Source organism: Molothrus aeneus, chromosome 2, assembly GCF_037042795.1.
Source record: "Molothrus aeneus isolate 106 chromosome 2, BPBGC_Maene_1.0, whole genome shotgun sequence".
Taxonomy (NCBI): domain Eukaryota; kingdom Metazoa; phylum Chordata; class Aves; order Passeriformes; family Icteridae; genus Molothrus; species Molothrus aeneus.
In genome coordinates this window covers 41,388,476-41,460,564 of record NC_089647.1, presented here as the reverse complement: position 1 = coordinate 41,460,564, position 72,089 = coordinate 41,388,476, and positions in this window count along the sequence as shown.

The window sequence follows — 72,089 nt, the reverse complement described above, 5'->3', positions numbered from 1 at the left end:
TATAGAAAAAACATTTATTCCTCTTTGTGCCAACCATTTATGTAGTTGAAGCACCATGAAGTTCAATACAGGGAGATGCCAAGTCCTGCCCTTAGGGAGGAATAAGCCCAGGCTCCAGCACAGGCTAGGGGCAGCTGGCTTGAAATCAGCTCTGCAGTGAAGGACCCAGGGGTCATGGTGGACACGGCTGAAGGTTGTTATCTTTTCCTTAGACTGATTCAGTTTGTTCATGCTGTACATAGACCATGTTCTGAAATCTGTGTTCAGGCTTTTCTCTCTTCTCTGGACCATCCTGGAGGGCAATATCTTGAATTAAATATAGCTGAGGTCTGCCTCCAGACAGAATGAATGACTTCATGTATCTGACATGATATAAACCTCAATAGCAGTTTTTTGTTTTGTTTCTTTTCTTTTTTCCTTAAGTATGGTGTTACAGCTACTAACCAACAGACATTGTTTCCTCCTGAACCCTTACTGTGTAAGATGTGCAAAGGAGTTGAAGAATTGTGAGTGCAGGGGAAGAGAAGTCAAGAGGATCCCCTCACTCTGTGTACTGGTGGACAATAACCTCCCCTAAGGGCAAGGGCTACCATTGATTCCACTAATTTGAGTGCCTTTCTTCTGCTCACACAACTACAACTGAACCACAGAGTTTCATTCCTTTTGCTCATTCTCCCTGACATTCCTTGTTTCCCTTCTTCAAGAGTTACCTCTGAAATGCTGAGAGTGATACAGATTAGTCTCCTAGGTTAAAAGTGGCAAATAAAGCACTCTGTCACATTCAGGAAAAGTTCACCTACTGCCTGTATAAAGGTTTGCTTCCTATTACACTATCACCAGCATAACATGTAGGATACTAGCCCCAGATATTTGTAATTCAGAGAACTCCTGAGCTGGACATGTTTTTCATGTGTATGGGAAACTTCAAAAGGTTAATATTTCATGAATTTGTCCGAACACTTCCTGAGCACAGGTAAACTCTTAGCAGGAGTAATACCTGGTGACAAGGCATTCACCATATGTACCATATGTACATTACACATTCTTGTACTTTTATTTATTTTTTTTTAATTGCATCTGATGTGCTCATGTGCTGGAAGAGGGACTGAGAATCCAGTTTATAATAATCTTCTCCAGAGCACTATCTTTGTGGCTTTGCTAGAAGGGGACCAAGCTGCTGCTAAGTCAAGGTCAAGAGTGACCTTTCAAGAAAGAGGAAAGCAAACAGGTGTGAAATGACATAGAGTTTTCTAGAACCCATCCACTATGGATAAAATCACTAAAATTCTACAATCCTAAAGGAAAAAAATAGGACAGATAAAGGCATTGCTACAAGGCAATGTTCAATATATGGAATAAATGAAGTTCCATATACTAATAGGGTTAGAAAGAAATTCAAGGGCTGATACACAACTTTCTGCATGCAAGCTGGAAGCCTAAATATAAAAATGGGAGTATTGCTCTGGATGGAACAAAAGTATGTTGGAAACTTGGAGGAAGACAAATAGTAGAACACACTGAATACAACATATGTAAGGAACCTAAATCTGGGAAGTATAAACCTTTTAAAATGCCAGCCCTTATGTTTTCCTCTGTTTCCAGAAACAAATACTTAATTTCAGATTCATTTTTTTTTCTTATATAGTGCAATAAATGTCAAACTCTGTTATAGTGGGATGGGACCATGTCTTGAATTGTTAGCACAAGGTATAATAGCAAAAGTGGTAGAAGAATGTGACTCCAAAATGATTGTTTGTTCAGAAGGACATATTTCTAAGTGCAAATATGTTGGCTTCTATTTCCTTTAAATGGGACACAGCTGCTTTATGCTTGTCAAACCTTTTTTTAGGAACATAGAAAATGGGAGAAAACAAAGAATTGCTGCTTGAAGGAGACTAACTTTACTTTTATACCTAGAGCTAGAGAGCATGACTACAAATTCAAGCCTTTACCAACTAAGTTAAATTTGGCTGAAGGATGTGTTTCAGACCTGAAACTCCCTCAGATACTCTGACTATGTAGCATGTAAACATGAAATAATAGGGAGATTTTCCTAACTGATGCTGAATGAAAGATAACTTTGAAAAAGAAGAGAAAATATAAGTGTCAAACATTCATTTGAAAGAGATTCCAGAGAAGGACTTTAATATCAAAGAAAAATAATTGGAGGGAATTAATTGATTCAAAAATTGGTCAAAATAATGACATAGCCAGAAGGCTTGTGGAGATCTCATGAAACACATGTATGACCCTAGCAGCAGAGATGCCTGGCTGAACTACTCTTAGTGAATTAGGAGTAATAAAATGAAGGATGTTTTTCAGCCTTGATCAGAGATATTAACTTGTCCTATACTTTTGCTTTTAGAAATAGATGGTTACAAAGGGCCTTAAAAACCTTTCTCCAGTTGCTGTGGTTTTTATGCTTGTGTATCTAAATATAGTAGTGAGAACTGCATTTTTTCTACACAGGGAAACAAGAATCTATAAAATAATGAATTGATGACCAAGTGACCATCTGACTGAAAAAGGAACGTTCACAGGATACGTTCCAAATCTCCTGTTCCAATGAAAGTATTGTATCATGGATTAGAAATAAATGTTATGAAACTAATGGTCTGTTAAATATTTTTTTGCCCAAATATGGGAAGAGAGAGATCTTTGCTGAGCAAGCTTTACATACAGGGAAAGGAAGAAAAAATTGATAACACTGACCTTGCTCTACCTGCATTTTTTATAGATAAAGGAAAAGATATTACTGAAGTTGCTAACGCAATCTTTAAAAAGGTAATATATAACAAAAGAAAGTGATGAAAGTTATGTTCAACTGAGGAGAGATGTGTGAACCAGAAGTCAAAAAGTGGATAAAGAGGAACAAAGGGTCAGATATTGAGGAGATAACAGTTACCAATTCTATTAAGAAATATTTTTGCCTAAATTTTTGACCTTTATTTATCATTGTTAAATTATTTTTCTTTTAGCCGTTCAGTCATTTGCTATTTTTAAAGTTGAATTTGAAGAATAAAGACAAGAGAGAGGAAAAAAATAACAGCAAGAGCTCTTTCTGTTGCTGTTCTCATTTTATCTTTTTCTCCATGTATTTTGTGGGTCTGTTTTTGTATTACTGAAGCAGTTCTGAATTCTAATGATAAAGCACTTGGCTCAAACCCCACATGTGCAATAATAGGCTTAGTTACTCAGTACTTGTCCAGAATCTCAGAGAATTTCAAACCTTAACATATTTGGAAGCAGTGCATATCTTATCCATGGTTTAAAACAATAAAAAAGAAAGTGTATGCCAGAACATAGAAGTTGTAACTTGATTTCAAAATACTTAAAGCGGGAGAGACTGATTTTTTTTTTTTTTCAAAAAACAAAACAAAAATAAGTTGGAAAGAAAAAAAAAAGGAAAAAGAAGCATTGTCAGAAGGGAATATGTCTGGCTAATACGCCACTTGGGGATGCTGCCATTCAAAGGGCAATGAAGAAGCTGGATAAATGGGCAGGCAGGGCACCATGAAATTCCATACAGGGAGATGCCAAGTTCTGCCCTTAGGGAGGAATAAGCCCAGGCTCCAGCACAGGCTAGGGGCAGCTGGCTTGAAATCAGCTCTGCAGTGAAGGACCCAGGGGTCATGGTGGACAAGTTGAACATGATCCAGCAATGTGCCCTTGTTGTAAAGAAGCGAAGTGGCATCCTGCCCCCAGCATATCTTGGTGTCCGGGGTTGTTCCTTTCAAGTGCAGGAATTTGCACTTCCCCTTGTTAGACATCATGAGGTTCTGCCTGCTCTTTTCTCCAGCCTGACCAGGTCCCTCTGGGAGGCAGCACAGCCCTCTGGTGTGTTGTTCCTCCCAGCAACCAAAGCAGGGACCTGCATTCTGAAATCATGCCAGATCCTGAATTTCAGGGAGCTGATGGCACCTGAGGTGACAAGCAGCACCCTGTGTAACACTCTCCCTGGGTAGCTCTGAAGCAGATTATTCTCACACAATATGTCAGACACGCTCTCTGACATGCCAGACCATATGCAGAGATTAGATATTTGTCCATTCAGTGGGAAGAGGTCATACTTACAAAAGCTAGGACTAACAGCATCTGATCTGTAGGAGACTAAGTTCCTTTTAGTTACTGGTAATGACTTTTAAGCCAAAACAGAAAAGAAGCTTCTATGACTAGAGGCAAAATGTGAACCAGTTCAGGTAATTCACTTCTCCTCCATCTGTTGATTGAGCAGCTTTTTTGAAAATCTCCTTCAGCCCATAAAGCAAAGCATGTGGAATTGAGAAATTCACCTGGAGGCAATCCCCATCTGCCTACAACCAGACCATTGCCTGCCATAACCTCCACCTAGTTACAAGGTGCACTGGTAGCCAAGGTGTGGGACTCAGCCACCATCTCTCCCCAGCAATTTAAAGTCAAGTATCCTCAGCAGCATGGTGCTCTTGGTCCTCTGCACAATAAACAGAATCTTTAATAACTCTGAGTTACTAAAACAATGTCGTATAGAAAACAGTGCAAGGATTAAAAACAACAGTGCCAATGCTAATTAGGGTTAGCCAAGGTTTTCTCATTCATACAACTAAGGGGACATATGGGGAATGTCATGTTGTCAAACCAGATTCTTTCCTTCTAAAAGTTGTGTGAAACATCAAAGCCAAGTACAATAATAGCTGCATGCAACAAATGTGAAGTACAAGAGCTTCAGATATGCTATCTTTTTTGCTGCCTGACAGGGGCTGCAGTAAGAATGCATGCAAAATTAAATCTACTGTGATGTCTATTGTCAAGCTGTTAGTCTGACTCTTCTGAGACATTATTCTAATTTTTGTATGAAAGATAGAGAATAAAAGCATTTAAGATATGATTTTAAAATAAGAGTGTTTTTATTTAAACAGCACAGAAAACCTTGGAATTGGAAATATTAACTGAAAAAAATGATGCCGCATAAAAGCTTGAAACATTGCTCTTCTTATGGATGCAGCTCGACTTTCTTCTTGTAGTCTGCAGGTTTGAATTAGAAGAGAGTCAACAATTGTGATTGTTAATTACTGCTTGTACATAGACCTCTCTTAAATGTGATGATTCTATACAAATAATAGAAGAGGCATTTCACCTTCTGTGTTAGGACACACCTAAGAAAGAAGCATATTTAGCATTGTTGCTAAAGTGGTCATGTGTATGTATACCATTAATATAACACTCGGGTACTTTCAGTGGCTCCTGGCCTCTCTTAGGAACACGAAAGTAATTTTGAGGAGACAAACAAAAGCTAGTGGGAGGGACTCACAGACAGAGATGGACATCTGCTTACCAGGATAATGTGTAACAGGTTTTTATTATTCTGATGAGAGAAGAAGCAAGGCACTGAAAAGTGTGTTAGATTCAAAATCTGAATTATCTGTTTGAGTTTTAAGTCTTGAGTTTCTTTGTGTATTTTTCATTAGCAATGTTGTTGGATTCTCTGTTCACAGATCCTCAAATAAAGGAAAGACAAGTAGCTGAAATGTAGACAGAGCCAGAGGTTTTCTCTCTATTTCTGATTCTCTACCTCCAAAACATGAAAAAAGCAAGATATGCAAGGGCAGAAGTTTTCTCTTTGTAATCTGGGTTACCCCATGCCAGATGACCCATCCCTTTGGGCTGTGGATTCTGGTTTTCAGCCATATTTTTTTTCTTCCTTTTGTTTGTGTTTTGGTGTTTTGTTTTTTTTTTTTTTCATTTGTTTCCCATTTAACCTGACAGAACAGAGCCAAAACCACCAGTCAACTTTAACAAGTGCAACCTTTGTGGTTGCACAAAATCATATCTGCTGGCAAACCTAAAAGGAAGGCAAAGATGGGTTTTAGGATATGTATGGACCTTCAGAAGTTCAAGCCATATGTGAGATTGTTCCACAAGATTAACAGGGAAGCTGAGCTGGCTTGGGAACTTCTGGGTACTCTGAATCTCTGAGCCTGAGTTAACACATCAGTAGACTGTGTTAAGACTGGCAGTACCCTGGTGAAGCAGTGGGACTCCTTGGGAGCTGTTTTCACATTTTGTGAACCACAATTGGAGCTCTCTTCTTCCCGCACCTCTCTTGAATATGTAATGTCTATCCTGTGGCCCTTGAAGGTTTCCTGGCTGGTGTTTGAGATCAGAAAGACCGGACATATCTCTATTATAGGAATACCAACCACTGTAGACCAACAACTTCTCAGTGATTTTAAGGACTGAAAATAATGCAACTTCAATGCAATATTTAGGACTGCTCTTATTTTTACACTGTCTTACTTCTTAACTGAGCCCATGGTTTGAGTTGATAACTACTACACAAAAAACTATCTTTTAATTGTTGCTGGCAGAAATTGCTAGGATGGTGAGAAACTTATTATTAATAATCATAGAGTAGAAACTTGTTTGAATTACTTATGATTTGACTCTCAGTCTGAAGAGTTTGTAATTATTTATTTTTCTACCAGCCCTTTCTTTTAGTTCTGTGGTGGAATATGGAAGGCATGGTCACCAAGAGAAACTGGGACTGTTTAGGGCCTGTAGATGGCATTATGACATTACTGCATTTCTGTTGACTAGCTCTGAACACATTAAAAATTATAAAGTACCAAGAGGTCATAAAGGTGTATAGCAGCTGTGTCACAGCTGATGAAGTTACATGACTGCCAACCAGCATCATTTAAATCCCTTAAAATATATCAGGTGCAATGCTTAGCTGCAGTTCAGTGGAGTAAGTGAATGCCATATAAACCATGAGTAATGTACTGAGTAATGCAATCTAACTGTTTCTCAGGAGAATTTGGCTGTGGTTTTAGTCAACTAAGATTAGCAATTGGCAAATCAAAACTGGAAGCCTTTGTGTAGTCAACTGTGGAAAAAGTCAAGACGTGCCTTAGAGCCTTCACTGCACTGGAATGTAAAAAGAAAAATGACCTGGCTACATTACGCTATTGATATTATGTCTTGGAAGTCTGGAAGTACCAAAGATATGTCACTAGAATATTATTGCTCTTTTTTCTTTTTTTTTTTTTTGTCTTCTCAGAATGCAGGGCAGAAAATGAAGATGCAGCTGAAAGTGGAAATATATACTTAAGGAAGTGTAGGATTCAGCGAGCATGCTCTCCTTCCTTCTGTGGATTAAGTTTCAGGTCAGTAGTCTGTAACAAATCCTCCATTCCAGTGGGAGACAAGCTAGTGCATTACAACACAGAAACCAGACTAGCTTTTAAAATGCTTGTAAAAATGAGATTATATCTACCAGGATATATAAAAGTATTCAACACATTAAATCAATAATATTTTCCTGACATTAATCTATCCTTTCTTATTTAAAGGACATACCCTTTCAGCAGAGATCAGCTACCCTAAAATTACCCTCAGCAAGCACAGTAAACGTTGAAATAATCATGATCTGAGATGAAAATTTTACTGTAGAGCTTATGTAAATCATAAAGCATTCTTTTATGTTCCAAATATGTTTATAGTTTGCTAGTATTCCTTACTATAGTGTTAATAGTTGAAATTGTAAACAGAATTATGTCAAGTATGACTGGGGAGTAATGGAATGGCTTACCACAGGGAATTAAAGGCACGATATCAAACTGGCTGTTCTTCAACTGGAATTTTGGGGTTGCACACATTGAACAGAGGTTATTTTGTATCAATCACAGGCATGTTTATATAATGCAGACCAGCTCCTATGGTCTAGTTTTCTACCAGAAGAAAAATCCTATCCTTATGTTTTTTGATAAGGTCAGTGATAATGTGTCATAAGAATTAAATTGTCCTGTTGAGCCAGAACCTGAGCAAAATAAAACTGTCAATGACAACAGAATCATTAGTGTCTTGCTGTGGGAAAAAAAAAAACCCATCTTCCATAGATTTAGGTGATTGTTAATCAGAAATTTTATCTGTATTGCATATAGACACTTGTCTATATAAAACATATATATTTTCAATATTTCCACAGAAGATTTTGACAAGATTAGGTTTACCTCAGATTACTTTTTTCCTGGTGTCCTTTGAGCCATGTCTCCCAGGTGACAAGATGCTCTTGAAACTGTTAGAGCTTTCTGCCTTTGAAACACGGACTTGCATTCCTGGTTAACACACAGAGAACTGGAGAAATGAACTCTGTAGGGGCATGAATCCATAAGAATGAGCATGTTGCTGTTAGGAGAGACCTCAGAAACATACCTCTGTACAACGGTAAGCACAATCCATCCTCCATTCACTACAGTGGCTCCCTATGGAGTGCTGAATAGGCAGAGCAGAACTTGCATCTGTCTGTCTTAGCAGCTCAGTTGGCTTTTTCACATCCAGCTGTCTGTCTTGCATTTGTGATGAAACATTGCTTCCTATGGACAATATCTGGAATCTTGAACAGAATTTTCTTGGTTAAGTTCAATGTGGATTCTTTTGCTAGCTAATAGGTTAGAAATACATATTCATTACAATATGGAATATAACTAGAGTGAAGGGAAAAGCACACTCAAAAGAGTTGTATTTGATTTTGCTTGTATTGACACCATATATGACTATAGTTGTTAGAAGCCTGTTTTAGCTATTACTCATTTTATGTGTTTTAGGAAAACTATTTTGAAATGTACAGTGCAATTTTCTTCTCAGACAGAAGGTTAGTAAATGTTTTGCTGTGAGAAATGGAGTTTGCCTGCATGATATAGAGTGACTGTGCCTGAGCATGGTGATTGTGTCTTAATGCTATGTTTCTTGTTAGCTGAAATACAGCTGAGTTTTGTGATCCAGATCTGACACTGAACAACACTGCTTCTCTGCTGTCTATGAATCTGTGCAATTTAAGCAGTGGAGCATGAGCCTTGCAAGTTCAAAACCATTTATATCAAGAAGTCATTTTCCTAGGTCAAATAAAACTGTAACAATTAAATAGTGTATACAGAGCTGTATATAACTGTTATTGCATACTCACACATGCTCTGGATGACTTCAGTGTTGACTGCTTTGAGTATCTACTCTTAAATTTGTTATGAATAGATTCTAATGATAATTTTATTACCTAAGAGCATGCTTTCATTTAGAACAATGAAGAAGGCATTCATGAACAAGTTATAATTAGACTGAGGTATTTAGGCTCTGCTTCTAATAAGAGACATAGAAAATAAGACATTTACTAATAATTGTAGGGAAGCAATCTAAACAGTGCCTCTATCATATTTAAAACCAGTGGGAAACTGGGGAGAACAAGGTCTAAAATTACTAGTGCTGCCTTTAGTGTTAAATTACTTGAAATTCTAGCAATATCTTAGAGGTTCTGTCCTTCTTTAGACTTTATCAGTTTCTTCTTCCCCTTCTTCCTCTGCTGTCTGCAGCCTAGAAGTCAATGTGGTAGGGGAAATCTTCAGCTCCTGCCACTCAGTGACAGCAGTTCAAATGAGTGGCACTATCCCCACTGCCTGGATGACATTTATCTTTGGAAGTGGGTGGTTGCAAAAATGCAAGCATAAAACCTCTTATAAGTTTTTTTTTCTTGGGTTTCCCCAGTGCTGTCTTGATATCTTCTGCCAATTTGTTGTGCCACTATGGTCATCTGAGCTGAGTCTGACTCGTTATCATATTTATTGTGCTTCTGCTGCAAAGCACCTCTCTATGTCCATAGACAGGCACTGTTGGACAGAGACAGGGAACAGGGGTCCTTGAAATTAGAGATGTTCTACTGTACAGTCTCTGAAAGCAGCAAACATCACTGACTGCCTTCTTCTCTCCCCTGCCACTGCTCACGTATGGTGTGTGGGCCTTCACTTCACAAAGCAGCCAACCCTCAGATCTGCAAATCCACCAAGCAGCAAAAAATGTGAGTTAAAGCAATAGTATGTAAAAAGTAGAAGTTTGAAACTTTCTGTGCAGAGAAAAAAAACTTCCCAGAGATATATCCATTTCCCTCAGCCAGCACATGTTTTCAAGCACCTGGGGAAAGATAAAAGTTTTGGGGAACTACTGGTGACATGGGCAAAACACAGGGCCTGGCACAGCCCTTGAGCATGGTCCTATTAAAACTGTGGGCTGTTGGACACAGAAAAAAAAGGCCTGCAGGCTTTCTAAAAGAGGTAATTTTAAAGGCATGAATGGAGTCTTTTCCTCTCAAAATATTGACTTCAAACTCCAGAATTGCCTGAAACTCATTCCTAAGTAAGATGTGGAACCTTGAAAGAGGGTCAGTACAGTATTCTTCTCTAGAATAGAGAGAATAACTATTTTTATAAAAATTTAGAACCACAAAATGGTTGTGGTTGGCAGTAACCTCTGGATGTCATTTGGTCCACTCCCCTGTTCAAGCAGTGCCATCTAGAGCAGGCTTCTTAGGACCATGTCAGATGCCTTTTGAATATCTGCAAGGATGAAGAGTCCACCATCTCTCTGGCAACCTGTGTCACTTCTTGGTCACTCTCACAGAAAAACATTGTTTCCACATGTTCAGGATTTTCTCCCATATCGACTTTACTTTCTTCAGAGACATTTACATTTTCTAAGAACAGAGGGATATTTGCTTCTGCAAACATAGATAGAGGCAAATATAGACCATGAAATGATAGATTGATGGCTGGAGAAATTATCAGATTGAGAGCTCGCTAAAGACTTTGCTGTCAGGTGCACTCAAAGGAAGGATGTCCCCTTTCTCTAGATCTCCCCACAAGTCCAGTCCTCAAAAAATTCAGGTGAATAGCCTTCGTTTAGCTCCTTGTCTTCCTTTTCTAGCACCAAGACTGTGCAGAGCTGGTTTCTTCCTGTCTTTCCTGCAGTTTTCATTGTCATTGCAAGCTCCTGCTTTCAATTTTGGGAATGGCTACAGAAGGGGAGGAGACCCATCTGAGGTCCGACATATATAGCAGCCACTTGCCAGCTTTTAACTTAGGTTGTAAAAGACAGTCTCTCTCTCACTGACATATTATTCAGTTTCCTATGTCTTTTTAATACAACTTCATGACAGTATCATCCTCCTTTTGGCATTTTTGTGAGTTTAGTGAACTGACTGCCAACAAAATCCCACTTTCTTCCCCCACCAAGTTAGGAAAAGGAATGAAGCTGTTAGAGCAGATCTGTAGGCTGTTTGTCAGGCACAAGTTAAAGTACAAGACATGCTATTTGAATATAAGAAACAAACTTTTTTTTTTGTTATGAGGGTGGTCAAACACTAGAGATTGGTATAGAAAAGCTTTGGAGATATTGAAAGTCTGGCTGGAGATGATCCTGCTATTAGATCCTGCCTGCAGCACGAGTTTGACTGATGACCCTCAGAGGTACATCCCCAGCTCAGCTGCTCTCTATTGCTGTGAATCTCCCACACTCCAGCTGTATTTCAGATGTGTTCACTTCTACAGAAGAGTCTGAGCTTTCAGTTCTGGATGAAAACTCTTCAAACTACTGACTTTTCCCTACAATCTTGATTTCTTCTGGGCTTTGGGCTCTACTGTAATGCCAATGCTATTGATAGTTTAGTTTCTTATATGCCATGTTCACTTTTAAGTGACCACTTGAATTTTTTTGTAAGGGCAAGGTAACACAAATCATTGACTCCAAATTTATCCTGTTTATGTTAAATAACTGCACTAGATTATAAAATATTAAACTGCATTTATTCTGAATGTAGTTTGTACCCTTCTTTCTAAAGAGGCTAAAAAATTTTTATTTCCACTGTGATCATCTTACCTTTAAGACTCAAAGCTGATACATTTTTTATCAAGCCACTAGTCTTTTGTCATTGCTGGGGCATTTTCAGTATGTATGTTTGTATGTGTGATTTTTCATTTTGTTTTGTTTTACCAAAAATATGTAGAAATAGAAAAAGCAAGAATAATGCCTTTGTGATAATTTTCTTAAAAAGTCAATTTTGTCTAACAGTCTTTAAATGGCTGTCTTAAGAAGCATGATAAATACTAAATTGATGGGGATATACATCTGTGTCACAGAAATTTCAGCTTCCATTGTGCACAGGAGACCCTAGGAAGAAAGCTGCCAGGGTAAAGAGATACTCTGCTTCTTTTTCTGTGATGGAGTTAGAAATTACTTTTAAAATTAGTTTTTCCTGTTTAAGGTTCTCTAGGAATACTTTGTAGGATACCAAAATATCAAAATATTATGTCAAGAATAGTGTGTCCAGCACGACCAGAGCAGAGACCATCCCCCTGTACTTGGCACTGGTGAGACCAAACTTGGAATGCTGTGTTCAGTTTTGGGCCCACCCCTGCGAGGAAGACATTGAGGGGCTGCTCTCAGTGCTGTGTTTAGTTGCGAAGGTGGTGATGGATCAAAGTTTGGACTCAATGATCTTAGAGTCTTTTCCAACCTAAATGATTCTATGATTCTGTAGTCCTGTAAAACTGCACATCCCAAAAGACTAGACTTGGATTCTAAGAGAATGGCCTAAAGTGTCACTGGATACCATCACTAAGTGCTGAAGCAGGAAACTCAGTAGAATTGAAATTGTTTCTGCCACTCTCAGCATATAAAGCTTCTTTCTGTTCTTCTCATTGGTGATTATCACACAAGTTAAAAATGTTTCCATATCCCAACCACCTATTGAGACAATAGGCAGGAGACAGGATTCAAGAAGGGATTCACCTATGACAGTAAATCTAAGCTGTATTTACAGACTGTGGAAAGAAACTGGCACTGTTATGAATTATTTTGATTTATATTAAAAAATTGAAATAGTTTGAGCCCTGCTTAGGACACATCCCAAGGATTTCAAGAATGCAGAAGAGCTTTTTTCATTCACTGATGAAATTCTGGCTGCTCCTGCAGCTGGAATAGTCTCTTAAATTAAACAACAACAAATGCTAGAGATTTACTGTCGCAACATAGGTAAGAATTTGTGCACAAGGAGTGAAGTATCCTAGTTTATTTCTATTAAGGTATATTTTTTAAAGGAAAAAAGCCTGCATACATAAACAAAAAAAAATATTAAATAATCCTAATTAGTTTTCTTTCCTTTGTTTCAGCAGACCTGAGAGATGAAATATTCTAACAGAGATGAATATATTACGGACCATAGTGAGGGTAACATGGGTAATTTTTAATTAGTTTAAATCACCTTCTATCTGCTTGTGTCATTATGTGTTGTATTTCATATGTGTTTTATTTTTCACTTGTAAATTATATATATATATATATATATATATATATATATATATATAAAAGTAGTATGCAATTTATAAATTATAATTGGTTGTTTATATATCTTCACCGAAATTGTCTCACTAATGGTAGTAATTTGTCAGTATTAGACAATAGAATTAGATCTCATCCAAAAGAACTGGAAATCAAAAAGCAGATTGTTACATAACACCTTACTACTCTTCAGTAGTAAGGCAAAGGTTTTCCTGCCTTTATGAGCTGTAAATGAATACTGAGAATGAAAATAAATTCCTCTGACCAGACATGAAGTTCTGGGTAGTATTGGGAAGTATATGATAACACCAGAGTTAGCATTTGATTGCTCTTTCCACCTGCTATTTAGGACAGTCAGTAACAATGGCCTTGTTATGTAAAATCTCAGACTTTATTTGCAGTCCAACAGAAGGTCAAGACAATTCCATCCAACCAAAAAGCAACCGAAAACTGAACGTTTTGAGACTATGGAAAAAGTACTTTCTAGCCCTTCAAATAAATTTGCTCCCTTTACTTTGCCAGCCTTGTTCACTTCCATCTCTGTTCCCTCTGATGCCACACTCCCTTTCCAAGCTGTGCCTGTCTAACCTCTTCCCTTACTTAGGGCTGGAAATCTACTTAAATGCACAAGGTGACCTGATTCCCAGAACTGTATTCCTTCACAGTGATAGCTGTTTTTCCATGTTATGAAAGAGCCTCAAGTGTTTGGTTCTAGTAAAAACATTTCTGGCATCCACTAATTCAGTATTCTTTTCTTTTTAAGTCATTGATATGTTACTCTACTGGATGGGCATTGCCAGCATTCCTCTGAAATCTCACCTGTTTTATCCAGTTGGACCACATGGATCTGGGGGAGGAACAGTCCTGCTCCTGATGTACAACATCTATCATAACCTGTCTGTTATCTCACATGGAACTGTTATGTGGGAATAAAACATCAGCGCTTTGCCTAGATTGGAAAACATTCTACAGATACAATATAGGATTGCTCGATCCCTGGTTACTCCTAAGGATCACATCTATAGGAATTTTGTTGAGTTAGCACAATTGTTTCAAAGTAGCTTCTAATTCTACAAATTGAATTACTTGATATATATTTTGCAAAAAGATGTTTCAGAGTCATGATTACTGTACATATGCATTCACAGCATAAGCGTTTGCTGTTATTTTGGCAAAGCATACTCAACATACATATACACATATATTTTTGCATACTCAACTCAGATATATGTTTGTGGGTATGGGATACAGTAAAAATGAACATGTACATAATGTTTTGAAGTGCCTGTGGATTATTTTGTCCATTCATTTCACAGCTACATTAGCTGTTACTTTAGCAACAGAAAATCCAGTGTAGACAGCTCTCAAATCAGATAAAATTATTCAACTCAGTTCAAGTCCAACAGATATGATATCATCACTGTTTCTTTCAATATTTGTAGGCTTTTACAAATAGAACATTTATTTTGTAGGCTTCTACAAATAGAACAGTCATTTTGCTTTTGCTAATGATGTAAAAACACAGTACTCATTGTACAGAGGTTATTGCTTTAATCCCTCACTCCCCTTCCCTGTGCACTGAAAGTCATAGTTCATGCCTTTTGAGACTGGTAATATCTGAATGCATCGTGCTCCTGCTGAGCCTTTACTTATTCTGTATACCTTATTCTGTATGCATCATATGTCTTGTTTAGAATAATGATCTGGCACTAAACCATCTCCAGTCAGTTGGTTTGAATGTAGTAATCTACCATTTCTTCACTTCAGGCCAGTGATATCACATGACATGACTATACTGACTTATCACATTCTGTCAAGTATTCTTGGGCTAATTATTCCAGTTCACAAAATCTGCATCACTGTATGACTGAAGGTACACAAACATTTTCAGTTGTTTTGTGTCATGATGATTAATTTCTTTAATTATACAAAAAAAAAATTAGAAGGGGAAAAATAATGCAGTACAGATAATTCAAAGATATATTTATTATGTACCTGGGATGCAGTATTTCATTACTTAGGTACTTAAATTACTAAGGTGAATAACCTCAGGTCAGGGTAAAGAAATACTACACACCTCCTTCTGTGAAGCTGGCTTATGGTCTTTTGGTTAAAATGGATAAAAATGTACAGTAAATATTTAGAAAATATATGGATAGTGAAAATTTGTTACAATCAGTCTAGCCCTTTGATTGGCAGTGGACAGCTAAACCAGCCACCTAAGTGCCCTCTTTAATAAAGAGGAAAGGAGTTTATCTAACCCTAAATAGCATATCTAAATAGGTGAATTGACTAAGTTGAGAAGACAGGAATAAAAGACTAACAATAGAGCTAAAGTGCAAAAGTTCACCAGTTAGCACTTTCTCTCTGAAGTTTTGTGGATGAGATGCTATTGCTAGGAAGGTGATATCCCTCATATTCAGGTGGATCTTCCTGTGCACCACTTTTGCCCATTTCATCTTGTCCTATTGCTTGACACCACCAAGCAGAGCCTGGCTCTTGCCTCTTGGCACCCTCTTGCTGGGTTTACAGTGATGAAATCCCTCTCAGTTGTCTCTTCTAGAGACTGAACTGGTCCAGTTCCCTCAGCCTGTACTCATAAGAGAGATGCTCCAGACCCCTCATCCTCTTTTTCACTGTTCAAGGGAAAGTCTTCCTTCCAACATTCCTTTACCCTGCACTCCTGGGTAAGAGATCTCTGAGGGCTGGTATTGTCAGTGAAGACCAACACAAAGAAGACATTCAGTCACTCTGACTTCTCTGTGCTCTCTGTTACCAGGATCCCCCTCCATTTAGCAATGGGCCCACATTATCCTTTGTCTTCCTTTTGCTGTTGAGGTATTTTAAAAAGCCCTTCTTTTTGTCCTTCGCATCCTTGGCCAGATTTAATCACAGATAGACCTTGGCCTTCATTGACTCATTTCTACTTAATCTGACTACCTCTCTCTATATATTCATTTCAAGTGGCTTTGAAATGGTCCCGCTTCCATCTTCTGTATATTTCCTGCTTATTCATGAGTAATGACAGGAGTTCTTTATTCACCCACATGGGTCTCTTCCCCCCTTTATTTATTTCTTGCTCAAGAGAATTGTTTTTGAGATTGGATAAAGTAATTCTTATCAACCAGCTCTCAGACTCCTCTACCCTGCAGAACCTCTCCCCATGGGATTCTTCCAAGAAGATCCCAGAAGAGGCTAAAGCTAGTTTTTCTGAAGCCTGTGATTGTATCTTACTTGCTGCCATGGTTTCTCCTCGCACAATACTGAACTACACAATCTCACAGTCCCTGCAGCTAAGGCTGCCCCCAACTTTAAGTCTCCAGCAAGGCCTTCACTGTTAGTTAGATAAGGTTGAGGAGCACATTGTCCTTCCTTCTCTTGGCAGTTCCACTCCATGCCTGCTCTTTCCCCCTTATTCTGTGGTGTTCTGTTTCCTTTAAAGAGTCTGATGACTGGTTGCAGGAATCTTCTCTTGCAATTTTATAAGCAGCATTCCATTGCCACCAGTTGCAGAGTACCTAAAAAAATATTTCCTCTCACAACTTAATGACCAATTTTGTAGATTTCCTCTGGTTTTGAGAAAGTCTTCATAACACTGAATTGAGAACAAAATTATAGAAATGTGTACATGTTCTCCCATTTTTTTGACACCGTTTTTTTGCCTTTAGTTTTGTTATCATTATCCAACTTTCCTGTTGCCACCCCCATCTCTTAAATATCAGCCAATGAGGCTAATAATTTTGTTAGGGGCTACAGATCCAAAGTTTAAAATCTATGACAGCTGGTATAATGTGTGTACTGCTATGAAAGTTTAAACAAAACTGATTTGTAGCTCCAGAGAATAAAATTTTAGCTTGATCTAACACAGAAACAAATTGATAAATTAGCTGTAAAGCAGAGAGACTTATCACTAAAATATCTCTAACTCCTGCATGGAAGTGTGTTTACTGGAAATAATTGCATAGAACCAAAAAATTGAAAACTTGACTTATTAGCTATATAGTTCTGTGCATTTTTTTTTTTTATAATCATGTTACAAAGTTCTGTACTAGCTTAGATATGCCCATTTGAATATGTTTTGCAGCACTGGAATTGTGTACTACTCTCACTTGTGTTACTGTGAAGAAATGTTCACAGTAGACAAAGTTCTTGGGTATAGAGATTACTATCACCTCATCAATTTACCGTTGGCATGGGTATGTTGTGAAATAACCAGAGAAGCCATAATTTACAAGGTTGGTTATATTACGGGTCTGTGGATGACCCCATGCCAGAGCAGGTGGATACCTGAATAAGACTGTGACCCTGTGGGAAGCCAGGACTCAAACAGGCTCCTGCAGGACTGGTGGACCCATGGAAAGAGGAGCCCACACTGGAGCAGGTTTTCTGGCAAGTCTTGTGATCCTGGGTGGGACAATGCTGGAACAGCCTGTTCCTGAAGGACTGCACCCCTGGAAGGGATTCACACTGGAGCAGTTCACTAAGAACTGTATCTCATGGGAAGGACCCACGTTGGAGAAATTCATGGAGGTCTGTCTGCCATGGGAAGGACTCCATGCTGGAGCAGAGGAAGAGTGTGAGGAGTCCTTGTGCTTAGAAGGAAGAAGTGGCAGAGACAACATGTGATGAACTGATTGCAACCTCTGTTCCCCATCCCCCTGCACAGCTGAGGGGAGAAGGCAGAGAATTTGTGAGTGAAACTGAGCCTGGGAAGAAGAGAGGGGTGGAAGAATGGGTTTTTTTCATGACTAATTTTTATTTCTCATCCTACTTTGATATGATTGGCAATAAATTGAACTAATTTATTTCCCCAAGTTGAGATTGTCTGATGGTAACTGGTGAGTGATCCCTGCATATTTTTGTCTCAAGCAAGGAGCCTTTTGTTATACTTTTCCTCTGTCTGTCCACTTTGGAGGTGTCCAGCCAGAGTCACCCACCACAGATGCTCATATGTGCACAGAAAGGTACTTTGCAACTTGTTGCTTCTCCTCCAGAGACCACCAGTCTCTTCTTCAGGGCCCTGAGTGCATCAACCCTCCCCAAGAACTTTTGGCTGCTTGAGCTCATGTACAGCCTCAAAAAGCACAACAGGTGGTTCTGGATGTGAAACTGGTTTGTGAAGAAAGCAAGATGCCTTAGTGTGGATGATCCTCCTTCCCACGGGAGCTGACTTCTCTGTGCTCTCTGGTTTTAAGCTAAGACTCTAGCCCTCAGCTCCTGCCTGAGATGAATTCAGGTTGCCTATTCCTGACCATGAACTTGCTGATGCAGACCCTAACCCTGACCCACAGATCCATTTACCAACTTCAGCTCAAATCTGCCTTGTTACCATGGGTTTGCCTGGTTACTGCTGAGCTGTCTCTGGTCCTAGTTATAATCACCAGGCCTGATCCTGATTGTGAATTTCCAGCTTGGTTTCATGTGCTTAGCTGATGATCTATGTTTCAGGCTGTTTCCAGCTGCCAGTCCCCAGCCCCTATCCTGTCAGATATGGCTTCTGTTGTGCTTGGCTCCCGATTCCCTGTCCCTTAAGGAGCAGCTGGCCCCCACTGTGTCCTGGTTTGTTCTTCATACCTAATGTTCTTTTTGTTTCCCCGTCCCATAAATTGTCTCAGAAAGGTCTGGCTTATGAATAGTGGAATGGCTGATTGACAGGTTGAAATAAAGCCTCATTGCTGCTCTTCCAGGCTCATCAGCCAGATCCTTGTGGGTGAAAGACTGATCACTTTCTGGTTGGTGGTGAGTTTTTCAGCATCCCCCCGAAGAGACACATCATTTTCTAGTGCAGCCTCAGACATGAGCTTTCTGCAAAGGGGTTTCTGAAATGTGAGTTTTCAAGACAAGTGTTTAACAGCAATAACATGTGCTACTGCTACCAGTCACATTTACAACTCTGCTGGTCAATCCTAGCAATTATTGTTTTCAGATCTGGGTATATTCATGCCTGCACATGCAATCCTTCCAGAGAAGGAGGATACTACAGAGCTCCTCTTTGGTCTGATTGACAGCCCTTTGTGCAAGCTCTTGGTAGTGTGACCAGGCCAGCATATACAAGGGTAGTGTTGTGAATGCTGAATTTTTGAAAGACCCTATCAAATGCAGAGGTTTTGCAGTGCACAGCCCTGTTTGTTACACTTATGTACAAACTGGTGAACTTGAAACTTTTCCAAGGGCAAGAAATGTGCAGAATGTGTGGGAGCTATTGGACTAATTAGAGATTGAACTTGTCCTCTGGACTCCTTCATATGGCTCAGAGAAGAGCACAAAATCTTCATTTCCCTTGTATTGTTCCCCACATAACTCAAGTTATTTTATATGTTTAAAATAACTTTTAATTGAAATTTTGATAAGTGAACAGAAACAGGAGAAACTTCTAAAATTTCCAATGAACATCTCCCTGTGTGGCAATGAGAAGAAGCAGTGTTTGGTCACATGCCAGCAGAATCTGCCTTTGATAGACATAGTAATATTATTCAGGCCACTGAAGGAGGAAAATGAAATAAAAAAGACACATTTTTTCTGGTCATTTTACAGTGTAAAAGAGAAGTCACAAATAAGTTTGCTGCTCAAAATTGTGCTTTAGTTATGAATTACAAGAGGTCTTCTACCTTTCTATATTTATATATTTTGGGAGGAGAGTGAAAGATGGCAAGAAATCCACTGAAATAAGCAAAATCTGTCATGCAATTAATTTTCCAAAAAACATTTCCAACAGAGAAGGCCCATAAAGCTTCCAGCCGTGTCTCATAAACTTTGTAGTTATTTACATTCTTAAATAAACATTTACAAGTTTCAGCCATGGTTTTATAGTTGGTTTTATTTTTTTTATAATTAATTTTTTCTTTTAATTAAAGTCTGCTTTGTAAAGCTGGTGAAATCTATATACATTTCTCCTTATTTATTACTGGCTATGTTCCCTTCTGTTATCATATTCCTCTATCTTACCATAGATTCTCTATCCCACCTCCACCCAGGATAGAGGTTACTTTCTACCCCCTCCTGTCTGGCAAGTGTTCCTGGTTTTGGTTGATGCTCAAAATAAAACTTCTATTCAAATAACAGAATTGTACTGTTCACACTTGGAGACTTTCAGCATTGCATTCTCTGTAATGTAAGTCAGATTTCGTTTGTCAGTTATGGTACAGGAGTTATTCTGGGGAAGTCCACCACAGAAGCCATGATAAGAAATAATAAAACATGTCAAACTCATACAGAAAAGGGTCTAATCAAATGTGACTTAAAAGAGTTTATATAGAATCTATTTTCACCTGGAGCTTGATGGGCTGACAGTAATGATTATGTGTACTTGAGTGAAGAAAGGCTCCAAAGGGTACACTGTTATTCCATCTTGCCAGTTGAAATATGGTCAGAAGGGAGAAAAGATCACATATTTATGGATTTGTAAATAAATGAAATAGTTTCTTATTACCAGTTCAATCTTTTTCTCCAAATAACGCATGATCTTCTGCTTAAAATTGAGATTTGATATAGTTGCAAACCAGAAGGTTTTGGGCACAAAATATCTGCCCAATTCTGGGTGGTGCTATCTAAATTTTAACAGTAATGTCTGCAGAAATAAATTTTATATGTAAAATTGCATGTGAAGCTTCACCTTTTAAGATTTTTCTATTTTGGACTCTGGAGCAGTAATCTTGCCTCAATCTGCATATGCTTGAGAGACCATAGTTACAGACAAGGTTGTAGTTAAGACAGAGAATTGTGTCTACTTGTCACAGCAGGTATTTGTTTGGATCCCCGTCCTCTTAATGTGAGAGACAGAGAAGTCTGTGGAACAATACTTTATTTCTCCAGCCTCCAGAAACAAGTTTTATAGCTGTAAATAAAAAAAAATACTAAATAAAAACTGTAAGATCTGAGGATTGTTAAAACCTAATGTGCAGATCTGGCCATTGGCTTCCAATCTTCCCTTTATTGATTCCATAATTTTATTGATTCCTTTTATTGATTCCAGGGGAACTTCTGGACACACACTGGAGATGTACTATATATATCCACAACATTACAGACTAAGTTCTGCTTTGGGAGACATATTTATGGCAGGACAGAAGACTTCCTTCACACAGTGAGCAAGAGTGTTTCAGGCCCCAGCACCAGAGTGCCTGGCAGGAATCTGCTCTGAGTCTCCATGGTCAGATGGAGGGAGGGCCAGCTGGGGGAAATTGAAGAGCTGTCTCACTTCAGAGCAAGTAAAGACTGTCCGTGTTCCTGGGTTGTGTGTGTGCAAGAGGTGTGAGGTGCAAGGGGGAGAGAAGAGCTTCTGTGGTTGCCAAGAGGATAGGTTTAGAGAAACTGAAAAGGAGAGAGAACCCAGAAAAGGAAGCTCTGGAGCCCATCCTTTGTGAGTTATGATAAAGACTACCTCTGCTGTGGACAGATGGATATAAATGATGGAAAAATCTGAATAAACTGAACTAAGAAGTAGAAAATCAGCTTCAATTGGCCAGTAAAGGAGGGATTGACTCTGTCAGCAGTGGCAGTTGAAAGGTACAACAGAACCTGAAAATTAAATGTCTTGTGCTCTGGAAGAGATTTACCTTCTTACCCCCTTCTACCCTTTCTTCAGTCTCATATATATTTATCACAGCTCCCATCTGATGCACAGACTCTCCCTGCCTCATCCTAGAAAATCCTGACAGGCTGCTAGAACATCTTCTGCCCCAAGCTGCATTACACTTGTAGAAATTTGTCTTGTAGAGGGGAGGTGAAAATGTTCAGGTCGCTGCTTAAGATTTTTATTTTTCCTGGAAAGAGGAAGTATTTTATTTTGGATGAGTGCCAAGGCTAAAACACTTTCTATCCTTGAGTAAGACTCTTTTAGAATGGTGGGGAAGAGGCAATGGTAGACTGAAAATACAGCTGCCTGGACATGCTCCTTTTGACTCTCAATGGAGACTCCAAGTCAGCAATCCTAGAGGAGCAAATGAGGTTATGAGGTCATCAACTTTCTTCTCAGTTGAACATTTTTCTATTTTTTTAAAAAATATTTCCTTTTCCTGGCTAAGGAAAAACAAAGATAATTTCTCTTTCATTTAAAAACATTTTTCTTATTGCAGGACAGTTAATAATGTCAAGGGTTCACTACTAAATTTTAAAGGAATTGTAGCTGTTTCTTTATTCTTTTTTTTGCTATAGATCTCAGTGTCTTATCGTAACTTGCATCCTTTGAATCAGCATGTTGTTATAGTGCTCTGATTTATCCACTGCAATTTTATTGGGCTAGCTTTTATTCCACATAAATATCCAATTTGTTTCATGACGTTATGTGTTTGCCTGTCTGTGCATTTAAGGGCCAGTGATAAAAGCACGGTGTTTTGGGATCACCTTGCTGCTTCTCATGGCTGGAGCTGTTGTAAGGACTTAAAGAGCACCATTGCTCATCTCAAACAGTGTCAAGGCCACAAAAGGAATTTGCTGTAAGAGAAGACATTGCAGCAGGAACTTGATATGAGCACAGAAAGGAGGAGTTTTTGACAGGAAGGTTCAAATTCCAGGCCTGCTGGAGATGAGATGACCTGGTTAGCACATGCTGGTTAATGCATGACAGGCTATGAAATAAAGGCAAGAGATATCTGGGGGAAATGGAGTTGCTACTGACTGGCATCAGTTGTGTGTAGCTGTCTGTAATTCTCTCTTTCAGACATTTCCTCTCATGGATCCAGCAGTTAAAGATGACTGCCTAGGTTGGAAATGGATTAGTGGGGAGAGGGAATGTGTGCAATGACCACAACCATGTCCTTAAGAGGCCCAAGCATTTATTATCTCTTATCTTTCCAATTTGTTCCAGACGTTTCTGTGATGAGGAATGTAGGGTAAAGTGCAGGAAAAAACTCTTATATCTAACTTCAGTAATCAAAACAAAACGTCAAATGCCTGCTTCTACTGTGATTTGTTTCTAAGTTTTTATTTCTCTCTCTCAGCTTCAGCCTGCAACATTTCTTTTAATCACCAGATCCCTCTCTTAACTTAAAGGAAGAAGAAGCTAGAGTCACCCCTTTACTTTGTTAAGAATATCTTTTGGAGTATACTTCATATTTAGGGCAGATGCCATTTCCACTTTATTGAAAAAAAGATGGAAGCTAAAGGCTGCATTTTCCTTCCTGACCTTCTGCTGAAAAATGCTGTTCTCCAGGGGAAAGCAATGGAAGAAAAAGTTGTTCAAGATATCTTTCTGTACCAGCACAGCTGTAATTTCAAGTATGATGCTTTAAATAGATAAAACCTGGTAATTTACACCCTTTAATGCTTGCTTGTATTTCCAGTTTGTCATATATTTCTGTGTCTGTAACCTGTAAGTTTTATTTTCAGTTGACATTTCATGATTCACATGTGTATGAACATCTGAAATCCCAAAAGAAATGAAGGAAATTATAAAAACATTAAATGAAATTCCAATGGGCCTGAGCTAATATTTAGTCAGAGTTGATGACCTTAACATTTTGTAGAATGCCTTCCACTATTATCTCTGCTCTGCACTTCACACTACAATCTGTAAGAGCCAGAGGATGAGCTTCAGTTTGCTTGTGGCAAATACTGGCATAGTGACAAGGTATATGTGGTATCTGGCTTATCAACAGGCAGCAGACAGGGACAGATTGACACCTAGAGATATGTCCCACAGTATCAAGAAAAGCAGTACTTGATAATGTTTTCAGAGATGGTTTCAAATGAGTACTGGCAATCTTTCTCTGAGACAATAAACTATAGATCTTAAATATTTCAACAGGTTGCAAGATTGAAAGATAGTAAGCTCAAAGCATATTGATAGAATAAGAATGCAGGTGATTAAATGCCCAAGAACCAATGGTATAAGTGAACCTATTGTAATTACACTGAACAAAAAGCATTTGTAAATAAAAGCACACCAAATGATATAAAGAAAACATATTTGGTCCTCCAGTTATTTCTGGAGGATATTACCCATATATTGCACAGTTTATAAATCTCCTTTTACTGTTTGAAGTTGTTCCTATTAAAAGAAACAACATTTGCCCACAGATGAAGCATCTTCCAGGGACTCACTTCAATAAATTTTGGTTTGGGGTTGGAAAGGAAAAATACTTCTATATCTTGCAGCTTCGAATTTGGTACCTTTGATATTTGCTGATTGGGTCAATTTTTTGGATTTCATACTGAAAAAGAAATACTATGTGTTCCCTGAACAACTGTCCCTTTCTTGACCGATGTTTATTTTCTCAGTATCAAGTATAAAACATGAACTTTGCATATTCCTTACACCTAAAATTTCTTTCCTTCCCTTGTTTAGGTCTCACAGTTTATCTTTGTTCCTTCATTCTTTTTCTCATACAAAACATAAGCATAATTTTTTCACACATCACTATTTAAAAGTATTGTCTGTACTACAAGCTGTCTTTACAATTGGAAATACTGGCCAGCTTTCTTGTCTGGAAATACTGGGCAGATTTCTTGCCTGGGGTAGTGCTAAACTCAGTACTTAGTTGGTTTTTTTTTCTTTTTTTTTTAATTTCTGTTAGGGTAATGGGATTTATGAATAGATTTCTGTTTAGGGTAATGAGATTTATGAATAATTGCTCCTGGAACAGGCTTCTTTAACTGTTGACATTCATGGTCAGTTACTGAAGGATGGTTGACAGGTTGGACAGCAGGGCTCCCTCAGTTTTTACTCTCTGTTTTCAGCTTCTGAAAGGAAGAGCAAATTGGATGAGCAGGAAAGTAGGAATGGACATAAATTATGGTCTTTCAAGCAAAATATAATTTGGGTAGATCTGAATTTCCTCCCTGGATTACCCATAGATTTCCATGGCACCTCTGAGCATCTTTTGAAACCCCTTTGCTCCCCATCACTCATGGTGTTTAAGGACATTTACTTAGAACACAACAAGCATTACAGCACTGAATTTTAATGTGCTTTGTTCTTCAAGAGGAAGATCTGTGCAAGCATAAATGAACATGGGACTTTTGTTCTTCTCAAAAAAAAATAAAGGATTGATCAGTAAAGCTCTGACTTTCCATATTTGATGTTGCATAGTCTTTATTAGACATAAAGAGATTTTCAGAATTTGTAAGGTCTGGCACAGTCAGTATTTTGGAGGTAATCTTTTCCTAAAAGAGAGAAAAATTAAAAATATTTTATATTTAACATAAATTAATATAACTGATTATTATAACGACACTAGGTAAACTAGTTAAGGGACTTAAGGGAAGTAGGAGAAGGAAGGTACTCTGATGGCAAATTCAGTTCCACTCCTCCTCCTTCTTCTTCTTTTCCTTCCTCTTGATCCTCCTCTTCCTCCTCCTCCTCCTCTTCTTCTCCTTCTTCTTCTTCTCCTTCTTCTTCTTCTCCTTTTTCTTCTTCTCCTTCTTCTTCTTCTTCTTCTTCTTCTTCTTCTTCTTCTTCTTCTTCTTCTTCTTCTTCTTCTTCTTCTTCTTCTTCTTCTCCTTCTTCTTCTCCATTTCTTCTTCTCCATTATGCTTTAGCATTTGCTAATAGCTCTCTACTTATTTTGAGTGAGATAGAACAGTGCATTTTAACTGTCATCTTTCATCTTTTTTTCCTTATTTCCGCTCAGGGTTAAAGGAAAACATAAAAAATGGTGATTTCCCCCCCTTAATAACATTACATCTCTTGTGATTAGCTGTTGATATTTATTTAAGTGATATTTTAGCAATATTACTGTTGAATGCCAAAAAACAGTGAAATCTGAGTCCTACATTATATGGTAAGCTCTTCTATAGCTCTGTTATCCACAATGAATTCTTGCCATTACATCTCTGTCATTTAAGCAACTGACTTTTTTTCTCAGTAAATACAAGGTCATTAAGTATTCAGATATCTGCCATCTAGTAACTCTGATGAAATTAAAGATCTCACAGTTTCACCACAGTAATAATAAATAATGTATTCAATTTTACAGTAGGATGGCTGGGTGTTTTTCAATGCAGGACTTGAACAAGGCTGGTAGTGAAATATCTTTTATATGCTGAAGAGTATATCTTATTCCTTTGCAATAATAAGTGCTGGCTTTGCTATTAGGATAATTTTTTTGATATCTCTGAATGCAGAGAGCCACAAAAACTGGCTGTTTGCTTCTGTTTTGTCTCTACTTACAATTTAAAGCAGTTTGTTAGGAGAAACTGCTCAGAGTGTCCAAATGAGAGAGAAGTGGCTGAATTTCATCCCAGAGCTCATCACTGAATTGCCCTGCAACTGTAGAGAAAGCAGTGAGGTGGATCCCACTGTGAGGCGGAAAGGAGGTTCTCCAATGACCTCAGCAGGAAATCTGGAGTTCTCAGGCCTAACCAGGGGTCAAGTCTAAATACCACATCACCATGGAGCATGGAAGTGATTTCCTCCTTTAGAAAGATGGGAATCTTAGACAAAGTCTGGGGAAAATGGAGATTGTGTTGTGAGATAAATCTATATGGTCTGAAATTCACAATATAACGCTTTCATGGGGCTCCCTTCAGTGTGACTGAGTGACATTGTATTAGAACAATTATAACTGTTTCTGATGCCATCTAATATCCATATAAGTGCTACTTAAAGAGAATTTAGAAATAGGATTCTCTTTTTTTTCCTCTTTCTTTCTTTGGCTCTATTAATTACTTAGCAACAGAGCTTCTGCCATTGCAGAAAATGAGGTCGGCAAGACAACATTCTGTGGTTATTTTAGCAGTTTATAAATGTTGCTTTTTAATATTCACCCTCTTAAACATTTCCCCCCCCCAGCCTCAATAAAAATACATATTTAAGCCCTATGATTTAAGCCCCTTTAATATTAAAAGTTTACTAGGATGAATGTCTCCCAAGTCTGTTCTGCTGGACTCTTACATGCCTCTAGTCTTACTGGGGATCAAAGACAGCATCTGTAATGTAAAATCTGTAATGTAAATGCAAACCTGAAGCACTTCATAAACAGACATTGCCATCAAAAAATCCTGAGTTTATCAACTTGTAATTTGATTTTTTTTGCACAGTATCAAGGCTGAAGTGTTTGAGATACTAGTTTGAAGAAAATATTTTACCTCTGACTCAAAGCCTCCACTGTAAATGGTCCCAGGTGGAAAGAACCACTGAGTTATAGCCTCTTCTGTGCTCTTGTCCATGCTTGCTACAGGCAAGCAGTGCTAACAGGGGCTAGCAAGTCTGTTCAGGGGAACTAATTGCAGCCTTCTGCAAAAAGAAAAAGGAAGACAGAGGCTGTTTACAAAAGCATGTAGTGACAGGACAGAGGGGAATGGTTTCAAACCAAGAGTAGGTTAGATTAAATAGTCAGAAAAATTCTTTTCTGTAAGGGTGGTGAAGGACTGGAACAGAACCTGTGGATGCCCCACCCCTGAGAGTGTTCAAGGCCAGGTTGGATGGGACTTTGAGCAGCCTGGGTTAGTGGCAGATATTCCTGTCCATGGCAGGGGGTTGGAACTGGATGATCTTTTAGGTGCATCTCAACCCAGAGCATTCTATGATTCCATGATTCCATGATTTTGATATAATGATAAATCCACTGCCTGGTGTTAGGAGAGATCTTTGTAGAAAAAAATACTTCTGCTTCAAAATTCACTCCTCTGATCCTGAGCTTTTACTGAAATTGCACAGAAACCTTAAGTACATTGATTTATGTTGGATATGTTATTTTAAACATATATGTATTCCCTTGAATACATGTGGATGCACAACTATATAATCTTACTGACATCCTTGCAATTTCAGTTTGGTGCTGATAGACAAGCTGTGCTGTTTTCATGTCAATCTTCATTACTACTGGTATGAAATGGTAGGTTGGAAAAGTTGTATATCCTCTGCCTAACAGGAGCCTGGAGATGGCAATTTCAGAGGGAGGTGTAAAAAAGTTTAAAAATAAAAAATAAGATCCTACATGCCAAATGATTTCCATAGTTACACTTCTGAGCATTCAGTAAGACTTCACAGCTGTCATCAAGAACTAAAATTGGCCTGTATGATCTTTCTTACTGGTTGTGATGGGAGTGAAAGTGGACTTGTTCTTAATACTTGTCAATTTTACAGTGGTCACCACTCTGAAACTTTATTAAAAAAGGAAAAAAATGCTATGAATACTGAGTCCAAATATAAAAATCCACCATGACTTAGAGGTATAACTTATAATCTCTCTATTATGACCCTTTAAGACATAACTCAGTGTGCTGGATTCTTCTTCTGTGCAAATTTACCTTGAGTCTCTACTTGGAGTGATGACATATGACACAACCAAGTCAAACTCTAATCCTTCCTAGTTTACACCCATTTAGCCATGGTCTGGAAAAAGGATTGCATTTTCTTCAATCTCTTTCTGATGGTACTTTAAGAAAAGGATTTCAAATGGATATGGAAGCATATGGACAATATATTGAAGTTCATCACACATGGATATGATGAGGATGTGTTCCAGGAGAACTAGAAAATAACTGCATAAGTGGTTTTCATCTCATTTAACTTTAATCATATGTTTTTGTCTCTGCTTTCACATCCTTTTTAAAGGTAATGGAGAAAGACAGAGGGTAAAGAGAATACACTCTTCCATGGAAAAAGTATATTCACATGAATCGCCTTCTGGATGCATGTAATTCTCTTTACTGAACTTGGAGGGAGATGGAAACAGGATTCATCTCTCCTAATGCAAATCCTGCTGTTATATATACATATCTACATTTCAGTTAGGCTTTCTGTCTAGTCAAAAGGGATAAATGGGTGTTTCTTCAAGTGATTCATCAAACACTAAGGCAGAGATGCAAGTAAGGTGAATGAATTTTTCTTTCCATATAAGCACACTGGAAGGTTATGATGTTCTACACAGTTGAGATAACTACATTATAGACATGCAAAGTCAGGTGAAATACGATTTTCAGTGAAGTGGAAACTAGATGACTTGTTTAAATGTATAACCTTCATTCCATGGGAGATCAATTCTGTACAATCTCTTCAAGTTCCAGTCCATAGTCCATATTCCATACTAAGCAGGTTAATAATGTATATTTGTGACCTTTTTTTAACTCTTTTCAAAATACTAGTGTGATTATTGATTACTAGCAGAACAGAGAGGTCTGAAAATACTTTAGACAACATTTATGGCAAGAAAATACTATTTTTGAATATCTGCAGTAGAAAAATAATACAATTAGGGAAGGCTATTTGAAGGTTAATCCCAGAAGAAAGATGGAGAGTCCAAGTTCCTGCTGTTGTGTGCAAGCATGGAGAGCAACCATGCAACACAGAGCATAGGACGTCCTGCTTTCCTTATGGGATGCATAATGGGCCACAAATCCTTTATACCAGATGGGCACAATAAATATAATAGATTTGGGATTACTATTTGGATCCCTTTTAAATAAGAAGTTCTAAATGGTAGAAGTTGGAGAGGATGCAGAGGTGGCTGGGTTCTGTGTTTTACCTTTTTCTGAGCAGAATAAGTAACTCTTTCAATTGTTGGAAGTTTTCTCATTTCCTCATGGTGAAAACAATCCCTAGGCATAACACTGATGTGTCAGAGCCTAGGGAAAGGGGAGTATAAGCAACAGTCATCAGGTTTAAAAGCTGAAGACAGATAACTAGATTACATCTACAGTTTTATAACTGGATTTATCTCTAATAATTTCAGCCATATTATCTTTCCAAAGAGCAGGTTTCATGAGTCAAGATCACATTTTTCTACTCAAAATAAAGAAGCAACTTTCTCTCTGATTTATTCCTCTTAACATAACTTCCTCAAGATTTAAGAAATAACATGTTCCACTGCCTGAAATCTGACCAAATGAAATGTACCTGGACACCAGGACAGATTTTGTTGTTCTGGGTTTTCATGTCAATGACACAATTCTGAACTTTTTTTTTCAAATGGAAAATGCATGGTAAGAGATTTACCTGAATTCATCGACAAATATATCCCTTATATGACACTAGTAGAAGGAAACACTCCACCTACATCAGATGATGCTTCTCAGCATCTGGCTAACAGCTGTCAGCAGCAAAGGTATGAAATTATTGGTTTGGTGTCAGAGGACTCCATAGCAGAATTAAAGGATCCATAACTTGGACAATGAAAAAAACAGCTCAAAACTTAACATAGTGTATTCACATTTTTCCATAAAGGGTTTCTGTTGTTATAACGACTCAATATAGAGTTTGGAAAATTGTTAAAAGAAGCAAGAATATGCAACTTCAATGTGAAGCAATTAAACAAGATGATTCATTGGAAACAGGACTAATGAACTGAAGCTACTTGAGCAGCTGTGGCCTGCCATATTTTTCCTTCTACAGTTAGGTCTGCTGTGTCCTCAGCACCAAGAAACATTGAGGAGGGCAATGGCTTGTCTGGAAATTGCTCTTCTCTATTTCCTGCTAGCAATTGCCAGACATTGGTTTGCCAGGTGCATTTGTTTCAAAACCCATGGTCACTCGTTCCAGGTAAAGAAGGAGTGGTATTGTGTGCAGGTGGTTTGTCTGTTTCTTGGTGGATGTTGGCATCCTTGTGCAGCAAAGAAACAGCTGTGGAGGGAATGGAACCAAAGCCTTGGTTGGTCAGAGGAGCACACATGACCAGAGACACACTTTTAGGGTGCTACTCCATGCTGAAAGAGGTTGGAACAGCCCTTAGGGGACTGTGGCCATGGGTGACCCACTCTGTTAAAGAGATGAAGGGATAAAGCAGCAAACCCTGTTACAAACAGAGCGACAGAAAACTGCTGTGTACGAGCAGCCAAAACCACTGTGTGCACTCAGACTCCTGAGCTGCCCATCACCTCCTCAGAGTGTAAATAAAGGGAAGTTGAAGTGGGGAAGAGGGAGTACAGGGCAAGAGTTTTTGCTCTTTTATTTTATGCAAAATTGGCTATGGGGGACTTGTACTGGTTGTCAATCAAAAAAGCAAATGCTCTGAGACTAAGATCTTTTGCCTTAAAAGGGTATTTAAGAACACCTGTACAATGATTTGAGTAAATATGCTTATTCTTATAACAATAATTGAGATTAAAATATATTTACACACTACTGCGAATTTCCAGTGATTTGCTGAAACTTAAGAAAAACATTGCTTTGAAATCTGTTAGGGAATGGAATATTTTCTAGTACTTTTAGATTCTCTAGAATGACTGCTTTCACTTTACCTGCCACAGTGCTTGAAATCAAAACTTTTTACTAGCACTAGGGGGAAAAGTGAAGGCACACAGTGCTGTTTAAATATCAATAAGATCAGTGCAAGGCGCACATGTTAGCTACAAGTGTGAGTTTAATGAATTCAAGTTCAGGCAGATAGTGGATTTATGGATGGTAATAGATACAGTCACGTGCATCTCAAGGATTGGCACAAGCCAGGAGGGCTTATGAAGTACTTATGACATGCTGACTGGAGGTGGAGAAAACAGAGATAATAAAGTAAATATGGGCTCTAATTTCAATGTCCTGACTAATGAAACCATTGCAGCTCTGCCATCCTACAGGGAAGCTAAAATCAGATGTGAGCTAAGTGCTGAAGGTGTTTATAGGAACTTGCTGCTCCTGATTGCTGTTCTTATGGGTGCTGCCCCCATTAAAAGATGACTAATTCAAAGATTCTGCAGTACAGTGTCTGAAAAAGGACAAACCATTTTAGCAGTCTCTATAAACAGAGAAAAAAAGGTATTGTTACACTAAAATTATTGTCTTCTCTTACAGAAACATTTGCTGTGTTCTGTTTTGCTCAAATGGATCACATATTTTAGAATGTAAAGAATTTTGCCTAAGCACAGAACACTTATATAAAACTTGACCAAGTAGAAGACAATGAGTCATATAAATGAAAAAGTCCTTACTGCTATTTGGTAGATTTTAATGTATAAAATCAGCCCTTGTTCCTTTGCAGAGAAATGTATAAGGACTGGAATTTCTGTACCTTTAAATTATATAAAAGCAAACAATTGCAATACGATAGATCACAGCATAAAACACTCCACCATGTTGTTCTGTAAGGCAGAACCATTTTTAGGTGCAAAACTGATTAAAATATTTTTTGGAGGAAAATGAATAATTTTTTTTCAGCTTTCCCTCAAAAATGATTGAAAATTTTAGTTTGCTCATGCTTTTAATAATGTTTGAAGTTCTCTACAATTTGTCCAAGTCCTACTTGAAAAATGTCTTCCATATTGCATTAATATCTCATTAGTAATTACATTTCTGCAGCTCTGCTTACATTCAGTAATTCATTGTTTATATGTCTGAGTATCATTTTCCTGCCAATTCATTATTACCTAATTATTTACCACGTGTGTAGTTATCATGGGTCCTTCCCAGAAAAACTGAATCTCAGAGCACTACCCTCATTAACCTATGGGAGTTAAATTTGTTATTTTATATTCATGTCCTTTCATATAATTGATGATTCCACTTTGCCAAACAATCCAGTCAGTCTAACACAGTCCCACAGCTAGGTGTAAGTCCAAAATAAAGTCATAAGAAAGTTTTACAAGTCACAATTATGTATCTATGGCTGGTCTTCCTCTACTAATTTATTGTGATTTTCCACCTATATTTAATTTCTGCAGATGTCATATAAATAATAAAGCATATCACATAAAAATAATAGCAAAACCTTAAAAAATTAAATTATGGAATCATAGACTACTTTAAGTTGGAATGGACCTCTAGAGGCCACTTGATCTCTTTCTTTTCTCAGAGTAAGGCCATATGAGACAAAGTTCCTCAGGGGAATGTTCTATAAGAGAATTCATAGTTTCTCTGGGCAAGGTATTCCAGTATTTGGCTACTTTTCTTCTGAGAAAATTTGTCCCAATATTTTCTAGAAATTTTCCCTTTTGTAAATTTTTTCTGTTTTCTGTACATTAATGGGAATAATCCCATTCTCATTAGAGATCTAAAGACAGCATCAGTTATAACCAATATCAGACAACCAAAATATCAAATTTACACACTATGTAATACACTAAGTCATTTAATCTGTAAGCAAAAGTACTAAAGTACTATCATATAGTCTGGTGCTTCCATTTTGAGACTAAAATTTTCTAGAGGACAAAATCAAGTGCTAGAGAACCCAACCACATTTAAACTTGAGATCTCATTAAAATATCCTGTATCCCTCAAAAGTTTAATTGCCATTAAGTTCTTTTCTTTTGTATAGTTTTTTTCTCCTGAATTTTAGTTTCACAAGCAAGTCAATTTTCCTTTAGCCCTAGTTTGGTGATTTCATAACAGGATTGTACAATATCCTTTGCATGAGAGACATTTAAATTCAGGATTTGGATACTCTCACACAGCAGGATATCTGTGGAAATCTGATGCATTAGATGACCTGCTGAAATTTAAGGTACTATCTATAGCCTATAAAACCTTACATGGCTTGGAAGCAAGTCACTTGAGAGATTATCACTTTCTCACTGCCAGTGATGTGTGTGGTAGCAATGTTCTCCTGTTTTCCACTCTTTACAAAGGAAAAGTATCCACCCATCTGAACATTGTCTGCAGCATTCCCTGCGTGCTCAGATTTCTTCAGATTTCCTTCTGGAACAGCCTCATTTTTACTCTGGAGAAAACTGAATGCAGTTAGGAGATAAACAGAGACAATAGGTGTTTGCCTGATTTGGGAATTTGCCTGATTTGATTTAAATGATGATGAGGTGTAATTTAGTCATATTTAATGGATAATTAAATATTAGACCACCTAAAGCCTTGTATAATGCCTTTATTATATTAAACTGAAATGAATAAAAAACATAATCAGAACCATTACTAATTTACTGGTGATTTATTGAGGTAACAGCTTTTCAACGCCACAGGTGCACACACACTGCAGGGAACTCTATGTAGTTCAGGTCTGGGAGTCCTGATTAGACTGGGAAATAAGCTGTGCATTTGTACCCATCTTGACTGTGCCTGTGGTGCTAAAGAAAGACAGCTGGGGATTGATAACTGCAATGTCCAAGTGTGGTGCCTAGCTTGTATCCATAAAAATAAGACATTATTTTTCATTTACTGAGTGAATGATCAAGTTCCAGTACATGAGAATGTTCCCTAGCCTTTTTACTTGACTTGTACTGAAATAGCACTTGCATCTGAAAGCAGCTTAATCTGTTCAGACAAGTGCTACAGATCTGGGCAGGCTTCTTGCCAGTTGTTGTATGGTTGGTCTTTTCCCTTTTGTGAGCTCTCCCATTGTCTTGAAGTCAGGGGAACTCACAGCCTGTACTTTGAAAACTAAACCAGACCAAGCACTGTGGTTATCTACAGTGATACTGTTGTTCTAACATGTTGGTGTGGTTTGGGCCACCTCACCCTACATAGACAAAGCCAAGGAGCCGCTTTAGAGAGCACTAGCCAAGGTCCACTCCTGATGGGCAGTAGGTACAAAGTCAACTTAGTCAGAGGACAGGAGAGAATTTAATCATGAAAGCCTCTGTCTCATGCTACTTGCTTTCAGAATGGTCCCAGCCCATTCTGTTTACTAACATAAATATAATTCTAATATAATTCAGTTAGAATTCAGAAAGGTTCAACAAGATCCACATTCATTAGTTTCTCTTCATTGAGAACTTTGCAATGTAGATAGAAGGGCTGAGTTTTAGTGATGTTTGGTATTTCTTGGGATGATTAGTACAAGAGCTGTATGGCAAACAAGAGAAGTTTGAGTCCTGCAAAGATGTATAGCTCAAAATAAACCTCATAAGAGCTCATTATCTAAAAGATGACTATGTATTTCTAAACTTGCAGTATTTCAAAACAGTGTACACTGGTTTCTTCTGAGATACCTCTTTCCCTAAAACGCACTTTCCCTAAATTTTCTTAGACTTTAAGTTTGATGTCTTGTAAAATAACTGATGCCAGTTCTGTAACAAACCTCATTGCTCCTTTAAATCCTCTCTAAAGCTGTAATGGGTTATCTAGGTCTTTTCTTTTGAACTTCCTGATTAAACCTTTCATTTTCAACCTTGAAATTACTTTAAACTGTTCAGAACTCCGTTCAGAAACAGGAATATTTTGGCTTGCCCAACAATTTTTTTTTTTTTTTTACCAAACTGTGAGAGATTATTACAAGGTTAAAGTGTTATGTGCCTTAAAATTTTCAAAAACCTTCAGCTGCAGAATCTTGAATTATGTTTTCTGTCCTCCTAAACATGCTGTTTGTAAACCCAGAATAGCAGCAGTACATTTTGTTCCACTTGGCAGCTGGGTGAACAACATGAACAGAGAGCAGACATTAAAAGTGGACTCGGGACCAAAAATAGGCTTTTTAATTTTTCCTAGTTATTTGCTGCCAGATGGTTTCCAATAGTATTCCTCAAGTGTTTCCTCTGATATTACAGGGAAGTAAGTATTTGAAGTGCCCTTAGACCAATCTTTGTGCAGTGGATTAATGTGTTCAAATAGCAGGTATGACACATTCAAATAACTCTGAAAATGTGTTTACAGGAATCAACAGTTTTGTTGGATATTCATAGTAATCATTCTGATCATTCTGTTTATTTCTTGCCCCTTTTTTCATTTTTGGAAAAGAGCCTATGGAAGACAATGAAGGTTTAAGTTATTGGTGTGAATATTCAGCTAAAAGGTATTTTACAGAGAAAGTGGCATGAGAAAGGGCCATGTTTCCTTGCTTATATTTTCATTTAGTTGGACATGGTAAGCCATCTGAAATAAAAACTTGCAAGACACTGAGTGCTGATCACAGCTGAATTCAAATCTGCATTATTTATGGAAAATCAAAATGCAACTCAACCAAAGATCCAAACTTCAGATTATTTGCTCGCCAAATATACTTCAATAATAGATTTCTATAGAGCTAATTGAACCTTCCTAATGTTGATGTGAGTTATGAGAGTACCAAGCATTCTCATAACATTAAAACTGAATGGAGTGATATCTGTAGAAACATAACTCCTGAACTGTAATAACTTGGCATCAATGATAATGACATTTCAAGACAGGAATGGTAATGCTGGTGGAAAAATGCAGAAGTAATTTAATTTAAACCCACTTTTTCAGTAGGATGGGATTTTTTAAGCCCTTCTACATAATGATATTAAAATTAATTGAAAATATTTGTTCTTTCTTTTCAGTTCACTACATTTATACTTAATAGATAATATGCTTTGAACTACAAAAAAAGTCCTTTTTCAAAAGATTTTATAGGGTATTGAAGCACTGTCATATCTGAGGGCAGCAAGTTTTAAAATATATAATGTGTCTAAGATTAATAAAACCCAGCAGTACTTCAAAGTTTTCAAGTAAATCATAGAATAGTTTGGGTTGGAAGGGATCTTTAAAAATCATCTAGTCCAGCCCCCCACCATCAGCTGGATCACGTTGCTCAGAAAGCTCCATCCAATTAGACTTTGAATATTTTCAGGGATAGAGTATCCATTACTTCTCAGGGTAACATTTTCCAGTGTCTCACCAACTTCCTTGTAAAAAATACCTTTCTATATCTAGTCTGAATCTATCCTCTTTTGGTTTGAAGCCATTACACTGTGCCCTGTCACAGCAGGCTCTCCTAAAAAATCCTGTCCTCATCTATCTTGTAGCCCCATTTAGGTAGTGAAAGGTGGTTGGAAGGGCTTCCCCAAACGTGGTCTTCTCCAGGGTGAACAGCCTCAGCTCTTCCAGCCTTTTGCCTTGGGAGAGGCGTCCCAGTGTTCTGGTCATCTTTGTGGACCTTCTCAGGACTTGCTCCAGGAAGTCTGCTCCCTTGACCAGCTGGCCACTCTTCTTTTGGTGCAGTCCAGGGTACAGCTGGCTTTCTTGGTGCCAGTGCACATCCCCAGTTCATGTCCAGAACCTCAGGCTCTCCTTGTCAGGGCTGCTCTCAATCCCTTCTTCTCTCTCCCATTTTTTATGAATACCAGCGATTACCCCAACCTACATGCAAGACCTTGCACTTGGCCTTGTTGAACATCATGAGATCCTCATGAGCCCACATTTTGAGCTATCTAAGTCCCTCTGAATGGCATCCCATCCTTTGGCCATGTCAACCACATCACCCAGCTTGGTGTCATCTGCAAATTTGCAGAGTGTGCACTTATACTGTCTATGTCATTGATGAATGAGTGAAAAGTCCCAGCAGTCAAGTGAAATCAGCAGTGACTGGAAAATAGGCCACACTGCATCCATTTTTTAAAAGATAGGAAGGAGGACCCTGTGAGCTACCTGCCTTGTGCATGGAAACATCATGGAGCAGTTTCTCCTAGAAGATGTGCTAAGGCACATGGAGGATAGGCAGGCAATTTAAGGCAACATGGCTCCACCAGGCAAATCTTGCCTGATGTATGTATAGAAGCCATTCATATTATTCCCTGAGTCCCTTGCCAAGGCCACTTCCAGTCCCACCTAAACCTTCCTGATCCCATTCCTACACAACTACTGTGTCCCTACACTCTTCCTATGACACTTGACTCTGTTTCCTCTGCCTGTGGATTTCTTTGTCTCCCTTTAGTTTGACCAGAAGGGTGCTCAAACTGCCTCATCGTGCCAGTCTCATCTTCCTTTCCTGATTTACTAGCAATCAGGAGATCTAGAGATCACAAGCTCTGAGCCAGTCTGGAAGATGTCTTTAAAGATCTCCCACTCTGTTCTGCTCCCTTGTCCCTGAGGGCAGCTTCCCAGGGAGTCCTCTTGGACAACCTTACAAAGAACTGGAGTTCTGCTTTCCTAAAATTCAGGGTCCTTGCTTTATTCTTCACCTGACTCATATCCCCCAGGACTGACTCCAACAGTGCTTAAGACAGGAAGTGAAAGATATCATTTAACACACACTAATACAGATGAAATACAAACATGTGCCCACAAAACTAGAAGAAATTTAAAAAAGAAGGTACATGTCTCAGAGTTCCAAGATCTTTATAGATTAGAGAAGGGACATAGTAGTTTAAAGTGTGTGTGAATAACTGGTGGCATTCATACTCTAATAAGGTGAACTGCAAATAATTTAGTGGCTCAAAGTTTACATCCTGGACTCATAAAACCAGGTTTTGATGAGAATCTTCAGTTAATTGCAGGTATTTTAATCTTCAGTACCTTGGAAATCAAGTTTGTTTGGGAACAAAGAATTTTAATTGTGTTTAGCTGTCATGTTTAATATCTTTGATTAGTACAATTGACATTGATGGTCTCATTTTCTAGAATTCTATACAGTAAAATTTTGATCCTTTAGGTACAACTAAATAAAAGTATAGCAAAATTAGGTATTTCCTTATGAATAACTACAGTACCTACCTTTTACCCCTCAGAACAAAAATTTGCTTTTGGTAAGAGCACTGATGCTCTCCTGTTGCAACACTCCCCTGTTTGCAGAGGTGCATCAGTCTGACTTATGAGACAAACCTGAAATGAGACAGCACAATGTGAAAAGGCATGCTTTTCAGTTTTCACAGTACTGCAATAAGTACAACTTTCAGCTACATCAAAGTAGTAAATCATGAAGCCAGAAGCAGAAATTAAATAGTGCTATACTAGTTTAAAGAAATAATTGTATACATGCTAATATACAGATCTTAACATACAAAATTTGTTTGATTGCAATACTAAAGTAATTAGAAAATTCTTAAATGTGAGAGTGTGAGATTGACTTTCCAGCTATGCAGCTTCCTCCACCTGGGAAAAGATGATACCTAACCTCCTGCTGCTGAGATCAGCTGGTTTTTCAGCATCGAATTCAATAAAAAGAGGAGTTTGATCTCTGCTTTGTGCAGTACTGCAGTTGCACATTCTGTAAAGAATTGACAACTAAAAGTCTTGGTGATTTGAAATAACACTGTGGCATTTGAATTGCTGCTTTCTAGTGCCTTCCACCAGTACCAGTCTTTATAAGGTGAAATACCTAGATTTAAGAAATAAAGTTATAAACTTGTTATTAAGGAGTAAAATAAAAAATTCCCTCTAAGAAGCAGCAGTCTCAGAGACTTGAATTCGTTTTTTACATATCAGTGATACAGTGCTAAAACTGTCTGGTAATAAAATGACCATTCAGCTATAAATGAGACAGAAGGCATAATGCATTTTTAAAAGAGACTAAAATGCATTCTCTCAAAGAACATTCTCTGTCTTTTAATTGAAATTGGGCCCTGATTTCCCCATTTTGCTATCAGCTAATATAAGCAGCAGTTATTAGTCAGTCAGCTACACAAACGTGAGCAGGCATAAGTTCATCCAAGTAAATTATTTGAACATAAGACTCTAAGAAGACAAAGCTCTACAGAACTTCACTCAAGTATATGGTAATGTACATGACATTAACCTGTCATCTCCTCATGCCTCCTGATGGTGATTCTGGCTCTTGTTAAAGTTTCACAAATTTTTTGCCAATAGCTCTTCAAGTGTTTTGAGGTTTAAAAACAAATTAATGAGAAAACAGTTCTTTATTCTTGCTTTTTATCAATATACAGTACAATTAGGTCAAACTGCTGCCCTTCTGAAACACACACTTATTTGGCCTGTGTAAGAGTTTCTGCTCTTCCTTCCCCCTTCAGATTTTCTAGCATTTTCCATGATAGTAATAGGCAAAATGTTCAAGATTGATGTATTGAGTTACATATGCATTTAAATGGCATGCAAGTGTCAGACAATTTATAATTTTCTTCCTCTCATCTGTCTATTAAAGCAAGACATATAATAAATTTTAATTCTTATAGAAGAGCAGTGATGAAATTATTTAGCAGGCCAGTAGCACTTAGCTGTGGATCACTTTTGCAGAACAAGATCTGATATGCAATGGTATTTTAAAATCTCTTAAAAAAGGGTAAAACTAAGAAAATTATTAAACTTTGAGATCGACTGCCATTAATAGGATGAAAGATTGTTTAAGAAACATAATCAAGATATTGATTAAAATAATGATTATAAAATAATATTTTAAACGGATTCAGGATTTTGTGTTATCTTTTCTCCAACAATTTGTCAGACAGGAACTTCATGATCAAATACAGGGATTGATTCACCGATCTTGATAAATCCAATGTCTTCTGTCCACACACCCCCCATCAAACTTCATCACTGCATTCTGTTGTGAAAGTTGATTGATTGACTTGGATCTGGAAGAAATAGGAAAAACTTGTTAACTAAATTTAACAAAATAATAACAACTGAAATCAGCAAGAAATTAAAATAAATTAACATTTAGTGCAAAACCTCTGCAATCTCTCACAGATTCAAATTCTTTTGTATGTGTAAATTAAGTGAAGCTTATTAAAGCACCCACTCTGGAATTTTTAATTTATAGAAACCTTATCTAGTAATCTAAATACAAGCTAAAAATTCCATCTTTCCAGGACCAACAAGATGAAGCATCTTTTAATTTTTACATATCTTTATTTATATATTTATTTTGTAAACTATTATGCAAACTCTTACAGAAATAATGCTAACAAGATATTGTTCCTCTGTGTATATACCAAACCACAGAAAATTATTATTCAAAGATCAAGAAAAAATATTAAAAGCACTAATAAAATTCAAAAGGAAAATATGAAGAAAGAGTTGAAAATTAGTGTGGGAGGGGAAAAATACTGAGACTGGTCTTACTAGCAAAAATACTTTTTCTGAATCCCTTGTTAATGTCCATTCTCACAATGTCTACTACAAGAATAGATTTATAGCCTTTGGGGAAAATATAACCACCTTTTTTATGATTAAACATAATATTTTAAGTTCAATTTTTACACAGCAACCCATGTTTTTTGGAAAATATCTAGCAAAATCTAGTGGCTTCCTAGTATAATACATTTGCAACAATGAGTAAAGGTATACAAGTCTATATTTCTTCAACTTGAATATGCTTCCCAAGGCAAAACCAGTGAAGTGGCTATTTGTCAAGAATCCTCCCATAAGGTGAAGTTCAGGTGTCTCAGTTTGGGCCACGATCCCATGTTTTTAAGGCATTTCTAATAGTGCAAGTGTCAATACATAATCTTTGAATTCTGACAGGAAAAGCAACACAGGAATGTTTTGATTTTAGGTTTAATTCCTAACACCAACAGAGCATAGTGACACTAGGCTGTGGAGCACCATATGGGATGGCATCATTCACCCTGTGGTAGCTGTGCTGCTGTGGGGACAGGGGCACACAATCAGAATCTGAAAAACAGGAACTGGCAGGAAGTTTCTGTGGCCGAGTAGATGACCCAGTAGATGTGCTGCTGGCCTGTGAGAGGGCAGATACACCTTCTTGATCGTGCTCTCAGTTGTTTTTCAGTAGTGGTTTTTTTTGCACACACTAATATTTGTAATGTTTCTATTATATATTTCCACTGTAATCGTTGCTAACTAGAAGAACACAGTGAGGAGGCACCATAATCTCCCGAGCAAGAAGCTGGACAGAGTGCAGACATCATTGTCACAAAGCTACATCCAAAGTAAGATATTTTAGGAATTACTACCTAGGATTTAAGGTCCTACATTTTACACTCATCCCATTTGCTGAGCTAAAGCCTTCTCTCTGGATCTTAATCTTTGTAATAATATATCCCATCTCTGTGAAAGGCAAGGAACATCTTTTCCTTGCAGCTTTTAAATCCTTTGAAGAAAATTCAACTGAGTACAAATGGATCCAGACTGAAAATACCTTGAATGCTAATAGTAGTACTATTTTTTTTTGGTTTACTATTGTTTCAGTACATTGGTATAATATTATAATGCAAAACATGAGCTAAAGAAGAAAGAACAAAGGAATACAAAAACCAAGAGCAGAACCGTGAAAAATCTTGGTTAATTTCAAATTAGTTGAATGTTCAGCATTAATTTTTTTAGAAGACTTGGAGAATGAGTAAACAAAGATTTTTCAATCATATGATTCTGTCAGGTAGAGTTTGATGACTTTTTAAATTATATGTGTCCCTCTGTCTCAAAGGAGAAAATGACAGTTAAAGTTTGTTTTCATCAACCCAAATGTATTTTTTCCCCCACAGCATTAACTGCATGGCTTCTACAGTACTGACAGCATGCTATTTGAATACCCAGCATTTCAGTGACAAAAGAAAATGAATATGTGTTATTAAGAAAATCCCCAAAGTTCTCTTCAGCAATGAGGGACTACAATCATGGATGCTGTAATTATGTAAATAATAATTTATATTCAATATTGCCCAAGTGCCACTAAGCTATTATAGCTGCATGCTTGTAGATCTATCTTCAAACATATCTGCATGCAACTCATTCATAATCAGAATATGTATTTGATCTGTTGAAGTGCATTTTTGGAAGAAAAATGCCTTGTTTATTGGTAATGAAATGAAGGCCTCAGAGCAGCTAATAAAGACTTAGCTAATGGAAAGCTTTTTTTGTACATCCACGTGCCCTCAGAACTCCTGATGAACTGTGTGGTCGAGATGATCAGACAGTATCACACAGGCATCGACTCACCCTACTTGTGATTCTTCCCACACGTTTGATCTGCTCCTGTATTAACCCTTCTCACAGCCCCAGACCTATGGGAATTACATCTTCCACTAACATCTTATTGTGAGATATGAAATGAATGTCTTTCTGCCCTGTAGATGAAATTTTAAACTTCACCTTCAATAACATTTGAGAAATGCTTTATACAACCTTGTATTACATACTACATCCTGGGCTGTGGACTGTAATATATGATTCAGTGGAAAATTAGAATATTTAAATGTACCTATTAAATATAACTGTAACTGTCTGCATAGTAGTATTGGGTTTGTGTGGACAGATTCTGGTAGCAGTAGAGATACCTTTTGTGAGAAGCTGCTCCTGTGTCCAACAGAGCCAATGCCAGCTGGCTCCAAGACAGATCCTCCTCTGGCCAAGGTTGAGCAATGGTGGGTGCGACATCAGCAATGGTGGGTGCGACACTGGGGTAATAGATTAAAGAAAGGAAAAAAAATACTGCACAACAGCAGGTGGGAGAGTGTCACTCTTGTGCCGATAATGACACAGGAACAGGCGAGAGGCAGTATTGTGGAAAGAGCAAAAGAAAGCTTTATTCAAGTGAACCGTGCGGTTTTTATGGAGTGATACAATGCATTCTGTTTGGTTGGCTAGTTAACAAAACCACCTTTCTCATACTCCATCCTTGAGAAGAACAGAAAGACAAAGTAGAAAAACACCATCTGCAGATTGGTCATACTTAACAAGTTATCACATCCTTACAACTCCCTGAAAGTTCTCACAAGTCACTATGAGAAATGTTTGCCGTTTCTCTCTCTCTGTCCCATGGCACCCACAGGAGAGAGCAGTGAGAATGTGTGAGAGAAACAGCCCTGCAGACAACAATGTCACTGAAAAAGGAGGGGGAGGAGGTGCTCCAGGAACAGGAGCAGAGATTTTCCTGCAGCCCGTGGTGCAGACCATGGAGAGGCAACTGCTGTGCCCCTGCAGCCCATGAGGGAGCATAGATCCACCTGCAGTCTCTGGAGGACTCTGCACTGGAGCAGGTGGATGTACCCTGCAGAAAGTGTGACCCTGTGGGAAGTTCATGCTGAAGCAGGCTGAAGCAGGACAGGTGGACCCAAGCAGAGAGGAGTGCATTCTGGAGTAGATTTTCTGACAGCTTCTGGGATCCCATGGTGGGGACCCATGCTGGAGAAGATTTTCCTGAGGGACTGCACTACATGGAAGTCCCCATACTGAAGCAGTTTGTGAAGAACTGCAGCCTATGGAAAGGAATCACACTGGAGAAATTTGTGGAGGACTGTGTCATGTGGGAAGGATCCTATTCTGGAGCAGAGGAAGAGTGTGAGGTGGAAGCAGCAGCAGAGACAAAGTGTTATGGACTGGCTATGAGCCCCATGCCCTATCTCCTTGCACAGCTTATGGTAAGAGGTAGAACAGTCAGGAATAAAGGAAGTTGAGCTTGGGAAGAGGGAGTGAGGAGGAAAATGGTTTTAAATTTTGTTCTATTTTTCTCATTATCTTACTCTAATTTACTGGCAATAAATTTAATTAGCTTTCCTTATTCAAGTCTTTTGTTGGTGATTGTAACTACTGAGTGATCTCCCTATATTTATGTTGTCCCAATGAACTTTTCATTGTATTTTCTCCCCTGTCCTGTTGAGGAAAAGGAGTGATGGAGAAGGCTGGTCTGCACTCAGCAGCCAGCCAAGGTCAACCCCTGTCTCTTCCACATTGTTCTGTATTACAGCAGATATTCTGCATTGGGATTTCTGATAGTGAATATGATCATAATATATGTAATAGTAACTTTTCCTCATCAATTTTAATTTCAATGCTAATGTTAATTACAGTAATAGGAGTATGAGAAAATAACTATTACTATTTTTGTCTCTGTAGTTATTTTTGTCTTTTATCATGCTTTTTCTCTGTGAAATTTTCTCTGTTCTTTTCCTATGACCAGTTTCCCATGTTCCTTCTACTAATCAACCATTCTATCATGTATGTTGGACCACTAGAGAGTTCCTTCTAACTAGTCTGTGGGACACAAATAGATTTGTGTGCATTTACTTGATCATATTCTTGGTATTCACAAAGTAATACTTTCTGTAAGGACTGCAGTTATCCAAATGACATTGAGGTCTTCAGACTATATCTGAATAGAAAATACATGGAACACAATATTTTTCTGAGAAACAGAGCCACATCATTGTTAACTGTGGGAAGGAACACCAATGACTATTACGCTGAAGGGTAAAAAAAGGAATAGCAATTCTGTAGGATAGTATCCTATTTTCAGGGGTTTCTGTGAGTTGACCCAGTGAAAACATGTTCTTTGCAAGACCATGTCTTGTGAAACAGCAAGTTTCTGTGCCAAAGTGTGTTCCTCTTCAAAACAGAAATAATTTATAACAGGGGGAAAAAAGTTATTACTGTTATGAGCAACCTTGTTTAACACTAACCCCTTTAAGACCCACAGGGAAGAGGGAAACATTAATTTTTCTTCTCATGTATCCCAAGCATTAATGTATAGCTTCATGACACTTAATCTTTTCCTTTTTTGCTCCTGTCAGTCCTGCAACCTTTTTTAGGGAAAGATGTATTGCAACCTCAGCCAGGAAAAATGAGTAAGTAATTTCTTTTCCATGCAAGAGGAATGAGCAATCTATCTGGATAGGCTCTGGAAACAAAGATGAATAATGAAATGAATAGTTAGTTCACTAAAAAGTGCAGTGTAGAGGTCATTGAAATGTCACTATTTCTTGAAATGGCTTTTTAATAAAGATTGTTTTGAAAAGCTCACATTTTGATCTTGATCTTTTTAAAACAGCATTTTTCAGTTTTTCATTTTAACATTTAATTTCAGAATTTTGTCAGTTCTGGTTAAGAATGTGAGAACTCATTATAAAAAATAACTCTTCACATTAAATTAATTGATTTTTTTTTCTAAATTATTTAAGAAATCAACACAAAGTTTTAATAATGGCATAAAGTTCCACTGAATGTACCTCAAGCAAAAGTATGTGTAATTATCTCACCAAGAAATACTGCAAAACAATTAAATGTATAATACCTGCAAAAGTTTTCATTTATCTAAAATGCTGACAACAGAGGAAAATAATGAATGCTGTAGACAAATACATGTAAACAGATAACAATGTAAAAATAAATTATATTGGTTCTATCCTACTAATTTTCTCATCTAGTTTTTATTAAAAAATATGTTCATGTACAGAAAAATTGAGCAGATAAAGACCATTAATTCAGCAGAAAATTAACATGTCAGTACAATAATATCTACAGCAGTAAAATCTTAGAGAAAAAAAGTCTTATTTGCCTGTATATTGACTTCAGAATCATTGATAAAGGCTATAAATGCTGCTGTGTGCAGAAAATTTGGCTGATATTTCTGAAATCTGATTGGAGGATTCTCTTGGAGTGTTAAAATCACTAGGTTTAAATCCATTTAATCAGGGTGAAACATACCAGCCTGTCAATGCATTTTTACCTTTTTTTCTGAATCCAGGACAAAGTGGAAGTAAATGGTTTTTCTGGCCTTGAAGGTAGTCTTCTAACTATTAAAAGAGAAGATGAAGTAGTCTGATGTCGGCCAAAGAAAGCTAAAGCAGACAAGAGAAGGAGATAAATTGTCAAGCCAGTCTAGAAACTAAGACTTAAAATTAAAAATACATTGGAGCTGCAAATGTAAACATACTGGAGTTGTTTTCTCTTTTAATATTAACAGCAAAATAATTTCTCTTAATTGTTACTGACTGTTTTCCTTTAAAATATAACATTGCAAGTGAGCAAATTCTGGAGTAGTCCTCTCTTGTTTTTTGGGGTTTTTAAAGGTACTGAAGAACTGATTCAAGCCTAAAATTAATGATGATTATTGTGAGCCTTCATGATTTTACTATGCTTCTGTGGAAACCAATAACACATTCTCTGGTGCATACCAGGAGCTAGTTTCACAGGCATACAGATAATTATAGGCTTAGTCAACTGGTAAATAGAAACTAAAGAGAAAAATGTGAATAATTATTGGGAACTACTTAAGAATACTTACCAGCTCCCTCAAATACACAGCTGTCTAAAGTCTTGTATATTATTAACAATTATTTGCAGGGAATGAACCTCTGAATATATATTCCAATCAAAACACTCAATTGTTCACTCTCATAATACCCTTGTACTCCAATCTCATTTTTCCATCTTCACCTTTTACACTTTCAGATTCATATTTTCTGCTAGAGTGGAAAGCCCACTATTGTGGGTCTCTTCCCATAGAGAATGTGTACTTGTTGGACTGAGCTCCTCAGGTTTTTCCTTTGAAGGCTTTGTTCAACCCTTTAATAAGCCTTGTTGCACTTCTCTGAGTCCTCCAGTTCACCACCTTCTGAGAAATGTCATTCCCTCAGCCACCAGCAACAGCAGAATTAATACATGCAGGGATCACATTACCTGTTTAGGCTGTGCCACCAGAGTGGACACAATCTTTCAGAACATCATCCACCAGTATTTTGTCTTTTCAAGTGTCACTGCTTTCCCATGAAAATCTTCTGTGTGCTGCTATGAGAGATATTCCAATATTTGGCTATATTGAAACTCAAACCTACACATATGTACATATGCACATTAACTTGATCAGTTTTTTGCTTATCTGCATCTGCCTGACTTCCTCCTAGCCAAACATTCCTCTTTGATGCTATCTGTGGATAGCAAAATCCCCTTTTTTTAACTGACAATGATTTTTTTCAACAATAGCTGACAAAATCTTTAAATTATAGTCTGATTACTTTTTTTCCTTCCTAGACTCTCCACTAATCACCTAATTGATAAGTTATTAACAGCTAAAAATAATTTTGACATACAGATCAATTCTTTTAAATACCTTGTTTAACTAGTGGTAAGTGATAAGTGGTAAGCAGCACAATAATTTTGTGTTCTTCAAGTTTCTTAATCTAAGGTGTGACGTAGAATGCATTACAAAATTCTAGTGAATTATCATTGTGCATCTGCCAGATAAACTACTTTCACACAAAAGTGAAGTGAAGCTGTTTTGGAATACCTATTTCTCAAAACTGTGTGGGAAGTACCATTTATTACGCTAACATCTTATTAAGAGCCAGATGCTCAATTTCTGAAGCAGCACAAGAATCATTACAATTTTCAAATTCAATGACTAGGAGTTGGGAGCTCACCTTTGGAAGTCTTTTCTGCTGGTATATGTGAGGTTAGATTAGATGATTGCAGTTACTCTCCATTTGCTTAAAAGAATCAGGTTAAGAAGAGCTGCTTAGAGGAAGAATCTATGAAACAGTTTTAAAATTTCTGAATAGGCAGCAAAATGTCCCCACACCAGGACACACTGAGCATACAAACTACCACTACTTGTTCAAATCAATAGTCAGTGATCATGGGGAAAAGACTTTCAGGTAACTGAAAGTTACTGAATACTGAAGAAGTATTAAAAAAATTTTAAAAATCCCAGCTGATTTTCAATGGGTCTTGTATCATGATTTTACCACACATTAAATGTGCTTTCATACATTAAATGTGTTACAATAAAATTAAGCGATGCTTATTAAGCAGTACAGGAAACAGATTTTGAGAGAAGGTGAAAAGTGATGTGCCATGACTCCTTCTCCAGATTTTCCCATGGCAGTATACACTGAATACAGGCTTAAAACGAGGTAGTAGGTGAGTACAGCTTTTTACAAGTCTCCTGGCTAAATTCAACTCTATGGCTGTGATTGAAGACCTATTTTTTTTAATTTCTGGTTGAGAGCAGCAGTGTACAGGCAGCTGGACAGCTCTGGGCTCTGCCTGTTTCACTCATCAACGTCAGTCAAGGCCAAGCACTGGCCTTGCACAAGCTGCAAGGACTTGTGTGTACTGACCAGTTGTGCTTTGGCAGCTGTATAACAATGACACTTTCCAATGTTTGGGGCTGGAACATTTGGCCACAATGGTCTTGCAGTGATAAAGTCATAGAGGTATTTTTCCACATATATTTTCATTTCACCAGCAGGCAGAGTGATTTCCATGCATTTGCCCATTTGATGCATTCCAATGCAGGGTTCTGCTACTCTTAGGTCCCAATAAATTAGACAATTGCTCCATTACATTGGTGTATACTAAACCTATAATTTTAATGCAAATTTTAATTTTGCCAATAACAAGCATCTTCTGTGTACTGTGTAACCTAAAAGCAGCGGGCCTTCTACTCAAACCATTTGAAACTTTGATTCCATCAACAATTTAAACGTACTCTTTAATCGATTTTTAAAGTTAAATGATACTTTTTTGATCACGTTTATGGCTTAAAGGGTTTTTTTCCCCTAACTGATTGCATTGTCAGGACAAGAAAATTTGTTCTTTGTGGGAGGCTTTATCTCTGAATCCTCTGCTTATCTGTAAGCAGGACAGTGTCTCCTGGGTTCTCTTTAATTCCAGTTCCTTACAGAAATTATGCATTTTAACTAAAACCAATCCTTTCAGTGGCAACTCAGACCTAATTCTTCTGGAGCTGATGAAACCTTGATGTGAGGTGAATGTGTACTGGTATAAGAAATTAGTCACTTTCCTCAATATTCTTCCTGATGAATTTGTCTTTGATCCTATTAAGACTTTCAAAGCTTTAACATTAGTTAAAGATCTTCAGAAGAAAGCAATCTGAAATTACATATAAAGGAAAATTATTAGACTTTTTCCTAATTACGGTTTGAGGCTCATTTAACAGGCATCAGGGGAATGAAGCATTTTAAAATAAGCTGAGAGGAATTACAGCACTTAAAGGCTGTATTTCTGCCTGCTAGAGATTTAGTTGTGATTTCAGTGAACTCTTGTGGTAAGTCAGAAGACGTTGCATATGTACCAAAAGGACAGAGACCCCAGGCAAAATACTTTGGTGGAAATCCTGTGGGAGGAATTGTGTGTGTAGCATGGGAATGTGCCCTGACATTCAGTGCACAGCCAGTTTGAAAAAATCCTTTTCCTTATCTAACCTGAGATTCCTGCAGGAACAGCCTCTTCAGAAATGAGTTGTGTCTCTGCAAGGATGGACATAGGATGTAAGTATCTGAGATGATCATGGAAAAAGAATAATTTTATAGAAATAAAAAGCTTTATAATGTGAATTTTTTCAAATTTTTTTTTTTTTTGCTTAAAACACAAATCTTCACAGAGGAAAATTAAACAAAAAGAATTTATAATTTGTAGCTGACAATTCATGACTCTATCTATTTTGCTTCTTTAGACTGTTTTCTAATATTAGTCCAGTTATTAAAAGTTAAAGATAATTTTGACATACAGGTTAACTTACATCTTCTGATCCTGAAACTACATGGAGGTGTCTAGGTAAAATTATATTGGTTTTATATATTTTCTCAGATACAGTAGAATGTTCAAGGTGTTTTAATAGTATGCTGTATTTTCAATACTATTTTCTTTCATCATGCTATTTTCCCTGGTAACAGAATTCTGTCTGTTATTGAGTTTTTTCACTATATAGAATTCCATTTCCATCTCTTGGGTTACTGTTTTTCCTGATCTCACCTATGTTTTCCTTTTTCGCATAGAGTTTGTAGTTTGCAATCTCAGACCATCTTTGTGAACAAAGTTTCAAATGGAGATAACGATAACTCTTAGCCAAAGAGTAATTGCAATATAATTGTTGCTTATCTTCTTGAAAACATTTGGAAATAATAGTGATGGTTTTGGAATGGACCTGGGACAAGATGAAATACAGAAGTCTCCACCCACCTTGAAAGAAAGAGCAGATATTTCAGAACAAACAGAACATACATAGGAAAAAAAATTATCCAGCATAATTACTGGTAAATTTTTTCCATGTTTTAATCACATGTAATAAATTTGCAGTAATTTCCTTATCCTAAAAGTTCTTGAAATTAAGTTTTATTACAGAAAAGAAGAGGGAAAATTACTTACCTTAGCTCCTTTCCATAGTACTCAGCTGCATTTTCTGTAATTTTGTAATATGCAAGGCTTATTCCAATCTCTGCAGCTGTTAGTCTAATTGGATGATTTCCTGTTTGTAATGCAGAATAATTTAAAGTGACTAGCAGTTGTTCAGGGAACCTCCCTTTCTAGGACATAACTTAATCTGACATATTCAACGCTCATCAGAGATTCAACATCTTTTCAAACTGATTGCTGCTTCCTCCATCACACTCCAAATTCCTTGACTTCCATTTAAGTGCTCCAATTCAGAATTTGATTATTCAAATGAAACTAAGAGGAAAAATCAGCCTTTTTTTTCTTTTTTGAATGTGCTTCCTCAAAACGTATATTGCATGCAGCCCTCTGTAATATTTGTTAGATAGCTCATCCTCTGTGATGCAACAGCAAGCTCTGTGTTGAGGTTAGAGATTAAAGACAGTGATGTGGGAGAAATTTATGCTGCATATGGCTAATATCTACCAGAATTTATCACCAAATTTTAACCACCAAAATTTAATTTTTTATAAAAAAGGGACAAAAATTTCTCTTGATTCATTAATTTCATTAAGGCATAAGTTTTGCAAGAAGAGAAAATAATAGAGAAATATTATTTCTTTATACAACCTTGAAACATAAAACTTTGAGTCTGATTTGCCAGGCCGAAAACTTCATGTGAGTCAGGTGACTGTGGAATCTCAAAATGCTGACTGTGTGAGAGAGACTGTTCCCCTTACTCAGACAACTATCCAGGCACGTGTTCCTCCAAGGAACCTAATTATATCAGATTCCCGACAAAATGCTGCTTACCTTCTGACTTGCTTGTTTGTTTTTGTTAATTTTTCTTTGGTTTTTCATTTGGCTGATTTTATTCCTTTGCTCTATTATACATGCCTACAGAATTTTCCTCTTGGTGGGATAAAGAAACAATCTTTCTCTAGATGCCCTTGAAAATATGAAAATTTTCCTTAAGTAGTTTTTCATTATTGTTAAGGAAGTTACTTGGCTTAAGAACTATACCTGCAGAATAAGATTTGAATGGTAGGTAAAGAAAAAAAATATTTGAAAACAATGTAATAAACTCCAAAGGAGGAAACGAGGTTTCTTCTGTATGGAAGAATCTAGGAGGCATTTACTGAACCATAACAGGAACAGTTCACTTGAGGTTTCATCTGGAAAATTTCATGCTTTTTAAGAATGTCTGTGACATGAGCAGGTCACTCATAAAAATGACTGGAGGACAGAAGAGACAAATAATATTTCTTAAGATGTACACTCAATCTATGGATTTCACTTGAACTCAAACAAATACAACAAATTATAAAATCAAAATAAATAAACACATTCTAATACAGTGCTTGCACGTGTGCTCATGCTGAAGGAGACGAAAACACCTCTCCAAGGGCAATTTTTCTAGGTGGTAATGTTTTCTGGCTGTCAACTTGGCAGACTTATGTTGAAAAGCGGCAATCCTCTCCTGTTTCAAGCTGCCATTCCCTATTTACCTTACATTGCTGTGAGGCAAGGTTTTCCTCAGAGGTAGCAATGAAAAAGGAGTTCAAAAGTTGAAAATAAAAGCTGCCTGGGGTATAAAATATTGAGGGGGATTTTCTTCTTTATTCCTGAGGTGTAGAACATGTTTCAACTGTTGGCCATCAGCGTCCAAGTATATATGCAGTTATATAAAACTTTTCTGATTATTTAATGCATTTATTTCTTACTATAATGACTAAATTTTACCAGGTCAAAGCTAAGAAAACCCACAAAACCCCAAACCCCTTTTGCTGATGCTCAGGCATGGTGCTTACCTGAATAATGCACAGGCAGAGGGTGCAGAAATCTCATTGTTTCATGGTCATCTTGGGCAAACTTTTTTATTTAGACTTAAAACTGTTTTTCATTTTTATTAATTTATTTATGAACTCAATAGTGGCATCATGCATAATGAAAGAAAATGTTTGTGTAATACTGAGGCATGGATTAAAATGTATCCCATGTAGATATGTAGTGATGTACTAAGTACCTTCAGGCTCCTATGAAGGGTCTGCACCTTGCTTCTCCAAGAGGAGAAGCACATGGCTGTGCCTATGTTAGCACACAGTGATAGTGCAGCTGGAATGCACCATCTGTAAGGAAAACAATTGGCAGTGAAAGTCTGGAGTATTGGGTTTTTTTGTTTGGGCTTTTTGGTTTTTTTCTTTCTTTACTTCAGGCTTAAATCTACTTTGGCCTGATGGATTAATTACCATTGGTTGATAGAGTGCACCAGACATTCTCCTGGAGCTTCTCTTCCAGTTTAGCTTCCTCTAAGGTGGTACAGTTCAAGATCTCTAAAGACCACTCCTTGAGGATCCAGAGAAGAGCATGAATCTCATCTTGGAAGAACACTGCTGACCCAGTCTATTTAGATCTAATCTGTTAGTCCAGTGCTCTACATGATAGCAATAATGCATTGATACTGAGACCTCTATATAATATTTCAGTCTTATTCTCATGAAATAAATCATTCTTTGATACTCTGCCATATTCTCTTTTCACCACATTCAAAATTAAGAAACTGTCAAGTGGGGTGGATTGATACCCTTACTGATGACTGGGGCTAGTATTTTGGCTTTCTATTTCTGGAAAGGAGATAAATGGCATTTTCTTAGGAAAAATTCTTATAAAATAATTGGTTCTTTAAAATTTTCATCAGTTTCTTTTGAACCTCATAATTTTTATGAAGTATATTACAGATGTGGTTGTGCATGGCAAGATTAGTCACAAGACATTTAGAGCTAGTTGATTAACACTGCTTTATAGAGTTTTTATTTAGTAAAATTAGAGGGCATTGCTTTAGTCTGTTTAAAGGATCCATTATCTTGCAGCTTAGCGTCCAATAATTTGTCTTGCATAAGCAGTTAAAGCGAGTAGAAATCTCAATATAGCAGTTTGGCAGAAGTGTTAAATATAGGTATCATCTAAACTCACTGGAAATGGTGATTGTTTTTCTAATAACACAGTCCAAAAGTGAACAAAAATGAAAGGGGAAAATTTCCAGCAGGCCTTCTTGGCTCAAATTGTAACAACTATGTTAATCAGAGCTTTGTTTTGCACTGGCTGCAATTGCCTTTCAACAGTCAGTACAAAAGTTAGCAAAGCATAAGCATTCATGTGACAAGAATAACTCCCCTAGGAGCAGGAGCTGAAGCTGACCTTCTAGGAGAGGACATTGCACAACTCTGAATAGAAGGACTCGGGGAAGGCTTGTAGCATGGTAATTTTTGTAAAAGACTACAGGTATTTGTGTCCAATTCTCATGGAGAAGTACTTCATTTGTTTCTATGTACCATGCAGTCTGAAGAAAGAAAGAAAATATCAGTTATCAAATGACTGTCACATATTTTTATGTGAACAACACTATCTCAGATACCGTTTTGTTTCTTTTTTCCCTCAAGTCTCTGAAGTTCCTTGGTATTATCAGAAATCCCTCACCTTAGAGATTGCTGACCTCACAATTTTGAGGCCAAACAAATTGATCAGAGCAGAGACGCAAGTATCCCAAAAAAAGACTGGGGGGCAGAGGCTTAGAGTGTTGAGGCACATTTTGGTTGAGCTCCTTTCTTGTCTCTAAGCTATTGATTGGGTTGCATAATAAGCTGAGACAATACCATTTTTTATAATATCATAAATAAAATAAAAGTAACTTGCCCTGACAAATCAAGATGAGAACAGCACTCATCCTGAATTGGCTGCTGTCAATAAACTTGTGCATGCCTATAACAAGGTATGCTTCTGAACTGTGATGTGTCTTAGTGCTTGAAATGAGAATTTAAAATCCATAGTAAATAAAGCAAAAAGAATCTGCAAGGTAGTAAAAATAACTACTCAGAGATGCTTGAATAAATAAAGAAAAAAGAAAGCGCAAGATAATAAAATAATCTACTCAGGGACATTCTAATAAAAATTTAAAAGGCATAGATAGCAAGCTAGTCAAAAATGAGGCATATTGTCTGCAATGAGGTAGTTGTGTTTTAACAGATGAGGTGGGAATCCCTATTCTGAACATGGTGGAAGTATTCCAAGTTCCCATAATAAATTCCCTCCTCCTTTTGTGTGTGTAGTTGTTTCAGGCGGGAACATTTCTGGCATGAAGAGATGAGCATTCCATCTAAAGCAAGATAACAGATAAGTAAGAAAAACTACAATCAGAAATAAAGGTTTTCAAAAGGAAAGATGGTCGAAGTAGAAAAGCTGAATGAAGAAAGACAGAAGAAGAGAGGTACTCTGAGTGGAATAGACAGCAACATTTTACCAACTAAAACAGCTTTCAAAATAAAAAAAAAATTCTGATGGGAAATCTTGAGAACCTTATTAATTACTACCGAGGAAAGAACCTACCTTCATTTTACCAAAAACTGTGTGGCATTTATAAGACATGCAATTTCTGCACTTCATACACAGAGTAATGTGAAAAGTATGCAGTGTCCTGTTGATGGTCCTTTACTGCTTAAGCAGTGTCTGACTACTCTTAGGTGAAAAATAAAAACATGCTGCGAAATTCTCCCTGAAGACCTCCTCTGCAAGAAAGATGATCTCTTGGGCCTGAAACATATTAAAGACCAAACTGAGAACAGGAAGATGCTTAGAGCAATTACAGTTCAAGATTACTTCTGTTCATCAGCTTTCTCTGAGCTACTTTCCCAAACAACACAATAAACTTTTAAATTAGCAGAAATTAAAATATTTGGGGTTTTTTTTTCCTTTTTGTTATAATTGAGACAGGATTTTTTCCTTTTTCTCACTAAGCCATTGGAATACTATACCAATAATGTCTTTTCTAAAAAGCAAAATTGACGTTTAAAACCTGTAAATCAAAATTAAAGGTTTAAACCTCCAAATAATTTATTAAGTTACTTAAAGTCTGAAACCTCCTTACAAACTTACTGTCTTTGACTACAGTTGCTTTTTTCCTTACAGACACCTCTGGATTTGTCATTTGCAGACTTCCACTAAAAATGTGTCCCTTAGACTTTTGCTGAAGACACTACTGAATGTTCCCATGACAGTTTGCAAAAGCAGGATCATCTTTTGGCCTCTGTTTTTGATATTGAGCCTAAACTGCATTATTACCTAGTAAATGGAGCATTTGTTAGAAATTACTGGAATATGACAGCTCCTGTGACAATTTCTGAGACTTTAAAATGCAGTTGTTCAACCTCAGAGAGAGAGAAAAAAAAGTCTCATTTTTCTGGAAAAAAATGATTGGTGTAAAAAGGTTTATTTTTCTTTCCAATTTTCATCCTGACCTCTACCTGTGTCTTCAGCAGTGATCAGAGAGCCTTCCTGGAAAGACATAAACATTTCTTTGGCTAACAACACCAAAATCTGTGTGTCTAAGAAAAGGCTGTCTTTGCAACCTTTCTTTTTGACAGTCAGAGGAAAAATATTCTTTAGCAAAAACATTGCTGCAACTCTTTCACAGTTTACCATTCTTCTGCTGGAAAGCAGGTTGCTTTCAAGACTTTATAGAAATTTCTCTTCAAAAGAAAGGTGACATGTCAATAATCTTTTCATTGAGTAAAATCAAATAAAAAAATAGCAAGATAAAGGTTTCTATTGAACATTCTGTTGGTCCCTGGGTACTTTTTGGGGCTAAAAGGAAGCAAGATATACTGAAGGAAAAAATATACTAAATGGTTAGTATGAGGAATATCTCAGCATCCCCAGAAGGCAATCTCTCTAGGATAATTTGCAAGAGTTCTCTCCTGAGAAAAAAATCCAGAAAATTAATTCTTTATGTTATTCTCAAGAGATTAGGGCTTACCTGGAACAAGGAGCATCCCTGCAAACTCTTTACTATTCAATCAATGTATTTAGGCTCCAATGTGATCATAGAATGAATCTGTCTTTAGGTCTTCTGGTATGAGATCAAAAGAAAATCCCATGAAGCAAAGTAAAAAGCCAATTTAAACTCATTCTGTATGGTCAGTTTTACTCAAAAGATGTTGCTGCGCTGACTTTGAAGTCTCAGGCTTTCTCCAGGAATAAGTTTCAATGCATTATCTCTTTTCCTACATACCTGAAAATAAAAGGGCTTAAACACTGTATTGTATGCTTCAGTGCTCATTTGAAGAAATGCCAGCAAGCCTTCCTTCCTGCCCTTCCCTGCCCTCAGTCTGGATAAAATTTGTATTTTGACTTATCTGGTAGCATACAGTTGCAATATCAATGGTTATTGAAACATGAAAAAAGGGATAAAAATTACTATCCTTGCTATGTTCTCAGGCTTTTTGCAAACATAACTAAGCAAATGCCTGTTTATGAGGTTGGGGGGGTAAAGATTCTGCCTTGTTAATATTTTTTTTATATTGCGTCTTGGTTTTTATTCATGAATCCTGTGACTTGTCTCATTTGCTTGTTAATGAAAGCTAGTATGAGAATTTTCCCAGCCTAGTGATGTATTTTTTTATTAGTTCTGCAGTGTCTTGACTAAAATAGGGTACTGTGTATGCCTTCACCATATTGTAGAAAGAGACAGGTAATGAGAAATAGCCAGCAAATGAAGAAAGAGAGAATAAGCACTGCTGCCAAGCTGACTTCACAAAAAAAATTCTCTCTTTTAAAAACTGAGTAAGGAGAAAAGTGGTATGAGTGCTACAGCTGGGGTTGTCAGAGAAAAGCCACTTCAGAAAGTAAAACATACTGCAGAGATAAGGCTTTTTTTTTTCTAACTCATCAGAAAGTAGTTCCAAAAGGAAAATGCAGACCTCACCAAATAAGTAGTCAAAAAGAGAGAAAACCATCTGTTGTATCCCTTTCCCCCCGTCCAGGGGGAAGGGAAGACCTTCATAATCTGAGTCAGAAGCAAACAAATAGGAGACCTATGGAAGGGGATTTATTTCCTACTCCAGCTTAGAGAATTTAAAACAGGATGGGAATAGAAGAACGAAAGGTAGAGGGAGAGCATGAAAAATTAATGAAAGAAAAAGAATTCCAGAACTATTTTAGTTCCTCTTTACAGATATTTGAAAATGCTATTTATAGAGCGTAGTACTTGCAAACCAGTATCAAAAAGCATATATTAGAAGATGCATCCATTGATGCAAATTTCACAGGAAAACCTGTAATTTTGCTAAAAAATGGGTATAACCATGGGCCTATCAGTTTACAGTCAACTAATGTCATCAAAGGTGGATTTCTGCTGAGAAAATGCATTTCTTGAAAGATCAGAAGACCATTTGAAGGTGTAGTTAATACTATGCCACTGTCTTGAACATTCTTTAAAGATTAGGATGATACAAATTTTCTGGAAGTGGCAGTCACCAAAAAGTGTAATATTACTGAAGTGTGAAACAAGCAATCAATGAGCACTACTAACCTCCATTTCACCTTTAGGCTTCTGTAGATGAAATTTCAGAGCAAAATGAGATTAAATATTTTTCTTAAAGAGCTTTCAGCTCATGTCCCATAACTACAACCAGGTCCTACAGGGCAGCCTAGTTTGAAGCTAATGGAACTCTGCAAGGATGCCGAGGTCATTCCTTGCCAAGCCTCTGGGAGAAACAGCCTGTGTCAGGTCTGACAACAGGAGTGATGGCAGTAGACAAGCAACCCCGAGGCAAAGTCTGAATCAAAATCAGGTCACATGTAAAGGAATCATTGAGGTTGCACTTTTTGCATCAGCTGGGAATCTGGTCCTCAGGGAAACAAAGTTAGTGGCAGATGGTGGAGGTTCTGTGGAGAGACTTCAGAAGGGCAGCAAAACCACATATCAATGATGAAGAACTTGGGAGTAGAGTGAGTAAAAGTGAAACACTGTATCTTGATTTGACACATTTTTCATTCTTGTCTTCATTCACTTCTTCTACAAACCTTTTATTTCTTTTATATAGTTTTGCTGTTTTTCACTCCAAGATCTATTTCAATGTAAATACTTAGACCAATGTTAAAAAAATGTGGTATCTTTCACATTGAGCTCAATTAATATGTAAAGTCCTTCAAATGGTACAGCTAAAACAGCAGAAGAAAAAAAAATCTGCTGCAATGGACTTAATAATTGACAGCTCTGCAGCACGGTCAAAATCTGTGATAAGCTAATTGAAAATGTAAGTTAAAAAGTGGTAAAGAGCATATTTTTCTTCCAGAGTAGAGTATCTGAATATCATGTTCCCATCCTCACAAAGTACTAAACTAATGGTATTCAATTAAATCAAATCCTCTTGAACTATAGATGGCTAGTTGACGGGACTCATGATCAAGCAACTATCTGCTATTACAGATCTGCATAGCATGGTCTAAAATCTAACCTGAAATAGTGTGTTAAAAAAAACCACAAAAGGCCAGTATTTCAAATTATATCCAGTAGGAAGATAGCAAGGACACTGGCAAGGGCATGGAGCCTGGCAGAGCTGGGGAATCCAGCAGGTGAAACACTGCAGCAATGACTGAGTTGCTTCCGGACAATAAGCCCATACCAGCCAACTAACGAGGGGAATGCAGTTGAGACCAAAGTCCTTTCCTATCAGATGTTTGCCCTGAAGAATAAAAATAGAAAATATTACAGGAAAGCAATTTGAGTCTTGTACAGTGTCCCTTTCTTGTGAAGGGTTTTCAGATTCAGTCAGCGGTAATAAATTCCTCATAAACAACAATATCTATTTAATGATGAGGCTGTTATTGGAGGCACCTATAAAAGTGGTTTTGGTGTTCTTAAAATTACATCCAGATAGAATAATGATGACTTTCTCTACTGGGGTATGCTGTACATGAAGTCTGAAGCACATGAAAACAATAGGAACACAACTTTGCAGGCACTACATGATGCCTTTGTCAAGAGCTCACTATATGCAATCATACAACAGGAAATCAAGGCCTGAACAAAAAATGTAGGTCTTCCTCAGAAAAACTATGGTACCAAAAATCCCATTGTGAACACTGGAAGCCAGGACAGAATTACGATTAACAACCAAAAAAATGTTAGGTAAGATCTTCCTTTTTTACATTTTTTCTCCCTCACATTAAGTCTTTATCTTTCCCTTGTGAGATTTAAGCTTTAAAGAGTCTTGCTTAGAGTCTGCTTCCCACACTAATTACAGACACTAAGCATCTGTCGGAATGTCCTCTGGTTATCACTGGAATTTAAACTACCACCATTCCCCACAGTATAGTAGTTAAATCTTAGTGTTTTAAGTCTATATCCCCTTGTACTTAGTATGCAGTGAACCAGCAGATACATCTGAAATATGCAGCTGAGTTCTAACACACTCTGATAATGAAGGAGATAAAGCAATCATTCACAGGTCTTTTCAAATGAAATACTTCGATCTCTCTATTCAGATACATAACTTCCATTTACTGTTTGCCTGAGAATTGTCCATACAATACAAAATCCTCCTTTTGATTTAACTGAAAGAGAAATACCAGATCTTCCTTCAGCACTGCAGCTTCATTCTTCACATCTGTTTGATGTGAAGTCTCTGAAAGTTGTTTGCTTTCCTTTTGGAACTGCATAGTGATTAAAGAAAGCCAATTTGCACAGAAAACTCACTGGTTTGGCTTTCTGATATCTCTGCAAATTTTATTCTGCTTTTAGAACTACAATTCTCAAAATATTCAATCCTGGCTTTTCTGTTTTATTCAGATAGGGTAACAACCACAGCTCTATTGATTTGCTAAATTCCAATTCTGTTCCTTGCAGTTTATCTTCTTTACCTGAGCATGCAATCTTTCAAAATAAATGTTCCTTGCTACCAGCCTATCCGGCATTAGCCTCTTCATTTTGGGCTTACTGTTCAGCTCTCCAGATTCCCTCACTCCCAGCTTGTTTCATTATCTCTACCCTAGGCTCATTCAGGTCCTGCCATCTCACTAGTCCTGCCAGCTCTTTATAGTACACTGTTATGAAATACTGTGGTCTCCTAATTTTATTTTGTGTGGAAGCTTGACTGTTACAGAGATCATGCTGGTTTTTGCTTCTTGCAAGACATGTATTTTGAATAAAATAATTTGACCAAAATAATTTCTTGAGGCGGTGAAATAATATTTCCAAAAAACAAGTCCCCTCACTGTATCCCCAAATTTCTATCTTAATGGAGCTTTTTGATCTCAGCTACACAGTGTCTCATGCAAAATGAAACAGGTTTCCAAGGTCAGATTTCAAAATTTTCATATCTGAATTTAAAAAAATCAAGATTTACCCAATCAGTCATTGAGTTGATAACTTATCCTGGGCCCATCCAGCCTATATTAATATTGCACTTTTTAACATTCCTGTCTTTCACAATATACTGGAATATTCTTATCCTAAAAATGGGTAATACTGTCCTATCTGAATCAAACCCTCTGCAAAAGCAACAACAACAACAACAACAACAACCAAAGGCATTTCACTTTTTATCTAGCTAGAGGAACTTGATTGTGACTGTTTCTGTACAAGGATGACCATCTGCCTCCTGTGTGGTCCCATCCCAGGTGGGATTGGGGGGCTCCACCCGTGCACCACGCCTGGGTGCAGCCCTGTGCTCCTCGCAGGCACTCAGCCCAGCCAGGGCCAGCTTGTTTGTCAGAGGTGACTGCTGTCAGCCATGAATCTGTTTACTTAAGCCTCGGGTGGTGATCCCCAATTACATCCTGCTCTTCACAGCCCTTTCTGGAGCCATCAGAAAGAAGATGAATTAATCAAAAATTACTTAAAGTAGTTTTGAAAGTTACTTAATCTCCTCAACAAAGTAGTGACCTGCATTTTGAAAGCTCCTGAACTTTGCACTGATTAATTTTACAGCCACTCAAAAATGGCTCTTATAAAATGAGAAATGATGCATCACAGTAACTTTCTGCAGCTAACTTTGATGGGGTATTGCCTAGCTATATTCTGTATTCTATAGTTGTAGGTGTACCTGTGTTTTGCTGTTCCTGTCTCCTGTTCTTTACAGCCAGAGCTGCTTTTTTCAGTGTTGGCTTTTGGGTAATGAATGACAATAATATCTGTGAAAGAATTGTAGCCTATATAGTGAAGCCCACATTAAGTTTATTTCTATTTATGTGCATTTAAAATTATACCTATTATTTCAGCTGTAAATGTGTGCAAAAAAAAAAATCCATGGGAAAAATATATGAAAAAAGCTTTTTTCTTTAGTTTCTTAATTGTTAAATGAATTTTAAGCTTTGTTTATGAGGTCTCCTAAATGCATAATCTATTCTCATTTCTTGAAAGCAGGAAGATATTTAAGGTTTAATGACATAATAAAACATTTGATAGAATACTTCTGTCTGTTAAATGTATTATCTTTTTTATAATAAAATTTAATAGCACAGAAGAAAATCTTTCTTTCATACATTTTATGTTTATGGAAAATAATTGTTATATTCTTAAATCATCGAGGTTGCCTGTGATTTAATGAGATCTGAGCTATCAGTCAGGTTTAATGATGTAAAATTGTTGCAAGATGACTGAACCACAGCTACTAGTTAAAGGCATGTTCACAAAACTATGATTTCTATAATGCTGTGTATGTGTGGAAAATGCTAAGTCTATAGAATAAATCAATAAAAAGGTACAAGAGCAAAATATGCTGCATTCACCCCTCTAGCATTCATAATCAGTTAAGTCTTGGCTGAATAAAAATTTTGCTATGAAATTCAATGGATTCATGGTCCTCCCTGTCAAGATGAAATCAAGGATCACAGAAATGTCATTTTGGCCCACCACTTATAAGAGGTTTATACCATGCAGAATTCCAGCCCCACCAATGTATCATTAGAACTCAGAGAGAACAGAAAATGTCCTAAACACATGGGGGCTATGTAGAATTAAGGGACATAGAAAACATGGGCAGAAGGAGCCTGAGCCAGAAGAGGACAGCAAAAGGTCAGATTGTGATGCTGAAGGTGTGACATATTCTCTAGGGTTTACACTGGAGGAAAAGCAATTTATGCACTTCAGATAGAAAAGGCATATAAGGAATACTGGATATGTTTTGTTTTTTTCTTCAGGGGACTATTTTTTCTCTTTTCTGTGGAGCAGAAGCTGTTGAACAGAAGAGGAAGAGCTGCAGCATAGCAGAAGTTTAACGCAGGTGAATCCCTCCTACAGGTGACTACCTGCTTTGTTCCTAATTACCCTGGATTGTTCTGTTTCCTCAATTTTTGCCTCTGCCAGAAAATAATTTGGTAATTTCTGATACTCAGAGAACTTTAAAAAATTCTCATTGGAATCTGCAATTCCCTACATTTACAGCAGAGTATGAAGAGTGTTTAAATCCATATCACTTATCACACAGGAAAGATCTAAATATTTCGATATCCTATGCTACCCATCCCTTGAGGAATGAAGTGAGGGGGAATTCTTAGGCACTTTCAGTGAAACTGTTATTCAGCTTGGCACAGTTGAGTGTCAGAAATGAGTGGAGAGAGGGAAAATGAACCACAAGTTTAGAATGTGTTGATTAGAGAACTCACCTGGAAAAGACACAAGCCTAATTGTCTGCCATTGCCTATTGAATACTTACTATAAAATTAAAATAATAAAACAATGGCAAAATTTCAGTTTTTCCTCCTCCTCATGTGTTCCAAACACTTAATTACAATTACTTTTGTTCTTATTTTCTCTTGGGTCTCATGAATATTTAGATATCCAAAGTAGAGTGAGATTTCCAATAGCAGCAACTGAATGTATTTATTTTCACCCTATCCTGACATTCCAAACAGTTCATGTACAAAAAGATATTAAAAAAAATATGAAAGGCCTGGGTAAAAGAAGCTTTCAAGCAAAGCGGCCACCTGAATCTAAGATGTCCTTAACATCTGTAGTGCCCTAGATACAGTGCAATTGGCAGATGGGCACATGTGCAGACACATTTTGGACAGAGCAGAGTTCTTAGGCTTGCTTTGAGAGCACCAAACAGAAGAGGCCCTGCAGGTAAGGACATGATGGATCTGGAGAGAGAGAGAGAGAGAGATCTTTACCTTCTTCCAGGGTCAGATGATATTTTAAGAAAGAAAGAGATGTTATCATGGAATCATAAAATCATAGAATGGTTTGGGTTGGAATGGACCTCAAAAATCATCTAGTTACAAGCCCCCTGCCATGGGTAGGCTAGGAGAATTAGGGTCATGTATCCAGGCTGCTTGCATTCTGCATAATTTGGAACTATATTTGAAGAGTGAATCGATTTTCTAACAATCCTAAACTTTTATTTCAGGTACCTAAAATCATTCAATTCAATGGCTTCATTCTGAAGTACTTTATAGTCCATAGCAACAATTAGCTATAGCTGTTTGCTCTAGGTGATGGCACAGACACTGCATTCAGTTCACTTCCAGAAATCTTTCTCTAGGGGGAAAAGAATAAAATAAATCCTAGGAAATTAAACACTGGATATCAGGTTTTCACCTTCCTGGCTGAACCACTTATTCCTAGTGCATTGAATTGGGCGCTGCTTTCTGCAGGAGCACCATATCCTCCAAGGCATTTTATCACCTACTTGCTTTGGGAATTGGCTCACTAGATACTATTCAGAAATTCCAGGTAATGGCTGGATAAGGTATGCAAAATGCATAGGTTGTCTGCCACCTGTTTCCTCTCTGTCCAACGCAGAACACATCTCATATGTGAGGTGTGGACCTGCAAGAGTTGTTGGTAGCAGTTCTGGAGCCATCATTTCCATATATTATGTTGCACAGTGGATTGGCTCCAACAGGAGGGGTAGAACATACACTGTCCCCCAGAATACAATATAGACTTCATGCAATCTTCTGAAAAGCAAATGTGAGCTGCAATCCACCCAGGAATGAAGACATCAATAATACAATCGTTGAATGGTTTGGGTTGGAAGGAACCTTTAAAGATTGTCTAGTCCAGCCCCATTGTTAGAGGCAAGGATGCTTTCTCTCAGACCAAGTTACTCAGAGCCCTGTCCAATTTGGCATTGAATACTTCCGGGAATGGCACAAATTTTCTGGGAAACCTGTTCCTGTGCCTCACCACCCTCTGCAGTAAAGAATTTCTTCCCAATATCTAATCTAACTCTACCAGATTCTCATTTAAAATCATTATTCCTTGACCTATAGCTGCATTCCCTGATAAAGAGTCTCTTACCGTTCTCCTGCAGGCCCTCATTATGCAGAGAATTATGTCGAAATTCTTTCCAGAGGCACTGAGGAGCTGAAAATTCTTGAGCTTTGGTTGAAAAAAGGTCTTAGATGAATTCATGGAGAATGGGTCCATTTGTGCCTACTGAAGTTGGTGAGCCAGGTGCAGTCTCCAGCTCTGGTGTTGCCAGTCTCAGGGTCTGGAGAGCACCAGTGGCCTTAAGAGCCCTGCCTGGCCTCCTCCTGACTCTGCCCACAGCCCAAGACCCCACGGCTGCTCCTGCAGGATGTCAGGTGCTGCCCAGCAAAACCACATAGAGATGGTCTCCAGCTTCCTCTTGCCCATGGGTTCTCACCTGAGCCAAGCCCAGCTTGGCCTTGACTGATCCCTATCCCTATCCCCAGGGATATTCCCAGCTGGGGTGGGGCTGCCCTGGCTGTCCTGGATGCCCTGGTCCCTGTCTGGGGCTGTGGGACCAGCCTTGACTACCAAGCCCTGCCCTGTGTCCTCAGTAGAGGAGCCCTGACAAGCACTTCCAGACATTGCTTTAATTGTTTAGTTTGTTCACAGATGTTTAGTGTGACAAGACAAAAAGAAGGAGATGGTGACTCTTGTGATTTCACAGTAAGAACATTTTCAAGCAATAAGGTAATGGAACTTCCATAAGTGATAGGTCAGTGGATTTACAGTCAGATTAATTGGCTCATCATTTCAACAAGGAACTATCAAGGTGTGATGGAAAATCTTTTCTTTAAAGAGCTTAACACAAACACTGGTCATAATTTACAAGAGAGACTGGACTCAAGTTAAATTTTCAAGTAATAAGCTGCCTGTAAATATCCTCAGAGTTCATTCTAACATTGACAAACTGAAAAATAATAGAAAAATAAAAGTCTTTCCAGCATTATGTACATAAAATAATAGAAAAACAGAAATCATGTCAGTCAGTTTCTGTTCAGATGACACAAATCAGAAAGAGTACACTGGTTTTCATTTCTCTGAAGTGGCTACAGGAAAATCTCCTGCAGAAATAGTCCACAGAATAAGGCAGGCATCACAAGGATTATGTGAGCAACAGAGGACTCCAAGGCCATAGTCATAGAGAGAAGTGTAGTACAAAAATATTGCATTACAAGACACAAGGTCATAACAATAATTAAAATGTTGATAGAAAGTTGGCTCAGACAACCATGCTGTAACATACTAAATTCTTCTACTACAAACCCATGTAGGAAGGCTATCAGATTATCAAGCGTCTTCTCAAAGTTCACTTCAGTAGAAAAAAATTTTATCTTGCCTAATACTGGTATACAGATTGCCACGATTTGCAGGTTATGATCTGAGCCAAAGGGGAGACAGGAAAACATCTGGGCAAAGAGCAAAATACATCATGGTAGATTTTTTCAGTAGCTGAAATAAAATCCAAAAAGGAACAACATCAGAAAAATGGTAAAAAACCCAATCTTTTAAAATACTATGAACTTGCCAAAATTATTTGGGAGCCTGGAAAATGACCTGAGAGTAGAGTACAGATTCTGATGATTTCTAATATTATTTAGTATTTCTATAAATGTTGGGACTAATGAAACTTGGAACCTCTCTCTTTCCTGTGATCTTACACATTATAAAGGTTTAGTATCTGAAGGATGTTTCCTCTTCCCAACACCCCTTTGCATCTTAAGATCATTGAGAGCTCTACCTCTTCAAATTTTGGCCAAATATGAAGAAAAAAGAAATAGAATAATCAAGGAAGAATCATACTTGAGGGAACACAAAGAAGAAAAGATAGTGGTAGAATGGCACTCATAGTCTTTCTGCATCTCCTTAGAAGCTCATGCTTAATAAACAAAGACATTTTGAAGCTTTCTGCTTTTAGCAGGGGAGACTGCATGTGTTAAATGCACTTTCTGTACAATAACACAGGGATTTTACAGCATGAGTATAATGATATTTGGTATCCTCAAGATGACCAGATAAACTGAATTCAAATCTCTTATACACTTGATCTGATAGATGGGTGAGAATTACTGACCTGGTCTCTCAGCATCAAGCGCCAGTAGCAGAAAGGAGCACAGTAATGTTCTGAACTGGAGAGCACTCAGCATAGGCAAAGGCCACAGGATGGGAGGGAAGTGGTTTGTGAGCTTTCCATGTTTCGTCTTCAATATTTAGCCTTACAGAACAAAGAAACCAAATCTTCAACCAGATCTCTTATGGTGAGTGGTGAATTTTATTTTATCAATAAAGGTTTGCTGCTTTAGGGTTTCTTAGATGGCAGAACCAGCCATGAATAAAAGAAAGCTGTTTTGTGTGTATTGAAAGGAATTAAGTTTGAGAAATTTGCTGCTCTACTAACTGCAAACTTGTCCTACACTTTTAAGTAGGGAACTTTCTCCTATTGCTATCTGATACTGATTATATACAGAGTATAAAATCCTAATATGTGTGTGGCCCTACTGAATTTGATTAACATGTTAAGGTGTTGTTTTGTTTAACAAAAGAGGTATAAAATTGCCTATTTGTGATCTTGCATTGATTTATAGCATTTTAAGGAAACAAAACCTTTCTTGAGAAAAAGTCAGACTGCTTAAAATAAGACATAAAAGCTTAAGTATCCATAAGTTCTTCAGCATTCAGAATCGAGGGAAGTAAGCTTTGTTGCTAGGAGACTGTGACTAGAAGGAGAGTTTGCTTTGTTTTAAAGATTGGAATCTGGAAGCAAAGTACTTGGCAGATAAAATAGCTATATATAAGAGTTCAGTGCAGACCAGGTGAAGTATGAGGCAAGTACTAGAAAGCTTATGAGAAGTGCAAATCTTCAAAAACTCTTCAGCTATCATGACATAATGGCCTGATAAAAGAAGCTCATTATTTGCCTGCTAATAATTAAGAAGAAATTTCGGTTGAGACATGAATTAAAGAATAAATATTGCTGAATCTGTCAAGAAGAGACTGTGATTTAATTTACTTTTTGCATTTACGTGGTACTAATCTGTAGGTCTCTGAAAGTTTTTTAAATGAATAACAATAAAACATGTTCCATCTATAGAGAAAGCAAACTTGTTGCAGAGTAAAGAGGGAATTATTCTCAAAGTTATCTCAAATTTTCCAAGTAGCTTCCAATAAAGAAAAGAAGTTTGAAAAATTTTAAGTTTTTCTGGCCTACAATAAAACACAAATAGCTGTATAATATTTATAGAAAGTTTTGACTTTGTAGAAATTAAAAAGAAAAGTAATAGCTGTAATTTAAAATGTTAAAACTCAATTGAGAAGTAAAAATGTATTTAATTTTGTCTTGAAAAAACAAGCTCGAGGCATTTGAGGGTGTTTTTTTGTGTGGAAAAAGGTGTTTTTTTAGTTAAAATGTCTCAGTTCTTCTACTTCAGTGTAGAAACAGCGAGGCAGACATTTCATGGGATATTAACTATAGAATTACTTAAAGAAACTCAATATCTTTAGTTTGGTAGCTGTGACACATCTCTTGCTGGTGTCCACATTACTTTGTAGTAAGAAATTTTAGACATCCAGGCCCACAGAATGTGTGGGAACCCTGTATATAAGCATATGTAATTAATTATTTCTAAAGTTGAAATATTTTGAATTATTAAAATATCCAAATAATTTGGTATAAAGTTGTGTTTAAAAAATGCATTTTTCCTGAAATGTTAGAGCAAATATTTTGCTTAATTGTAATTAGGTGGCATTTTTTCACTCCTACTTCATTCTCAGTTTCCATCTGACATTTCAGATATTTCACTGGACGATATTACAGAGGTGTTTGTTCTAAAGATACCTTCAGAAAACTTGTTCACATATGAAAGTGTTCCTGAAAGAGCAAAATAAAACCTGAGCATGGCATATGACTTCCCTCGTGCAGTCAGCCATCCTGAGGCACCAGGGTGGTTACTCATGTTTTCTGGTGGGTGGACACCCTCCTGCAATTGCTTCTTCTGTGCCAAGTCAGCCTGCTCAACACATCAGCCAGTCAGCTACACTGAGGCCCCCTCATGTAAGAGTCACTTGGAGATTTTAACTTTGCAGTGTCAAGCTCTCCTTCACAGCAAGCCAGATGATTTTCTAGCACCACATGGTAGTCTGGTAGCTCATTTTCAGTTGTGTTGTTGTAGAAGGTGAAAGCTCCTCTTTGATTTGTTGTACTTGCATATCCATCTACCTTTTGGACAACTTGGAAGTTCCCATTAGGTTGAACAAGGGAGATAATTTAAGACTATTGGGATTTACATTTACTGTTCTTTCATCCTTTCCTATCCTTTAACATTATTTTTCAAATGTTACCAATTAAGAAATATCAGAAATAAAAAAAAAGTCTAACAAAAATTTAAATTCTCTGTATCACTGAAAATTAGAGATCTATGTGTCCAAATTTACTTCTCTGGCCACTGGTGAGCTAAAGTATTCTATGACTCTATGATATTCTCCACCTTCTGCTTTCTGAAAGTATTCATCAGGAGGAGACACATTCTCAGAAAATTATGCAGGGTCCAAAATTACTCAGGTGTTTTGTCTTAGTGCTATTTTACATATACCTTCTTTACAGAGGCAACAGCACCTAATAGCAAAATGCAGTACCTGCATTCTTGAAGAGGATGAAATGACTGAAAAATATTATTTTTTGCTTTAAGGTGTGGTTCTAGCTGATGCAATGGGCAAAATGATGAGCGTTATGAAGTATGTCTTGACACTGAGATACCATGGCAGCTTGCAAGTATATGTGCCACTAAAGAGAAACTATGTTATTATCAGCAAAAAATAAAGAAACATCAGTATGGGTCAAGAAAATAATTTATTAAAATTAATTTAGTGATTTATTTATTAAAAATTTGAACTTTTTTTTACCAATGCAGTGGTTGAACTGTTCCACGTCGAAACATGATTTGTATAGAAAATGAGTGAAAACTTTATCTTGGGAACATGTGGTCCATACAGGCTTAAAAAAGGGAAACAACTGTAAAAATAACATAGTTATCTTCAATTTATAGGCAGAAATAAGGCAAAAATACACAAGTGGCAGGGTTTATTCAAGGAGTTGTAGTTTTCCATGGTGTATTTATTCACCTGTAAGCCAATGACTTCAGGGTCCCTTTTAAAACAAGATTGAAAAATGGGCACTTCCAAGCTATAATTCTACTCAACATCAACCAAGTATCAAAAGATTATATAAACCACACACTAAAACTCTCTTTTTCTCTCCATTGACTCTAACGGCAACTTAATGGCTTTATCTCTGTTAACATTTATTCTTCTTCACAGGTGTGGTCCGATTAATTACTTCTCTATGAGTAATGTTGCCTAATAAAGCTATGACAGACTTGAAGATTGAGTCAAGCTTGCTGGAAATCCTTGTCAGCTCCCTGTCAAACCCATCTTTTCCTTTGCAAATTATTCTTGATCATTTGAAAGGCAAATTTGAATGCAATGTGTGAATTCCTGTGAATTTTGTCTTTCACAAACTATTTAAAGATTCTTTAAATTTTTCTTGCTAAATTCTTAGAAAATCTTACAGAGACTACCATTTAGTTATATTCTTCAGGTAGCAGGTAGCTACCAAAGCAAAGATCATTCCTCCTAAGAAAAACAAACAAAAAGCTTTTCTAGATGAATTGTGTTTTGTAGAAAATTTCATGCTCTCTGCTAAAGGTTGTTGGGCACTTAAAATGAGTGCATACCACACATCCACACTAGAATGTGTTTTTCAGAAACTGCAACTAGACATATAAGTGCAGTACAATTTGTCTTTGAAGGTGTTTACTTGAGATAACACATCAAATTCAATTGTTAACATACAGGGCAAAATTTCCTGTCATTTTCATTGTTCATTGACTTTTGTGAGCACTGTAGCATTTACACAAAGAATTAGGGCCATTGACCTGTGCAGACCTTTATCAAGAGTAGGTTTTGCGTCTCAGTAAAGTATAGCACTCATAAGAAATCTTTCTGTCTCAGCCATGAAGGCATTGTGCTGTGATTAGAGGATAAGGCCAGCCTGTGACAGACAAATCAGTTTCAGACTGTTAGTGTTACTGTCATGTGTGCATTTTGAGTCTGTAGAAGGACAACAGCAAGAATAACAACCTAGCTCGTACAATTTTGGTTGTTTTTGCTTCCCAGAAAAAAACTTAATATAGAGCCCACCAAACAATCAGATATCTTCAGTTAGTCCAGTTAGAAGGAACTTAAAGAGTCCACTAATTCTCTTCAGTCACGTTCAGGCAGAAATTTTGCCAGAGCAATTGAAAATCTGTAGGAGTGAATTTTCCTTCATTACCTCCAATGAACCATTATGTCAAGAAGGTTCTGTCAGGTAGTCTGAAGTAATTGCATTGCAAAGAACAAAGGTTTTAAGATGAATGAACTAAGGTATTAAGTCATCAAAATATATTGTCTGCAATTTCCTAACTTAAAAGTTGTATTTTCTGCATCAAAGGAACTGAGCTGATAACAAAAACAACTGCAGGTTTATGACAATATTTGTTGTAATGCTTATGTTTGAAATCTAATAAGATTACCCATGTTTTGTGGCATTCAGAAATTGATAAAATACAAATTTTGATCTAACTTGCATCTCAAAAGTTTGCTAGTTGATTTATTGCTTATTTTATAATTTATTAAAAAATTCTCTAACAAAGAATTTGTTTAAGCAAGCTCCCTGGAGTAAAATGCTTCTTTGAGTTGCATTGATGTAAAGTTAATCAACAGATTTCAGCTCAGTATCTAATTCAGATTTTGCAGTTGATTGTAGAGAAATGTTTTCCCAACCATGTTAGAGGTTTTTTTAAGTTCTAGAGGATTAAGCTCCAGCTATGGATTATATAATTAAAAAACCATTTTTAATTATATAATATATATAATATATATACCAGTATTATTGCTGTAACTGATTGATACTGACAGTCAGCTGTTATCAGAGCACATTGTCCACCTTGCTACTTTTGTAAGATGTGCTATTAATGGCTCTAGGACAAGGACATATGTGTCCTTGTCCTGTGCTGAGCTAATAAAACATTAGTTGTATGAATTAGGAGAAGCATGGAGGGTGCTGAAAAAAGAAATTCAATGGGCACTCTAAACACAGGATTATAAGGCCTTGAAAGTATAAGCACAAGATGCTAGAAAAGGCCACAGAGCTCTAAATGCAGGTCACAAATGATTGCTCATTCCCTGATTATTAAAGGGAGATTGCAGAACTGGGTAAAACTGGATTTAGGGATAATAGAAAAAGGAACAAATTAAGGTGATTTTTGCAAAAATATAAAAAAAATTACCTAAAGCAGACTCAGTATCTAAAATGACGACAACATCAGTATCACAGTTCTTTAAAAAGGGCGGTAAGAGCTAGGGTTAGAGATGACTCACCCTCACTCCAGTTCTTGACAAAAACCTTTTATCAAGCTTAGCATCTGCTGCAGAAGTGAAAGGCTGAGCATAGTATCAGGGAAAGAAGGGACAGCAGGAAGTCTGTTTGTATCAATTTAGGCTAAATTGTTTTGGAGAAAGAGAGGTAAAAATCAGGTTATTTGAACGGTAAGCTTTACTGTCATTATAACCAGGCTAATAATT